The sequence below is a fragment of the Thermobia domestica genome, chromosome 9, assembly GCF_964235325.1.
Source record: "Thermobia domestica chromosome 9, izTheDome1.hap1.1, whole genome shotgun sequence".
Lineage (NCBI taxonomy): Eukaryota > Metazoa > Arthropoda > Insecta > Zygentoma > Lepismatidae > Thermobia > Thermobia domestica.
In genome coordinates this window covers 147,788,393-147,860,481 of record NC_137462.1, presented here as the reverse complement: position 1 = coordinate 147,860,481, position 72,089 = coordinate 147,788,393, and the positions used below count along the sequence as shown (strand labels likewise).

Sequence of the window (72,089 nt, the reverse complement as noted above, 5' to 3'; positions counted from 1 at the left end):
ATCAAATTATATTCTTACAAGAAGACAGTTATAGATATGCGACAATCACTTTGGACATGAGTGTACATATGTACATGATGTACTGCGAGGAGAAGGGCTTTATCTGTCCCATGTCCAAAGAGTGCAACACCTTCATCCAGGAGACATTGAACTATGTGTTAGTTTCTTCCAACGAATACACGAGCATCCTAATGTTTTGACATTCATCTTGTTCACAGATGAGACCATTTTGATCAGGAATGGGATAAACAACACCCGCAACTGACATCATTGGAGCGACGAAAATCCTAGGGCAACCACAGGATATCAACAAGACGATATCAGGAACGATTTTCTGTAAATGTTTGGGCGGCGATTATTTGTGATCAAATCATTGGTCCGTTTTTTCTGCTCCAACGTTTGGCCGCGGAATATTATTTGCATTTCCTGTGCCATGAATTATCAGTACTACTGGAAGATGTGACTCTTCAAACTAGGGCGTCCATGTACTTCCAGTACTACCTAATCTTTGATATACAGTATCATTTTCGCCTAATCAGATACTGTTCCTCAAGCAACAGTATTTGCACTCAAGAACAATGCAAAATTGTTTTTTATAAAAATAAATTTTATAGGGAAATTCGAAAATTTCCTCCAGTTACTTTCCTCTGGTATGCAGTACTGGAACAATCAGAATACCATCTGCAAGCCTGCTTTATTAGCTTTCAAATGAGGTATAATATATAACATACCCCGACTACAGGGTGTGCTAGAATGTTTCAAACGAAAATCGGCCAGTGCAAGAGGCAAAAAAGTTACCCTTACCCCTATCTCCGGAACGAGGGAGAATAGACCCTATGTTCATATAACCATTTTTGCTTAGAATGGCCTTCCATATCAACTCCCAAAATCTTTGACATTCCTCACCGGACACTATATATATATAAACTGTATATCACCAATAACGTTAACATTCGATAGCATATAACCTACATATTAACCAGTAGAGTCACTTCAGATTTGCTCTTTGTGTTCTCCTCAAATGACACCTCTGACATTAACCTTAAGCTTACATTATGCATATGAAAAATGACTTAAATTTGACAGAATGCATAATCAAAACCTCCAAAGTTACCAACAAGTACTTCTTAAGAAGTTCAATAGATTTTACTCTGCGAGACACATTAAAATATCTACTCAAGAAAATTAATCCAACTTAAATGCAATACAAAATACAATGAATTTACCAATGGTGATATTTGAAAAGAAATTGATAGATTCAAGTAAGAGGTACAGATAACAATTACAGTTCAATGTACGTTGGACAACAATACACAATAAATAAAATACCTTGTGTATATGTATTATTGATATATAAGACAATACAATAATATTCTCAAATCTGAAAGTTTATTATATACAATTTAAACACAGTATTACCTGACCAGGATATTACTGCGGTTTTTTCACGGAGGGTCCTGGTTTGTGTTTACATCAGTTTCTTGGTAAGCGCGGCGGGACAGGGGAGCGGAGAGCTTCACTTTGCAGTGTATCCAACGATTTCCAAAAGTTGCAGCAACGCCATAAATTATGTAGTTTTTATTGAACAGGAATGATTATTCCTGCAGTAATGCAGATGTATTGTGGATAATGGCATATGCATGGAAATTAACATTTTAAGAACAACATAGCACACAAGCATATGTTGCATATATTTCGAACATATCAGATGTACGGTCTTGTTTAACAAATCCTGTTCCTCCCCCTCCTTTATCTTTAAAGTCCTGTATTGTTGTGCACAAATGAAATTCAAAGATAAAGGCAATCAATTGTCTTTAAACAGCTGTATTTTTATTTCAAGTGTAAGTACTAAAATGTGCTACGTATGGTTGCAAGAGGTAGGGTGCCTTTTTTTTAAATACTGAAGTTACGAACCTAACATTGGCACTCCTCTTCTTCTTCATGATTTGATGTGAGAAGCGGCCGCATGATTTCCGGTGTTTCATCACTGGTATCTTTGAGCAATGAGATAATAGTGGAAGACAAACTTTGTTCTTCAAACTTGATATTTTGAAAAAATAATGCAAGTGGTTTTGGCATTCAAATACACATCTATTCACTCTAATCAGTTTCAGATGTAGCATTAACTTTATAATAACAATGCCTGTAAGAGTTACCCTGAACATATATTTCGTATTTCTTTTTTAATACGTAATTCATTTTCTTCCGAATTTCACTGGAGCTGTAAGAATCCTCCAATTGTCAGGCACCCCACTTTAAACTTTAATCTCTCCCCTAGTGCCCCCAATGTAACATTGGATATATTTCTTTTAAATAAATTTTTCAAAATATGGCAGAAATATTGGATTTTTAAATTACCAAACTATGCTAAATAATGACAGGTTTGATATCAGAGAAGGTTATCTTTATCTTCCATCTTAATCAGGGGCGGATAGAAATCCTCCTTCGGAGGAATTTATCAGTTTCTCTCTGGCCGGACTTTTGCAGTACATCCGAAAATGATCTCAATGCAAATTTGTTACTCAAGACACTGTCAATCGATCGAAGATGACATGGTCCAAATTGGTCGCAATTTCGAAGACGTTTTATCTCAAAACTACAGAATAAAACTTGCTTTAAACAATGAAAGAGCAGTTGCCAAAGTATAACTTTGATTCACAAAGATGAACTTCAAAGTTTTTTAAATAAAAGAAGTAGGAATTCCTTACACTCGAATGCTACGAAGTTCTCAGTGTTCCTTTGTACAACACTGAGATTAGTTTATTCGCAAGTTATTGCCAAATTAATATGGAGAGTGTATGTACTTTTTTTGCAGTCCCATAAACTTCCATAACTTTTGAAACTATGTTTGTCTTAACTTGAACATATGCTTGAAGTGGTTTATTATGAACAGGACAAAAATAAATGTGATAGATTAATTACCAATAATCTGGTTAGAAACACTGTTGTTTGTATTTTCGTTTAAAAACCGGCCGCTCGCACTCGTTCGCTGGTCAGGTAATACTATCTTCGTCATGGATGATTAAAACGAATGAAACATGTACTATAAATTAATGTATGAATTAAACCAAATCTATAACGATGAATCTGTACACTGAAAAAAATAAGCTGTAACCTAGTGGAGTTTAATGGACAATTTGGCTGCTAGAACTGGTTAATAATTTGCAACAACCTTTTTTTAGACAAAAAGGTTAATTTTACGAGGTCATTGGTAATCAATCGAAAAAGGTTACTGGAAAGTGCGTAGAATCAAACCAGTGTTTGGTTTTTATAACCTATAAAGTAGGTTAGAAGAAGGTAACCAATTCAAGAAATTTAATTTAATTTACAACACTTTGTTGTTATCAACCGATTTTCAGACAAGATAAACTTAACTCTCCAGAACTTTTTACTGGTAACACTGCTTTACTAGAAACACAAAGAGCAACGTCGCCATTTGCAATTTTAAGAACGAAAAGTTTTCACAACTGTGAATACAACCGCAGGAATAGGAAAACAGTTTTTTAAAATATGTATTCTACATGAATTAATAGAGAAATGTGAAGAAAAGTTTATTTACGAAGGTTTATGCATGTTCTATTTAAATGAAAATAATTATGAAAAACATAATTCTAGTAGAAATAATCACACTAGATGGTAGGACTACTAACCATGCAACTGCCGTTAAATAATGCATACACTCGTAACAATAATTTCGTGGTGTTTACAGTAAACATAATATGTTGTACGTTGCTTTACGGTACAAATACCAAAAACCAACAGCTTTGCTTATAGGAAAGAGTAACAACCAAATTCTCACTGTTAGATGTTACATAGCTCTGAAATGTGTTACTTACAAGGGTATTAAGTATCTACAACTGAACAATAAGCTTAGGTATTTGTTTTCTATTTTAATATTGCATTTTTTTGATGTTATCAAATCATCAGATATGTGATTAAAAGAATAATACAAATTATTGTAACTAATTTCTTATATTAATCAAAATACGCGGTTAGAAATTTGATGCATCCTGTTTCGTTAACCCAGTAGTCTGTTGCTCTAACACGCTAACTAGGTTACCGGTTACAGATTATGATTGGTAGTGGTAACTACGTGATTGACTAACGTACCCCTGTGAGTTATTACAGTATAACCTAGCAATATTAACCTTTAATGCATGGTTGCGATCACCTTCTCTCGTTAACCTTTTTCGTTTAGTTGTTGGGACACACGACTTTGTTGTCCTTATATTGACAAACCAACTTGGTTACTGTCCACCTTTTCCTTGTTTACTAGTAACCTTTCTTTTTTGCGTGTAGTGTTAAGAAAACCTAGGCAACTTTTTACAATAAAAAAGACTTTAACGGACTTCAAAAAGGGAGGAAATCCTCAGTTCTACCTATATATATATATATATATATATATAGTGCTTATATTCACGCATAATTTCAACATAGTTCAATCGATTTTGATTATTCAGTTTTTCTTTGAAGCAATATACTTTCCCAGTTGTCTAACATTAATTTCACTAGGACGAGGTATGTAGTTACAGTCTTTCGAGCAATGCCAGTCAACGACTGTACTGTGAATAGCGTATTTAAACGCCTTCTATATTCATGCGGTCAACCATAATTTTGACATAGGTACACCAATTTTGATAGCAATCGTTTGTTTGAAAGAGAATTCTTTCCTGGTAGCCTCGTAGGAACGTTGTGAGGATGTAAGAACAATCGTTGGAGTTAGACTATAAAACATCTCAATGGCCTCCAGTGTTCATTCCATAATTCTGTATATTATCAAGCTAACTTCGACGTAGTTGCACTCGTTATGATCGCACTAACAACCCAAAAAATCAAAAGAATATAAGACCCAACAGCTAATAAATATAATACACAAAACTATAAAAGAAAGTACCAAAGTGATGCCAACCTGAGTCAGTACTGTCCTTACTATGTAAACCCGAAGGAGGCACCTATCAACTGCGTCATGCTATCTCAACAGCATCAAATATAATTCTCGGGACAAGACTTCATATAAGTACGATGAGCCTTCTTGATTTCATTCAGCAGAAAAAAAAAAAATCTTAAAATCTGAACTACGGTACTACAATTATAGTACATAGTATGCAACTAGCACAAAAAAGAAGATTTGCCACTGCAAAAGAGAGGAGGAAATAGTATATGTTCTTCCTCTAAGGAGATAACTAACGAAAAAGAAGATAGAATATCTCTATGACAAGATTCCCCAGTTACGAGCAGAACATACCTCGAGGAGTTTCTTCAGTGCAACATTCCCTTCCAAAACTTTACATAGCTGCATTGGGTAATATTCATGACATAGTAGGCACCACTCATCTAATGACTGGGAGTGTAAGTTAATGATAATGATGAATGCTGATGAAGACAGGTTTTAGACTTTTTAATAGACGCAAACATGATACTGCAATAACCAATTATAATCCTTTTATTAAAACCAGTAATTATTGTGGTCAAATTAGTAAATCTTCAAAATGTCATAATTGTTTTTACTAATTTATTCCAGGTATATACTCCACATTAACGCCCCAAGCATCCCAAAAACTATTGCTATCTTACCATTTCAAGATTAAACACCTTTTGTTAGAACTTCATCGTAATTTGAAGAAGATCTGGAAGTAAGCTATGAACTACCACGTTCTTCTGTCTGTGTCTGAAAAATAAAAATAACGCATCCAAAATAAAAGTTTGAAAATATAATTTCAAAACATACGGTGCTTGAACAAGAAAGTTAATGCTTTTTAGCACCTATGGGGACAAATGTTTTTAACATTTTAAGGGAAATATACGGTCATTTTCATTTTCATATATATACAAAACTTTCTTTCACTTTTCTGTTTGTTTAAGCCAACAGTAAGGTACACCATTATTGTGAAACTATTTAAATGAACGAAAACATTGACTGAAAACATTGTATAGTACATAACTGCTGACGTTAACGAAGAAAGAAGTACTCTTCAATTTACCAAGAATTGTAAGTGAAGGGTTATTATTAAATAGTTTACATAAAACATTTTTTTGTAATATCTGGCAGGCTTTAAGTGAAACTTTTATTCTTTTTTAGAACGAACAAAAAAGTGTTAGTCATTTCTAAAGCCATACAGTGCGAATAAAACCAGTTGAATATTGTTTGGAAGAAACTCCGTTGGTAAACGTTTATCCTTTCTCAAGGCGCCAAGGTGAATTGAGGTTCATCTTATCAAGTTCTTCTCTACCCTCCACTGATGCAAACCAATTATCTCCAGTTATTTTTCTATTGCTTCCTTCTATAACTTTGCACATTCGAAGGAGTGACTGTATTAGCACACTAAGCTCGTTTTGCTTTTACTAGTGTTTGGCATCGGTTAGACAAATACCAGTAACCTTTATGCTATATTTCTTTGGTATATAGGCTCTAAATCCACAATGTCCTCGAAAGAGAACTAGCGTCAACAGTGACATTGGCTGCAGCACAATAAACGGCCTGACTGTTGTTACAAATGATTTTTTAAAAAATCTCTGGAAAAATAACTGCTTTATTATTTTGATTCCTGAGCTCTTGTGCTTGTACATTATCAAATCTTAGATACCCCACTAGTACTTTGTAGCGGTTTTGATACATTGAGCCCGGAATTTTGGACGACTGAACTTATTTTTAGTAAAAACATATGTGATCTTTTCATAGTTTGACCTGAGGAGTCAAGATAACAGCAACATACCAGTTACAGCATTTATCGCTTTACAGTGTAGTATTTGTATTTCCGTAGTTAGACCTACTTCGCCTTATGCAGAGTCGTTTCGAGGTATGATTAGCATCATACTAAAGACCTGACTACTGTAGGAAACATACGCTAGTCTAACTCTTTAGTATGGCACTAATCATGCGTGAGAACGACTCTGCATAAGGCCCATTGATTCCAAGGAGAGATTCTGACAAACAGATGCTAACTTCATACTAGTGTTAGTGGCTGTTTTTGAAATAATGTATGCATAAAAACCAGTTGGCACATGTCTTCTTTACGAGTTTTATTTCCTAAACAACTTGCAGGCTCTCTAATCTCTGGTAATCGTATTCTTATAATATTATGTGCTGAATTCCTTATATTTCTAGGAGGGGTAATACTCTTCCAAGTATTTGAAGGACTGTGTTCATGGTATCGCATTCTTTCTAGGAAAAAAGTAGTGGCACTTGAACATTTTCTTTACTGTATTTATTACATTATGTCCGCTTGAGCCTCTTCTATCATACCATTGTTATCATCGGAACTTGCACTAATGTTCGTTATGAGGTATAACATAAATTGGATCAGCGTCCGAATCATTCATAACAGAGAATGTCAATTTCATCTTCACAGTCTTCGCAATCTAACATTCTACGGATTCTATAATTATCTATGTAATTTATATACCAACTAGTGCTCAGAAGGTCAATTTTATAATCAGAACACAAAAAATTGCAATAAGAAACTGGTATTGACTATGTATAGTTTATATACCAAGTCACGGCACAATAACGTGTAGAGAAACATATGGTATTTCTGACCGAGAACAAACTTACGGCAAGGAAAACACAAGGAATTTCTGAGCGACAGGAAAAGAACTATCAACGCCAGGAAAAGAACTGTCAGTGGAATTAAGCATCTATGTGGTAGGAACTGAGTGCAGTTGAGGCAGAAAGGTATTGTGAGTTACTAGCACCAAAGTCAAAGAGTGTAGTCGCCATTACGAGACAGAAATGCCTATCGGTCAAATTGACCGATGTTTTTTTTATAGGTGTTAACACCCATTTGTCTCACAGAGTGTCTATGTACTTACCTCTACATTCTGTATAAATAGAAATCGCGGTGGATATCTATCAGACCTTCCAATTTATTTTCGAAATCTTCTCCTTACTGGTATAGATGTTTATAGTCGCCTGTATACTGGAGTGTCTACTATATAGTTGTTTCGTAATTTGCTGCAACTACACGACAAATATATGTCTTCAAATTGCAGAAATTTGTATTCAAAGAGATGTCTCCATTTTGCAGCTTTTGTTGAAATAATATTGGATATTTCTTTCGCTCCTCTTGGCAAGGACATTCCTTTGATCAACGTCTCAACGATTATACACCGAGGCTGAGGAAGACTGTGATAATGTGATAGGTGATAATCACCAAATAAAGAATATGAATACAAACGGAATAACCCCGAGAAAAATCATGTACGTAGCGTTTTTGCAACACAAATCCCACTTGATGGAAGCTAGATCGAATCAGGGTCTCCACAGCAGATAAGTAATTTTTATGAGGCGCCGTAGAATATAAAGTAAACAGCCATTCTTTTTGTTTATTTTACGTTCGTAAAAATGGAACCTAAGACCATATGAACTGAAGTAATGCGGAATGGATTCAGATATTATCACATGGGAATCCCTCTCAAAACTTACGTTCTCACTCAGTTGGCGTCGGTTTTAGAAAGCAAGATTAAATTATTGAATTGCAATAGTACGAAACTAATTATGTAGGTGGTGATTTCAAAAGAAGTTTGCTCAACTAGCAATATCATATAGCATTAGTGTTAAAAGGAAGAAATGGATCATAATCTTTTCGATATAACTATTATTGACATTGATTTATGATTCATGAACACAATCCTTAAAATCATGTCCGAAAATAAAAGAGTTTAGATTCAAATTTTGAAATTAGAATGATATTTCTACTACTTCCAGTTTTAATAGAGGCATAAAGAGTAAGAAGGAACCCGTTCGTGGTACAGCGAATGCATATCAAAAATAATTTCTCGCTATCTATTACTGTATTTGCATCATAATAATATATATCGAAACTGAAAAAAGTAGTAGATTTTCACCCTTTTGGTTTTAGCAGATGGAAGAGGGTGAATACACAATCTATTCTTGCATGTAAATACATACCAAAACCTTTTCTCGTTATCGTATTAGTGTTTTGAATTTCTACTGTTTTCCGTTTTAATGGGAAAATGATTACGAAGGTGGGATATATTCTTCAGGTGCTCAATTCGTTTCATAACTAGTAAGTGTACATGTAGCAATAGGGGTCCTGCATCAAAACACAACTCCGCCGATCACGTAATATTCTTTCATTTCTACCTTTTTGGGTCAACAAAGTATGAGGAATTTCTTACAGGTACGAAATCGTGATATGATTTTCCATGTCCTTCGCCAGCGTAAGATGACTCTTTCCGAGTTCAGACTTCCTTGAGAAAAACTTGTTCATTTCTTGCAAGACCGTTACAAAACCTAAAGTAAACCTATGCAGTGCGTGTCAGCCAATTCGTTTCAAACGGTTAGAAGCTTGTACTGGAATCATAAAACAGACAATATTTCGAAAATGGTTCTAGATCTCTCAGAAACAACATCAAAAATAACCACGCGAGACAAAACCCACCAAGATATATATGAAATAAGTGCTCTCTAGAAAATAATAGTTTCTCATTTTTACCCTAAAGCAACCCACTTTTATTTTTGTACGTAGGAAGACAATTCTATTCTTTCTCTTCTGATAGATGTGATAGCAACATTAAGTGTTAGATTCAATGTGGATACCTTGAAAGTTATGACGTCTAGGTGAGTCCACGTACGTACATCACGATGACCGAAAGAACGGACAAACATTCAAAAAATCACGATTTCAGGACGTAGTGGGCCAAAATCTTGTAGATTCGTTGTGAATCTTGAGTTAGATTTCTTTCACGATCATCATATTTCATTTTCTTCTATCGTCCTCGAAGGTATAAATAGGAGTACTAGTTTTCAAGTGTTCCTTGACACCTTTCAGTTTAAAATAAGGCTTACATTCATGGAACAATATATCTATTAGGACATCGCATAATACAGGTATGTATATATAAAAGGAGATAATTTTGTTCAAAATAATAAATGTTTTCTTTACCTACAAGTCATGAAACGTATGATAAACTTTCAAATGACAACTTTTCATTTAGTCCTATCTGTAATTGTATTTCTGATAGAAAATAAATTATGACAGAAATACGTACCTCTATAACGACACATTCCTTGAATTTCCATGCATTCTTGCAGTCTGAAACTGAAATATAAGGAGCATTTTAAATGTCATATCTGCGCTTACCTAATAGTTAAGCTAAAGGAAAAGGTAGCATACTTCTTAAAGCAAACTTATGAGCTAATTGAAAATCTAGGGCCAAATATTTACAGTTAAATGATTTTCCGAATGTTTCAGGTAGTTTAAATGATATCTGATGGAAGTTCATAGTATAAAAAATAATGTCTTCAAACACAATAATTGAAAACAAAAAAATAATATGAAGTTTATAATTTAACTTTCGGATATCCTTTATTCTAAAGCAGACGAGTATACATGAAAGTGATCAATTTATAATAGAATTAGTGAAATGAGAATATGGGAGAAACGGAAGAACCCTGAAAAAACAGATGCTATGTTTTCTACCACAAACTTGACCTGGGACGGAACTAGTGAGTCGTAGCACGAGAGGTGAGTGTTTACTACTAAGCCACTACGCCTCTCTCCCTTAATAAACATCTTTTAAAATTAAAATGATCATATTTTAGTTTTGCCAAGTCCAAAGTGTGAAGATAAAGTCTTGTCTGTTCTAAGACCACAATTACTAATAGTACTGCTACAATCATTACTCGTACTATTAATAACAATGATAAGTTTATTTATTTCCGATGTAAGCAAAAATAAATAAGTAGAACACACCTAACTTTGCAGAGCCTTGGATTTTTACGCATAAGTAGAATTAAGTTAATATTCTTTGGTGATTTAGTATCTCAAACAAAAATATATTACTTTACACATATTTGCAAAATATGATATTTACAATGGAGTCTGGTAGAGATCAATCAGGTAACTTTTTAAAAAATGTCTATGCAAGATATTTACATATTCTTAATCAGGCCCGTATTTATATATTGTGCGCCTCTGTGTTTTATGCCGTCCCCTCCCAGCACAAACTTATGTCTGTAACAAGGAAACAAGCAGTGATTTGGCAAACATACCAGCTCTTGTTGAGTTGCAGTTTAGGTATTACAAGTTACAAAAGTTACAACGTAATTAAATGGCCTAAATCTCTCAATGACGATTATGATGTGGTGCTCTGCCTGAAGGTAGACGTTTGACCCGGTGGTCCCTAGGCTCCACTCCCCAGGTAGGGACGAGATTTTAAAAGTAATCGAAAAGGACAGATGTTACTGTTGAATTCATAGTTTCCGAGGTCGCTGAGTTTAATGGTACCGTATCAGTTTCCATAATGTTCAAGTTTATCCTCACCCCTTGGGGTGAGAGTGGGAGAGAATGACTTTTTAATTATAATGAGATAAGCTACCTAATTAGTAACTACTGTAATTAGAGCAAATTAAACGCATTAACATATTTTCTCGCTCTTGCGCGGGATCGTGCGGGTTGCTAATTTTAAATATTATTTTATTGTGAATCTTTAAAAGTCCAAAATTTTGCCGCCCTATGCTCGAGCACAGAATAGCACTTTTCAAAGTACGGGCCTATTTTTAATAAAGGAGCCGAAGGTTAGGGAGAACAACTTACTACTTCAGTTTTTAAGAAATAAAAAGCGAATATGAAAGTACAAATTACATACCTAGTATGTCTTTGCATTTGTCAACAACAGCTAAACACTTGTTCCTGGTATCTTCCTCACTTTCGTAATAGCGTTTGCATAGTTCCTGAAGATGTGGAGTGTTAACTTTATTTTCTTTGACCTGTGCGAAAACAAGTAAGTAAACTAATGAATACATTTCTTAAATACAGTAAAATTGATTTTGTCATTTGGCTATACAATATTCTAGCTCATAGAAAAATATTAGTACTATCAATAAATGTATTTACAGCATAGTTTATATTAAATGGGAAGAGGGCGGATTGGATACCATTGAGAGCTGAAAAGCTGTGCTTATTTGCTTAAAAATCCTCAGAAGACCCCTAGCAATATCAGTGATTCACTAACCAATCATAGTCTGCAATTGCAGAGGTGGCAATTTTGTAATCGAAACTCGGATTTATTACTCTCAATAGGGCTTATATTCACTACTATCATTGAGGATCACACTACCTCAGAATCGCTCTTGCTCGACTGTATACGAGACTTAGTAAGGGTTCTACCTCGCAATTTTTAATGGAACTTGCACTTAGCTCATATTCACTGTCACTGTTATACGATGAAAACTGAATGTATTACCAGCAAGTAAATGTAATAGAGTATCTAATACATATATATAGACACTGTCGTGATCTTTTTACGTGTAACTTATTCAACCAAACCATGTATCCCCCAAAGCGGAAAGAATGCCATCACCAAATACTGATACAAAAAACAAAAAACAGCAATTACCCTACTCTGTCCGCCGTGGTACCCCCCCATACATAAAATATATATCGCGGAAAGCGTCGTCCTTCAGAAATACATAGATACCAAAATTATCTTCCTAGGGCCTGAGTTATTGAGGTTTAAATTGATCCACATTAAGGAGCGACTAGAATGTGCCTATTTCACACCATTAGACGGCTCAATGGCCGTAACTCTGTAACGATGCATTTCCGGACACATGGTCATATGAACTTTTCTGCTTATCTACCCATAAGGAATCCACCCCTGAAATTTTGCCGTACCATTTTGTTACAATATATATATATATATATATATATATATATATATATATATATATATGTTCCACCACAACTGTGCAGCGATTTCAACCAAATTTGGAACACATATGACCTAAAATCGGAGAAAAGTGTTCTGAGGTAAGACATCACAAGCATGTCTAGAAGAGATCAAAGGGATGACGTAAATTAGATCGAAAACTACCGATATTAGAGTCAAATTCATAGTTCTTGGAGATGCTGAGATGAGTAGGGACAGTCTCGATACCTTTCAAGTCAAACTTCAGGTCCATTGAGGGTTAGACAATGCTAGAACTCCTAAGGCTGAGGGTAGAAAGGAAGAGAAATGTGAAAAATAAACAAAAACTGACCAATGTTTTCAGTTCAATTGATAGTTTTTGTGGTCCCTGAGATGATTACTGAACTTTTGATTTCCTTTAAGTCCACGTTTAGCCCCACCAGTATTGGGGGCGAGAAGAGATGAAAAATGAATTATTCGAAATAACTGAGATTGGTTTTGGATTCATAAATTTAGGGGTCACTAAGCTGATCCCACATAGAACACTACGTCCCTGGGATGTCCCATTTTGATCCCAATCATCCCAATCGATTCCCGGGATTATCGGGACAATGAGAAGACATCCCATGGACGTCCTGCATGGGATGTCCTGAAGGATTCCCATGTAGGATGTCCACGGGACGTCCCAGATGGGACAGGAGGTCCGAGGGAAAACAAATAGACGTCCCTTCGTGGTTCCGTTTAATATCCCGTATCCCGGGATATTAGAGGACATCTGGATCTCCCGCGGATATCCTGTGGATGTCCCGGGAGCACATTTGGATATCCCGGGATGTCCCGTCGTCCGTTGCGGGCTCAGTCTCGGACATCCCATGGACGTACTTGTGCTATGTGGGGATTGGTTACAGTTCCGCTGAGATTAAAGCCCAAGTTTAGGGCAGAATGTCAACGTCTTCGAAATTTGTCAACAAAGAGATCCACATATAAAGTGCTCGAATATTGTTTACCGAATACCAATAGAACAAGGTTGACTTTTCCATCGCGAAGCTTTAGTTCCCTTTGTGGCGTAAGAATCCCTTTAAGGCAAGAAAATTTGCTCCCACATGTTCCTGTTGAAGCTCCAATGCAGTTTCTGCATATAATTTGCACACTCAGAAAAACACTTTTATATAGATACAACATATCTAATGTCATTAAAATATTACTGTCGCTCTTGTTCTAGGATAAACTGCAGGTTAGGAGTTTCAATGATAGCAATACTTTGAAACTGATCAAAAAAGTTACTGACTATGGTAACAAACAATTCAAGGATTTCAAACAATTTTCATTATTTCCTGCAAATTAATTTTCAGTTCCTAGGCATTATTGTATGGTCAAATATCTCATTAAAAATTTGCTTCAAGTGAATTGCCTCATCTTGAGTCATATTTAGAGAGTCTTCAACAATAAATCCTTTGAAAAACGGAAGAATCTTCCGAATTCGCTTCAACGGAGGTAACTCAAGATCTGATAATTTAGTGAAAATCTGTAATTTGTCTTTGGCTGTAATAGGCATACTGTCAACTCCAGACTGTCTTTTCTACTTCAAAGCTGACAGACAAGACCTCAGAACTTGATCTGCTCTTTCCGAGATGTGTTTCTTTGTCTTGTGATGAAATGACAGCTGGGTCAAGTGTTGATAGGATTTAATAGGATTAGAGCCGAAATGAAACAGAATTCTAATGTACCATACTTTCTTAAAAGTCCTATATTTTTAATAGACAACTCAGTGTCTACATGATCCAATTTCCTTTGAGAAAAATACGCCAGCGCAGATATTATATCCTCAAAATCTCTAGATATCTTGACTGTTTCCAAGTGTTCAGTCCATCGTTGATTGATCAATCTCTTAAGCTTTCTGTGACACTCGATGTTTTCTCCTGTACAACAACTTGGCTAATAAAATCACTTTCACATTAGGGATCGTTAAGAAGTACAAATTATTATAGTATGAAGTTGATGATTATTGCAATGAACATAATGTATTGGTTTATGAAGTTGTACTTATAATAGCTTTTAACACATCCTTTACATCCTGCCATCACACTACCACTGTCATAACACTGAAATTATTTGTTCTTATCAAAATTCTGTTTTAGAAATAACTTCAACAGCTTTTTCTTGTATATCTTTAGATAATGAATCCTGTAATTGAAAAGACCCAGTAGATGTTCATGCACCTTTCTTTATCTCACAACTGCCACAACCGGTGACAAATTTTCCACACCAAGGGAGTCTCGTGATTCATGTGTTTCCAATCAAAGAAACTGTGATAAACTTTCATCATATTCTTTGTTTGCTTTGTCCAGTACCATCTATGCCAACACATTTATTATTTTTTCTGAACTTTAGGTGAAGTATAATGAGCGATCTGATAAATATGTTTGGCTATAGACTTTAGTTTCGAATTTTTGCATTGTGTGCTTGAAGTGTGCTGTAAACAATCCGTTAGAACATAATTTATAAAGATTATTGCGAGAAACTTCACTTGCTCAGCTACACACTTCCAATTAGGTTTCCAATCAAAAATTTTGAAAGTTTTCCAAATTTCATTCATTCTGGCTACATAGCCTGCCCACCTGAGCCTCCTAGACTTAATGACCCTAACAATGTTTATCAAACAGTATACATTATGCACTTTATAAAGTTTCTGACATTCCCCATTCCCGTCTTTCTTGAATCCGAATATTTTTCTCAGGATTTCAAATACTTTCAGTTTGCGTTCTTCCCTCATAGTAAGCGACTATGTTTCTTGTTTCACAACCATACAACCGGCGTATTTAACGTTTTATATATTTTAAGCTTCAAATTCTTTGACAGTGTTCGCAAAGACAAAGCATTTTGTGCTGAATAACAGCACGAATTCCCTGCTTTCAATCAGCATTTAATTACTTCGTGGAGATGGTCTGTTAATTTTGATCCTACATATTTCAAAGTATCCAGTTTGTTGAAATTTCTAAACTAATGAACCTGATATAAAATATATTAAGAAATTTGTGTTGATCTTACATTTAGGAACTACGATTAAATTTTGGATGACCACCTGACCGGCCTCAGTATGCTCCTCTCCCTCTTGTTAGACATTTTGTATTGTAATGTAGGTTAAGTAATATATAACTACTATTTCCGGATTACAAAAAAGCTGCCCCCCAAGAAAGCTGTCTCCGCCACTCCCTTGTCCCCCCTGAAGAAATGAAAGCTGGCGTTGTCACTGTTTAAGAATTCCGCTTTCTATAATTCTCACGCCTTCTTTTGTATCTACTAGTGGACTTATCCAAGCTACAGCCCTGTTCGGTCTTTTTCCTCTTGAGGTCCAACATTCAGATATTTTTTGTACCCTTGACTGTAACCCGGCGTCTATATTAGTTTCCAGTTTTCTTTTGTTAGTTACAATATTTGTTGCATCTACTTGTATCATAGCTGTGAAGAAGAGATATTCAAGGACGCTAGGAATTATTTAGTCTCTCAATGTCATTGATGAATGAGAATCCGAAAGAAAACGTGTTGGTTAGAATTGGTTTGTTATCAGACACATTAAGAATATCATTTTGCAAGAAATCGATGTCATGGATAGGTTCGAATAGATTATTTATTAGGACTTTGTGATCAGCAATATCAGACAGATGCAAACTGATAAATTTTATCACATGACAGAGATGTAGAATAATTCTTCATGAAAGAATCGAATTTTATGCATACTTTGTGCTTATACAGCTGCGGACGAAAACTTATTTCCTGAAAAACAAAATTTGTAAAAATATCCAATTTACGGTATGGAAGCTCGAAAAGTATTGGAAAAAATACCGAATGATATTAGATATACAAAAGACATATATCATCAACGAATTTCCATGTTTATGAAAGGACGAATTATGTACAGATTTTCTGATCATGAGAAAGCGCTTTGATTGCTTTCCGAACAAAGGAAGGAATGTGAATGAAAACTAAATGTTTTACCAGCATGTAAACGTATTCGAATATCATATATTACGTATACTAATGTATCTTTTTCACATGTCACCTTTATGTATGAATAAAACCAAAACATTCATATGCACATTCCTAAAGTGCGTTGCCAAGGTAAAACTTTATTATTATTATTATTATTATTATTATTATTATTATTATTATTATTATTATTATTATTATTATTATTATTATTATTATTATTATTATTATTATTTCGGTAATTTGTCTCTAGCCGAAAGCTTACGGAAAGAGACCACCAGATTTGTTCATATTCTTAATAACGGTTCGATGAGAAGCATTTATATATGCAAAGAAAACACAAAAAAGCGAACAATCTGTATTAAAACCCAATCTGAGAGTCTTGATACTACATCAGAGGAAAGGTAACAAGATCGTCTTAGTTTTGAACAGTATGCACCAAGACGTGAAAATCGGAACAGATACAGGAAAAAAATATGATTTTTTTTTAAGAAATAACATGACTAAATATGGCATAGACATTGTACGGTAGATCAAATGGCCAGGGAATAATGTAATTCAATAACTCCAGAAGGAAGGGCATTATATAGTCGCAATTTATCGCCGAAAGAGTAATTAAAGAGTACCTCGAGAACTTTCCCAACTGATGGATTATTAAGTACAGAACTGTTGCAACAAATTTCAATAACTTACCGAATGTACACAATTAGGACGGTCAAGGGTGCAAAAATATGGCGGCAGACGACTTTGCTGAACACATGAATCATACCTGGTTCCTGAAAGATGTAGATTACAATTTCTGAACTGTCTGAAATTGTATCAGTGCATAGAATGAAATTACATTTGTGGGCTTTTCGCTTGTACTTGGGAGTTTGAAGCTCTCTACGACTTCAGAATGATTGGATAGCTGAGTCTGTATCGGTGTGAGGGTGCGTGCTGATGTCCATTGAACAGTTTTGTTTTGTCCGTATTTAGTCATCTATCTTTCGGAGTTCTCATTGGTTGCTTAGCGAATGTTTAAAAACAAAGCATAGTCCTAGAACATTTTTAAATATTGCCAATAATAGGATATTGCACGCCACACAAATAGTTTTAAAATATCAACGAAATATTTGAAAAATATCATAAAAATGCAACTCACTAGATGTCAGAGGACTTAAAATAAAATTATTTTCTTCTTATTGATCTCTGATGATCGTACTAAGATTAAGTGAGAGTTCTATATTTACGACTATTTTAATTGCATTAGCTTCATGTAGAAAAATATTTGTTTTACCCTAGAACACTACGAAAATATTTTATAAACGGGTATGTCACCCATAGATTATTTGTGGTTGGATTTTTACAAAAGTTATCTCTAGTAGTTTTCAAATATGTAAATGGAAAACTTGTCAATCTTTCTAAAACTCGTCCAAAATCTTTCCAGAATAAAACCCCTTGTTAAAATAACATGTATACATTATGCCACATGCATTATACTTACATATCCTGCTTTCTCGAAGAAACATTTCCAATAGCACTGAAAATAAGATTAAAATATGTGACTTTTCACTTTAGGTACTGCTATTTGTAATATATACTCAGTGCCGGATTTACGTATAAGCTAAACAAGCTATAGCTTAGGGCCCCTCTCGGTTGGGGGCCTAAAAATTTAAAGAAAAAAAAACTGATTGTAATGTAATTTCCAAATAACAAGGAAAAGCAAATAAGATAAACGCACATACAACAATGGATGGTATTGTTATGTACTAGGCTTTGTATTGTTTTGCTTTGCTTTGCTATGTTTTGTATTGTTATGTATAGAATTTTATGAAGCAAGTAGTGGGGCTCTATTTCTCAACCACACTTGTAATGAGGCCCCTGTTATCGAGCCCCGCTTATAATGGAGCTCCGTTTTCCAGCCCTGCTTGTAATGGACCATTATTTTCGTTAGGTATCCATTAGGTCCATAAATTAGCATATATCATATAATCAAACCTAAAAAAGGCGACGTTTTGTCGTTGAAAAAGAAAGCTTGACGTTTAAAGGGCCCCTTTCAATAGCTTAGGGCCCCATGAAACCTAAATCCGGCACTGTATACACTGTATGTCTATGCCTCTTCTTGGATTAAAATGTATAACTCAAATTCGTTACACGACTATATACTATCGATTACAACTTTAGTAATCTAGCTAGATGTTTTTTCACCTAAGTAAATAAGTGTCGTGAATTAGCTCCCACGTGCTGAAATAAAATCACATATACGTATATGTGGAAGCACCAGGCATACAAATAATAAGAAATTAAAGCACACCCTTATCAAGGTTCCTGTTATGATATTAGCTAGATAAAGAGTATAGTTAAGGAGATATAGAATCGGAGGCTCACAGAATCGTATAGATTCGAATTTAAATAATCTGTTCTCCAACAAATTGTTCAAAACTCCTAATCCAGGTTTTCCTAGGAAACAAATTAATATCATTCGTACGATATTCACAAATTATCGCTTTTATTTGCAATTGCTACTCAGCCAATAGCAATAATCTACTCTTTTTCATTGAATTTTGATGAATGTTGACCTATTTTGTAATTAATTATTCTGTTTCAGCAAAAAGAAGAAAAAAAGCAAGATCTACGATTATTATGTAAAATTCAAAGGGTGTCCTATGTTTTAGTTTAAATTTTTATTGGGTGTCCAGGTTTCTTAATCTGCAAATCTGAGCCCTAGATATAATACAAAATTATGATTGATTTTCAACTATAATTTTTGTTTAGTATTTTTGAAAAGTGAAATATAATGACATCGACCTTAACAAAATGACATGTTATAGAGGGGGTAAAAATACTCATGCATAGTTTTAGAGGAAATCGAGAAAATGAAATTTCAATAATGCTAAAATGTATGTGGTTTCTAACAAGTAATATTCGACGGATTGATCTTAGTTTGCTCAAATAGATTATGCATTTATTTATTTATTTATTTATTTATTTATACACTACACATGTAAAAATACACAGTTAGAAAGCAGATAGTAAACTATATATTCTTGTAGATCCAAAGTACAAGATAGATAATTAAATGTAATACCTGAGATTTGTTCAGCATACCTAGGGCTCTTCGCCAAGCTCACTCCGACTTTTTACCATTTTAGTGAATAAGTTATAAACAGAGAAGAATATCAAAAAAGTAGTAAGCCAGGTAGCATATCTACAAAATGCTACTAAATAAACTAGTGACAGTTTCCAAATCCTTCTTTATAGACCAGAATTTTAGGTGCGAAGTTTATGACGACATAATTCCTTAGCACCTAAATTTACACACAATCTGAAAAGTATTCAAAAGAAACCACTACTTCATAAAATTTCATTTTGTAGATACTGTCTGGCTCACCTTTTACATTTTTCATATTCTCGTTTGTGTGCCTGTAATTTTTTTTTTTAAGTGGGAGTGAGCTTAGTGATGAGTCTTACCTCTCTCATTCCCCCTTTCAGTTCTTTAATTGTAGTCAGTAATTTAGATACAATGAACATCATTTAAAAAAGAGTAAAAAAGTGAACCATAAATTATCTGTAAAACGAAATGACATGATCAAATAATTGTTTTCAGGATCTTTTGTATAGTGTATATATATTTGCATGCTCAATAATAAAGGGTGTACGGTGAGGATGAGTCTTGTAAATCCATACTTTCTTCCGCTCCCTATCTCCTCCAAAATTTCGACTTTTCTGTAAATCAAGTCTAATGTTAGGGGTAATTTTACAAAATTTAAAATAATTTATTCTCATAACTTTGGACACTCTGAAATCTTTGAAACTTCCAGAAATGAATTTCTACGCAAGGAATTGTGACGTCATGAACTTCGCACTCAAATTACACAAACTATTGACCTATATTGAATAAGGCTTAAGAGCAGTTGTTAGTTTGTTAAATAGCATTTTCTAGATACTACCAGGAGAACACTTTCATATTTGTTTTACATTCTTCATTAAAATTCACAAAAGTTAACCTGAGCTTAGCAAAGACTCTTAAATTTAAAATCTCTTTGCAAAATTAATACCCTATACGAAATACTTACTTGAATACTTTCTGTAGGGACCCCTGATTCCATATATTCGGAGTAGTCCTCTGAAATAGTTAAAAAAAAAAAAAAAAAAACGAGAATCAATAATTATGAATGACATTTTAATAGCAAGTACGCAACTTGACAAACGATTGCATGGCGACAGGAAGAACCATTTGCCGGGACCTAACTTGCAGTTAGCAAAGGTAGTAAAAGGTAGAGTTATTTCTTTTACAAGCCTACAAGTGTTCGATTGTCATACCTAATTAACAAAACGTTAGTCTTTAGTAGCAAACAAGAAATTCGCATTACATACTCATAGCAGAAGTAGGTCTGTATTTCATTCATCAATTGCCTGTCAAGTTACGTAGCTCTAATAATAATAATAATAATAATAATAATAATAATAATAATAATAACAGCATAAAATCTAATATTAACCATATTTTTAAAACTTAAAAATCGAAGTATAAGTAAATATTTAAGAAGTACGTCGGGCAAACCAACTGGAAACAATATTTCATATCTTACATAATTAACCGTTTCTGGCGAAATAGCAATATTAATCTCAAGTGAAAAGGCATAATTTCACTACCAAATACTTTTGTCTTTGCAATTAACACTGTTTTCAGGTCGAATAGAGTAGTGCGAAAAGCAAAGTAGTACGGCAAAATCATGTTTTGGATGCTACATATCAACATTTCTATCTTCCATTACATTGCGCAGTTCAGGCTTCGATATAAAATTCTATTAATTTTGTGTACCGTCTATTCGTTAAGACAGAACCAAGTAAGTTTGAATTTTGATTTACGTGAGTTCTACTTGGATAGTGTTTTTTTTTTTTTTTTTTTTTTATAATGTAAGTCTTCCTTTAAATAATGATTTGACAAATTGTGTATTTACAGGGTGAAAGACCCATTAATCACGTTGTATTATTTGAAGTCTGCTATTGAAGACCGAACTGTATATCTTTAAAATTTGCATCAGTTCCGATCCGTTTAGTTCAGTTACCCTCTTTTTAATATTATCAATGGGTGCCATTTGTTAAATAAAGCACAATCTCAGTGAAACTGAGAAAGAAAATTATGAAATGGGAAAGAATTTTCGCAATAAAAGATCTTCAGATTGTAATGAGACAATCATTAGTAAAAACCATAAATCAGCAGAGTGAAATCACTTAAAATCCGTACTAATTAGATAATTATCGCAAGGAACACGTATCTTTTGTTTCGTATAATTTTGGACGTTGTTACATCTCAATGACTCATGTTTATTAGATGGACTGAAAACGCGAAATTTTGAGTATCAAATTCTAATAGTGTAGAGAATTTGGCAATAAAGGGAAAATATTTTTAAAATTTTTATGATTAATCTTCAGAAGGACCTAAAGTTGAAATACTAATACTAATACTAATACTACTACTACTACTAATAATAATAATAATAACACTGAAATTTTACCGATCATTTTTCCCGACATGTAATAGCGTGAAACTATCTCATTTTAGCTGCTTAATAATAGTAAAAATATTTTCTAAAAGTAGCACAGTACAGCTTAGAGTTCGTATATAAAAGGTAAACTGAGCTGCTCTATAGAATATTATATTTTTACAATATTACAAACAGATACATTGCTTTACAAAGTAAAGGGTTGGATATAATGTTATTTGTATTAGTAATCCTGAACTGAAGTTATTCTGATCGATTGTGTTGCTATTTATCGGCACATTCAGCACACAAAGAAAACAAATCCACTTTTCGTCATTCCTGACATATTTGATCTGGAAGATCTCTAAAGAAAACTCCTTTCAATATTTAAAGGCTTGTGTCCAGTTATTGTAAATAACTAGTATAATGTAAAAAATAGGGTTAACTTTTCCATGTACACTTATGTCCAAAATGATTGTCGCATATCTATAACTGTCTTCTTGTAAGAATATGATTTGATAATGATTTTGCAGGGTTCTTTAAATACTGATACTATGTGTATAATCGGGAAATGTATATTTGTGGTAAATTGCATAGGAAAAGAATTATAAATACTAAAATTAGAGTGAATAAAACAAAATAGGTATTGCTAAATGCACAATAAAGTTTTATTTTTGTTTTATTGTTCTTATTTACTGCTCTTTTTACATGAAATTTTCCACATACATTCTTTGCCGACTATACACATACTAACTTTATAAGAAATACCGGGCGAATTCGTCATCAAATTATATACCTACAACAACATATTTATAGACATGCGACAATAATTTTGGACATGAGTGTACCTTAACGTACCATGCAACTGTACATCTCTTTTCTTACAAATATTTCCTCATGACTTAATAGTTTAGAGTACGAGCCTACTGCGAGGTAGACCCGGGCTCTCGTTTCAGGGTGGGCACTCTTGTAGTTAGGATCCCACGTTAAGCTGTGAATCGAGGACGTTATCGTTATAACCTGGTTACTGAAAGGAAAGCTAACTTTTTTTTTACCAAATTTGATACTTGGACTTGAGTCCCTTGTGCTTTCAGCGCCCCTTATCACTTGAACTCCATTTGTGTTTCAACTCAAGATTGTACAGTCCGCAGTAAAAAAATGCAACATTAGCATGTAAGTTTTTTTTTTTTTTTTTTTTTGTGAAACCATGAAATGTTTTGTTCCAAAATAAGTGTGTATGCAAGGACGACGAGGTTCCTTCTGGCGTGATTCGTGCCACTTAGGCGTTATGTTGATTCACTGCGCTGTTAGGCGTACTTTCACAATAAACTTACAGACTCATGTTGCAGGTTTTTTGCTGCGGTCTGTACAAAGGATCAAAGCTTACCAAGATGAATATTATAATTTAAGAAACCGTGCGATCAAGTCTACGATAAAGACAGTTTTAAGAAAATCATAGGGAAATTTATTGCTAAAACGAAATCCTATTTGATGCTCAGCGCGTAAGTGTGTTATGGCACTTTCTTGTATGTCGGAAAATGAAAGTGCCTGTGAAGTGGTCAATATATGTCAAAAAAATATCCCAATCATTGAGAGAAACTTTATGTTAACCAGCAAACAACCAGAATCCCTTAAATTAGCAGTTTGAAGAAATAGGAAAACAGAGAAACCAGTAGCGTTATTTCATGTATTGCCACAGCGGGCGTGGGAGAGAGAGCGCTGGTCCACAGGCATGAGAGTTTCGCATTTCTTACTATTATATTAGTATAGAATTTATTTTTAAAAAAGAAAAACATGTTTTCCCAAACTAGTGCAGGGAAATTCCACCTGCTCTTCCCAAATAGCATCACCGTGAGAAACTTAAGATAGAGAAAAAAAAAAAAAAAAGAACGAAAGGAAGCATTTACAATTTTTGCAACAAAATGTTATCGCTCGACTGTGATACATGTGACACGGTAACTACTTGTGAAATCTTCGGACGAAAGAAGCAGTGAAATCAATTTTACCTCAGTTTCTTCTGCATCTAATGCGACCAAAAGCAACGTAGTCTATATTGCATTATTACACTACACCACATATATTGACCATGGGCCATCATTTAGATGTTAAACATATCTCCCTTGGGCTATGTAAAATTTCCGGGTTTTTAAAACCCAATAGAACAAATAATTTGTTCGGAAATCTTGGTAAGAACCGAGAAATATATAGTGTTCCTAACAGAGATACAACTATTATTACTTCTAAGCTATTATGCAGTGATGCCAACATGAATCAATATGAAATCCCACGTCGAGAGGCAAAAAATCCCATTTTACGTGTAAATTTCCCACGTTATAATAATTAAAAGTATGCTGTAATATTTAAAATTAAATGTCTTTGTGTTCGTCACTTTTACAATATCTAATTGAATAAGCCGTAAATTTCGATCTTCTCGAAAGATCCCAATAATGCTGCTTATTATGCCTTTCCGAGAAAATAAGGTCAAATACTCTGACGATATGGGGTTTTTCCCACAGGTTGGCATCACTGCTATTATGTAACCTTGAAATAGACTTGGTAAAAGTTCAAGGTCGGTGATCAACAAAAGCAAGATAAGAATAGAAAGACAGAGAACGCCAGAGGTTGCAGTAAATAAATGCACCAGAATAGTGTTGTAAAGGAAATACATGTAATTTGATGGTAGACAAGGGAATATCCTTGTTCAAGGTAAAATTACAGCTTAGTTATACCACTAGATTTTGACAAACGTGTTGCTCTGGAGTGAAAATTTAAAAAAAAGAAGAAGAAAAGCGTTGTCATCTACTATTAGTGACAACGTCTTTACTTTTCCCTTACAGCCAAGAGTAAAATTGGATCTGAAAACGTAGGACGCATGAAGTCATGACATCTCCTTTGCCTATCTTTGCAATTGTAATTTTTTAGTAAATGGGGAACGCCATAGATATTTTATTGAATTGGGAGGACGACGTTCCCCCCACCCCGCATTCTCCTGAACTTTTACAAGTGCTTACAGCCAAAACTACAATTAAAAGTTTAATTTTTCCTTTCGTTGCACACCAGTTAAAAGAAAATGTCCAGTCAAACAGGAAAACATAGCATGCAAAATTAAATTATTCTATGATAACATGCGAAATATAACAATAGTAGACTTTTGACTCTCAGGCTCATGATTATCCGGCCTACATTAAACAAAAAAAAAAAAAAAGTTTCTTTTAACTACATACTTGAATTTTAACGCGACTATATTAAGGAAAAATATTCATCCATCCAGGATTTCCTCAAACTCTAAAAGCTGTAAGTTTTCACTTTTTATTCTTATGGCTGCCTTTACAAATTTGTACATTCGTTTATCAATGAACAGTAAAATAAATTATTATTTTCTTTAATTGGGCAAACGTCTTACCATATGATTTGTTTATTTCAAAACTGTACTTGGTTAGCTTAAAATGTATAGTAAGACTATTCATGGCTTTGGATTAATTGTTTTAACAAAAGAGACACTGACCAAAGTATAAATCTGTTATAACAACATTTATATATATGTCTGTATTTTCATTAATTTCGATCGTGTCTGAAGAAGGATATGCTAGATATCCGAAACAGTTACAAATTATAATTTAAAATAAAGTAAAGTTTTAAGCTTTGGTCAGTGTCTCTTTTGTTAAAATGTATGTAATAGTATTGCTATTCTTGGACTATCTTTTTCTGCATTATTTTAAAACGTGCAGTATAGTACAGTACATAACGAACTATTGTAAAGTGGCCTAAGAGGTTATAAAATATGAATAAGAATGGGTTTTTGTATAAATAGTAGGGATGCGCTCGAGTCGAGACATGTCTCGAATCTCGACTCGACTCGACTCGAATTCGAGTCGAGATTCGAGTCGAGACACACTTTGTAAAATTCGAGACGAGTCGAGACAAACGTATTTCTCGACTCGAATTTTCGAGTCGAGACACGAGTCGAGTCGAGACGGCTGTTAAAAATCTCGACTCGACTCGAATGTCTCGAAAATCTTTCTATAATTTTTAATATTATTTTGAAGAAAGTATTCACTCAGAAACAGCCTTGAAACCAATTCCAGCTTTTATTCCTTCAAAAAGGTACAGAACGCATAAAATTAATAGTTAATCTTTAAAGATCAAGATTTAATTTTCAGCTCAATTCAGTTAATTAGAACTAATAGTTAATGTCGTTGTATTTGGTTGTACTGCAAATATAATGATAATAATAATAATAATTGATTATCTAGTTTGTATAAAACTATTATCGTAGTCTAAATCCTAGTTTGTATAAGACTATTGCGATAAACTGAACTTCATAAATTCTCTGAATGAGCAGTTGGTAGTCTATAGTAATGTAGCATAGTTATAATTATTGTGTTTTCGTTCCCATGAACGCAATAGGGTTACGTAACTTCTGGATTATTCGCTTGCCCAACTATTCTGAGGCTTTAATATGTTGCAGCATATCACGAGCTACGGATAATATATAATGTAACATTTGTTGTACATCACATATTATGATACGAGACTATTTTACATAGTATATCTTATCTAATATAAATAAAATAAAGAGTTTGTTTGTGTGTTTGTCTGTCTGTCTGTGTGCGACCTGGGGACCAGACGAGTGGACCGAGAATTCCCAAAATTTGGTCACGGGTACCTTAGTCCAGGCCCCAGATCAAGACGAAGCGTTTTTTAAATTTCTAACCAGGGGGGTCTCGGGAGGGGGGCGTTTACTGGGACCGACCTGGGACCAGACAAGTTGACCGAGAGTTACCAAATTTTGGTCACGGATACCTTGGTCCAGGTCCCAGTCTAAGGCGAAGCGTTTTTGTCAAAATTGGAACCAGGGGGTCTCAGGGGGGCGTTTAGCGAGACATGTAGTAAAAGTAATCCAAATTGATCGACATTAGTGTCAAATCCATAGTTTTCACGGTCGCTGAGATCAATGGTGACACTTCCATCAGCGATGACTTGCAAATTCAGCTACTACTGTATGCGGGCCGGGTGTCAGCGGGTGAGGAATACCGAGACATATATAAACAGCCCATATTGATTGATACTAGTGTCAAATCCATAGTTTTCACGGTCACTGAAATGAATGGTGATACTTCCACAGGTGTTGACTTCCAAATACAGCCCCCATGCGAAGAATGGGTATATTAAGCTAGTATTACAATAAATGGACTGCTTGGATGCCAAGAACTAGTACAGATAAGTACCATTCTCTTCTATGAATAGGTATTTTTTTAAAGAATTTTTGTAAACACTAAGTTATAAAACAATGAACTACATACAGTAGTTATGGTTTTGGTTCCCAACATAAAAGAAATATGGATTGTTCATGAGATATAGAACTTCAACTTTCACTCCTGGAAAATTTCAATTTTGGAGTTAGGCCACTTGGCATCAAAGCAGTTCACTGTAAGATAAATACATTCCGCACATTAGTAATATAGTTGTTCAAGGGCCTTCGATTTCCATCCTCTCAAATGAAAGCTGAACGATTGCTTGATACATGCTGACTATATAGGAGAAATAGTGTATTAAGTTTTCGAGCTTTGGTGCGTATCCGTATTTACACTCTGATATAACTTTAAGTTCACACTCAAATCGAGCTAATTGTTTAATGCATTTCGAAAGCTTTTGTTTTTATACAGCTCATTAAGGAAAATCTATTTCATAATCGTAACATTTATGTACTAAGAAACTATGAACGTAAAGTGGACTCGACCTAGCCCCGTGGCCGTTGTGACTCAGTGGCACAGCTCTCACCCTTGGTGTGTGAGGACTCTGATTCTGTGTGTGTGCGTGTGAACTCCGCGGCTAGTGTACGCGTCTTTGCCGTGGAAGACTCGGGCTCATTTCCCGGCGCGAGCTCATGTAGTTCGGATTCCACGTTAATCAGTAGATCTACATTTCATATATCCTCGCTGCTGAAAGAGACGGTAAAGTCAAAATCAACTCAACAATATATATGTGTGTGCTTATGTGAATTTCCTCGTGGCTGTATGGTTAACACACACGCCTTGATCGCGGGAGACTCTGGTTCGATTTACGGTGGAAGCTCATGAAGTTGTTACCGGTATCCCACTTTAAACTGTAGATCCATGACTCATATATAACCATAGATATAATATATATGCCTTTGATACACTTATTTTCCGACTTGGAACCCATCGAAAATTTCCGGGCACAGAGTCCCGTAGACCGAAAATGAGAAACATGGGTACAGAATAAAACAGCCATAGAATTTTAAGCTTTTTAGGCTAACTTAATCCTTACATATAATGCAACTAGCTTGGCCAAGTTATAATGGAGGAAATGCTATCATTGCAACACTCTGAGAATAGAAACTGTTCGTCAGGTATTACTATCCCCCCTCTCCTGCAGAATGAAAACCCTGACTAAAACTCAATATATATATATATATATATATATATATATATATATATATATATATATATATATATATAACTATTTTGTGTAATGTAACAAACAGTGGCGGATAGTATTCATGTTTCCTTACGAAGGTTCGCTTCCATCTTCCTCTCCCCAAGAACTAAGATAAATTAAAAAATTGCTATTACTTGTTAATCTTGTACAAAGGACGCAATTAAAGTCCCAGTGTAACACCCCTTCACATTTAGATTTTTCCCCGGGAAGAAAACCAGTTATTATTGTTTCTTGATTTCTCAGTCTCACCTACATAAACATACGAATAGAATTACAGGATAGGACATGTTTAGAGTGCTTGCACGTGACATCTAACTATATTTCTCATCAAATGTGTCACAGATGAAAATTTCCGTTTGTACTGCCTCTATTTTCTGGTACATATGTTTCATTTATGTTATGTTGCTAAAATTCGTTAGGAACCAAGTACAGACAGCGCCTGTGTGCCTGACAAAACGTAAATGTACTGGATAATTATTTCTTCACTTTCTTCAAAAAAAAAAAAAAGTAACCCATCTCATGTCGGCTAACAAAAGGAGGTAGCGGACCAAAGATAGTCGTTGTTTACCTAAGGTCGTTACACAGCAGGGGTTTCATTCAGTCAGAGGGAAAAGAAAAAATAATTTAGGGTTTCTACATTTGTTTTGAACTGCAATATACTTCTTCCTTTTATTTTAAAAACCATTTCCTTCTCATTTGTCTGCATCAGAAAAAATGCAAAAAAATCACTAGAATGTGCCTATTTACCCAAGTACGTACTAGATCACTAGTTGAATAGTAAAATCACTAAATCTAGTACGAAATCATAAATGTGGCATCCCTGGATTGGAGCGAAAGTAATGGTTGGAGTAAAAACTAGTCCGTATTTCTACTGCGTTCTGTTGTTGAATTCACAGAAATGTTCAAAAATAAATTCAAAAAGTAAAACACGATCCTACAAAAGACTGTTTACTTGCTCACTGGCTATAGTATTGTGAACTGAAACTCAAGTGCGCAGTCATGTTGAATACTTCTGTCCCTTTCTACTTTACAACTTGAGGTGGGATGAGGGTCAGGATAGATCTAGTGATATACTGCTAATGGAAGTGCTTCAGTACAGAGTCGGAAGCGGTATGTATTGTTTATACTACTTACAACGTTACCCCCCACATAAAATATAAATTCACCCTTTCTCCTTTCCCTTTTTCGAATACAATGAACCGACTCTTTTGCTGAAGAAAGATGCTAAAAGAAAATTGAAACATCTGTGTCTAAACTTTCTTTGAAGCGCAGTCTTTTGTATTTGTAAAGTTTTGCGAGTGTTTTCGAGATAGCCAAATCTTTTACCATGAACTCCTGCTGCGAACTGACCGTGAGTAAACACCCGATCTCGCTGTGCTCAATTTCTCTCGCACACGTGAAATGGGTTTGTTGTTTCCAAAACAAATAGGAAGTTACCTTGTGCTTTTGCATTTCTGCACGCACACAGGTACCATTGTTGTTTTAATGATCAGAAGAAATATCAAAACCATCCGATATATATGATACGACACAGCTAACAGAGGGAGGCAAAGATAAAAGTAGGCCTATACCAAGTTTTCCGCGTGGTACCATTATGGAGAATAAATATTTGATAAAGTCACGTAGATGCGCTTAAACCTATTCCATCTGTCCTTATAATTTTTCTGGTCTCATCAATTTCTCATTAGAATACGTACAACATATGTCCAAATTCCATATATACTCTTTCTAAACTAATGAGTAAACTCATTAAGAACACCAACTGATATCAATAAATAGGATATTAAACAATACTTTATACTTCTATCATTTGGTACACATCTCTATGAAGCACAGCTTGTTTCTTTTCGAAATAGCTCCTTCGTGTCACAGCTGTGGTTAGTTTTGTTTTGAGTTAGGATGAAAGGGAGAAATGCAACATTTGCTTCGCGGTGAAGTTATATATATTATTAAGATGAGCGGTGATAAGCGAGGTTTAACAAAGAATGCCTTTCGGATGCACAATTTAACGGGTAGTTGCAGTCCGTGTTGAGAATCGAACCAAAGCTATGTAAGACATGTTAATATTGAGCTCTTTTGTGGTAAAAGTGAACTTCAGAAACACACAAAAGACTTGAAACATCAAGCTAATGTAAAGCAATTGAAAAATAGCCTACCTATCGCTGCATCTTTTCTGTGGCTAGGAACATGCAGTGTGTAGCAACAAGAATCGTGTTAAGGACTTTTTTTTTCGAGTCAACATTGAAAGTTTGGCCTTGTTCCCACGGTCTACACATACTGAAGATCACAGTGAAATTTGACTTATAAAAGCAGTGATGATTTTTTTTAGAAAAATAGTAAAAATTAGCAATCTATCTCGCGCTAGTACTATAACGACTAGCCCAAAATCAGCTTAGGTTCTGTTGGTTGTATGTAGGATTGTCTAAATCTTTGTGATGTTTGTGAATTATATTGTTTTCATTCTTAGTGGGCGAAAGTGAAAATAAAAATATAACACTAAGGAAAGTGAAAGAAAAGAAGGTACTTAATTTTACAACCTGAAACTTTAGTGAGCTAAAAGATTAAACACTGATACCTTTTTCACATTCATACTACGTCAAATGAGTTATCAAAATTATGTGACTTCCATATATAAAACTGGTATATTTTTTATATAAGGGGTTTCTCAGTCGCCATAAAGTTATACACACCGTCAACCAAGAATTGACTCGTGAAAGTTTTCCGTATTTATTCAGGAGAGATAAAAGGTTGTTGCGAAACGGACAAGAAAAGCATATCGATAAAGCTAAAGGGAAAAGAGTCACTGACCATCAGATCTCTTTCAATGCAATATATATTCTGGCTGACAATATGAAAATACACACCAACGTCATAGAACAGATTGACGGAGGAGAGTTGTCTTTTGTTGTTATTTGACTGCTGCTTTGTGGTTCCGGAAGGAACGGAACAAGCCTCTCAAACTGTACATAAGGAAAACAAAGTAAAATGTTCATCTTACTAATGACCCTAAATTTGATCACTAAGCTGTGGGAAAGAATGTTTTTCTTTCCTTTCTTTCGGGTTTGATGATTTGATGCTTTTAATGTCGCTTTCAACACCGAAGCTTAACCCATATGTGATCCCATTGGAATCGAATCCGTATGCTATACATATGAGAAGCTCTATGTTGACATCGAGTATATATTTAACAATATACCGAATTGTGAAGTCATAAGAAGTATATTCGAGTCGATTTAACTTATTTGAACTCGCATAAAATAATCTAATATTAGTATCTTTGTAGCAACTTGTGAGATATTTATTCAACCTTTAGATGTTTGTCAGTCTTACCCCCATTTTTTCAATATAGTTTAGAAATTGTATTTGTGTGATACTCAGGGAACACAAAATACTACTTAGTAAATAACCAGTGGTTTTGAAATAGTCTTTGTTACTACTTAGTTTATCATCTAAACAAATTAGATGGGGCACTATGGCTCAGTGGCAGAGCGCTTACCTCTGGTGCGTGGGGCTGTGGTTCGATTCCCGGCAAAGTAGTTTTGTAGTGGACAACATCGTGCTCGTGGGTTTTCTCAGGGTACTCCCGTTTCCTCCCACAATTTCATTCCAACAATTCTTCCATCATCATTCACTTACTTTAATCATTATCTCCCTTAGCCTAACAGGTATAATCCTGGGAGGTTAAACTCAAAGATTTCATTTCATTTTTTAAAAAAACAATTAAATCATAATTAAATTGAAGGTTTATTCTTTTAGGATGGGAAACATATTGACACCCATGGCCGTAATCAGGCTTGAAGATTTGGCCGGACAGACATAGTTTAGGGTCAGGCTCTTAAGTATTCTTTTAATAAACAATGCTGAACAAACTAGACAATCGTGTTTAGGATTGTAGAAAATGACCGTGAATAATGTTCAAACACAATTATTATTATATTTATTTCTCTGACTATTGGATCTTTACATTAAAGTGTTCAACAAAAGAGAATAATTGTTTATATAATAGTATTCAAGAGTTTTCTCGTCATGATTAGTTTTGTAAACAATTCAATTACACTTATTTGGTGTTTATTTCTAAATAATAAGTCCTAATACAATTTCATAAAGTTGTAATTCTTCTTTAGTTTGTATCACTTTACACAATGACAAATCCAAAAGGTGTGTTGTATTGGTGCAGTACCAGTTTTTCACGTTTTTCAAAATGTTCCAAAACCCAAAGAATAATCTTTAATTTCTGATATTTTAGTCGTTACAAATTACAATTTTATAATGTAGTCAATGTTTATAATTACTGGGCAGTTAGGCGTTTAAACTAATGACATCATAATAAAGTCAAAACCATAATTTCAGGAATTGATTCTGAGTTTAACGTCCCGTTCAGCAGCGAGGCTATGTGAGACGTGGACCTACTGATTAACGTGGAATCCGAACCACATGAACTCCCACCGGGAATCAAGCCCAGGTTTTGCACGCCAAAGGCAAGTATGCTAACCGTTAGCCACGAAGGAGCTCCACCATAATTTTAGTGGGCGATAAGAAATATCTCGCCAGTGCTTTTACAATAAATAAAATTTTATTAAAGAATAGTGGTAAGAGATTTTATAATAGCTCATTTATTTATGAGATATGAGTATTTTGAAAAAAAAAAACAACTAAAGAATAGGTTGGCGGAACCACAAAAGACTCGTAAAATAAACTTTCTTATAAATACATACGCACCTTACTCACCTTTTATAATTGCTATGCTTACGTTCTCCATAAAAACAGAAATTCTCTTTTAGTGATACTTTACTCAAGATCATGAAGTGGGTTCAAATTTAATTAAAGGCAAAATACAATACAATAATCCACAAATATTGCCTCAAGTGAGTTTAAAGATTTCTAAACACTAGTGCGAAACCGGGCTCTGCCGTTGCGATCGATTTACAGGTCTTGAGACGAAAGTAAGAAGGGAGTTACGCACACAGTAAGTAAAAATAATTAATATGCCTGTAACTTTCCCCCAAATGGGTATATCTTAAAACTAACCTCACCATTATTTTTCTAATTAAATTCTAGCCCGAAATTATGTATCATATTACCCTATTCCCATTTTGAAAACTTGACCTTAATTCAAAATGGCGGATTTCAAGATGGCTGCCATCAAGGTCATATCTACCATACGACTTCCCCCCAGGACTTATATGTATCCACATGTTTTTTCTTCACTTTTCTTCATTAACGCTCCGTTTACAAAGGGTAGTAAGGGACTTCTGTGGTAATCTCTAATAACCACATCACAACTCTTAAAAGTTATTTTTTTTTAAAAAAAAATAGAAAACATGCACCATGGCAAAAAATTGTCATCACAAGTAATGATGCATACATGCCTTCTATCAGCAAAAAAAGTTTCATTGAAATTGGAGCCGGACATTTGAGTGATGTCCCTTGTGGGATGTGATTGAACGTGACGTCAGAACACATTGCCCCACTTCCCGGAATTTACGGGAATTAGGTGACCTGAGTGAGCACATGTGGTGCCAGTTCTCTCCAGCGACCTGTCAAGGATCATTGCGTGTATGCCAAGACGTGTCGCCGTTTTTATCCATGCCAAAAGTCGACATACTGACAATTAGGTAGGTAGTTATGATGGTCTGGCTGATGTGTGCGTATATTTTAACTCGTATATTTTGTCTCGACTCGAATTTCGAGACGTCTCGACTCGAATTCGAGTCGAGTCGAGACAGAGACTGTCGAGTCGAGACACGAGTCGAGACAGAAACATATTTTCGAGTCGAGACACGAGTCGAGACAACATTTTCTCGAGACGAGTCGAGACAGGCTTAAATCTCGACTCGACTCGACTCGAATGCATCCCTAATAAATAGTGTATTTTTACTATTATGAGTGGGGCAGGATGTGAGAATTATATAGAACTTCGGCCTATCCTGCTTTTTTGTTTTCCGATCTACCCTTCCGCCATGTTAGACCGGATAATCTAAGTTTACTGTACTTCTTTTTACCTGATGTAACTCCAGACTCACTAAAACATTTTTTTATTGTTTTCTTGTAGTGGTAAATTGCCTAAAAAGGAAATAATAAAAGCATAATTAAAACACAAGAAATTCAATACATATTCATTGCATCAGTAAGTGCTATTATTATTAATCTACTGGGTATGAACAGGGTGGTTACAATTAAAGTGCCGCTATTCACGGCGGTCCAGCGCAGGCAGTAATCAACATATTACATTGAAATTTGGTAAACGTGCTAATGAGATCATGCGGAAGCGAGGTACGCTGGGAGAAGTATTAGTTACACTTTCCGCCACCAGGGCAAAATGTGGCTCTGTACAGGCTGTAACACACGCGAGCTCACACTTCATATACACGATTGCATGGGAGAGCATGGCTATTGACAGGGAGACCGTGCACTGTTATTAAAATTGGGCTATCAGAACCGGAACAATTATAGTGCAGCATTGAGGAAATATATCTATCTGAAAGGAATGAGAAGAGAACTGCTATCAAGAATGGGGTTAAGGAAGATGGTACTGAAAGTCGAGACAACGAATGAGTTGCGTCTGGCTCCACGAAGAAGTAGAGACCCATTCCAACGCAAGTTGTTGATGAGGTTGCTGTGTTTGATGTGGACCACGTAACATGTGGTCCATATTCTGTTACCAGTGGTAAGACGGTGTCACGGGAATTGGCCATGCCACGATCAATAGTGAAGAAAGTTTTAACGGCTATTTTTCACTAGTATCCTCACAGGATTTACACAGTAGAGCAACTAACACCCCAAGATTCGCTGCAATGCCTTGAGTTTGCCCTTCAGTTATGGGCACAGATGGAAGTGGATAACATGTTACAGTGGGATAACCTGTAGACTGATGCGGCGCATTTTACACTAGAAGGAGCAGTAAATACGCAATTGTCTGGTATGATTCTTTTATAATCTGCATGTTGTGCAAGAACAGACATTACACTCTGCGTACGTAGCTATGTGGTATGGATTCATAGGAACGTTCATTATTGGCCCGTTTTTCTTTGAGGAGATGATAACCTAGGAAGTTGTCACTTGCGCACATTATAGCGACTTTTTAGTGTGGCGTGTGATTCTTGCGTTACAAGCACATAACTGTTTGGGGACGACTGTTTTCATGTAAGATGGGGCAACACCGCACATCGGTCGCCACGTGAAAGATCTGCTTCGTGGAACATTCATTGTTAATCGCATCATCTCCCCAGGAATACTAGATGCGTGGCCAGCAAGCTCCCTGATCTAACTGTAGGAATATCTCAAAGCTAAGGTATATCAGGGAAATATCCAGTCACTGGCGGATCTCAAAGACAGCATAAGGCGACATGTCGCAATAATTCCGCCGGAACAGCCCACGCTGGACGGCCGTGAATAGCGGCACTTTAATTATAACTACTTTGTATAAACACTGTGATTTTTTTCTTAGATTCTGGTTGAAGTCACAATATAGCTTTAATAAACAACGTATAAAATATTTGCGACTATTGCTAATTTTTTAAATCTTAATTACGCTACAGTCGGTTTAACCGAATCGGTAAAAATGTCTTTCTCAAAACCTGAATTAAACTACAAATTTACTAAAAACAGTGCAATTCAAACGAGCAAGAAATATAACCTAGATAGACAAATTGAGAAATGGCAAATGAACAAGTGTGTACCTTAATAATATTTCATTATAGTAATGCTTAACGTATTTTAAGTCTTTATAGGTAGTATGGTTTCTGGCATCTTAATTTTCTAACTGCAAATAGCAGCGCTGATTTCTGTATAACTTTTGGGTCGGGACCATCCAGTTTTTTTTTTTTTTTTTTTTTTTTTTTTTTGATAAAAATACGTATAACAAAGCATCAAGAGGATTTCAATACCAATATCTAGGTCCAAGCAAAATTCTAGGATCCCTGTTCCCTTTCTGATTGGCTAATGCCTGTATACCATGTGAACCTTGAAGTCTCTTGAGCAAAAAACACATATAAAATTGCAAGCTCATGACCATAATGGTTCAAAGTACATAAGTATAAACTTCCTTTTAAAATTTCTTTAGTCATTTCAGGAGAGGTTTTCTAAATTTATGAAATTAAACAAATATATTAGCTTTTTTTAAAAGACCAAATTTTGTTTCATACATCCAGCAAATGAAAATAATCATTTTGCTTTCCTAGTGACCCCTGTATGGAATTCATCAAGTAAATGACATTAGTAATTTGCCAACAAAAACTCAAATCACAATTAAAGCAAAACACTCATCTTGCTTCGGTAGAGATAAATTTCAGATTTGTTACATCTAATCAAGAATTGTAAAATATTTGTTCAAAATTTAAGTACCTAAGATCGAGAGTCTTGAGATCTGGTAATGTGTGACCCAATAAATGAACCAAAAATAAAGTTCTTTTTTATAGCTATAGTCTAGTGTTTTAGTTTCAATTGATGCTTAGGAATAGATCTTGAAGATGCTTAAAGAATAGATCACCTACCTTTTTGAAATGATTCCTGAAGCAGGTGTATGAATTCCAACAATCTTCGCATGTCTCCGCTGCAATTTTAAATTAAAAATATATGTAAAAAAATGTTGTAAGTGCTTTTCTAATATTATAGTAACAAAAATAAGATTTTTTAACCAAGTAATTTGAAAGAAAATTGCCTATTTATTAAATTTTGTAAAATTTAGAAGAATATAATGAATACTTTCTTCTTTTTTAAAAAAAGAGTTTGGTTTACCGAAACTAGTTTACATATTTACGTTGTCCGTGTGTTCGTGTGTACTATTATACCAAACATCACCAAAGTTGATGAAAATTACGAGGTGAAAAGTTAGGAACAGAGTTTTGTTTTGGAGACAATATTCAAACCGAAAATCATCATCATAGGTATTCTGCCATTGCTGGCAGGCCACTTTCCGCAACTGAGAAGGTTCTATGCTCCACGGTTTTTCGCTAACCTCTTCCTTTTCATGTACCATTTTCCTGTTTTGATAGCATCTATTAATTGTAGTCCCCTTCACCTCCACCCTCTCTTTTCTGGCACCATGTCCTCTGTCACGTCCCTCATGATATAGTTCTTTCATAGCCAATGTCCAAACCAGTTTCTCTTCCTCTTCTTAATAATGTATTTATATAAAATTGTTCTTTTCTTCCCCACCATTTCTAAAACCCTCTCATACGTTTTTCGCTCGACCCAGCTAATTCTCTCTATTCTTCTCAACATTCACATTTCAAAAGATTCCACTGGCTTTTCATCATTTTTGCGTAATGTACACGTTTCTGAACCATTTTCACACAAAGCATTTTATTTTTTCTCAACTTTTTATTCAAGACTTCATAAAATAGTATTTTCTTCCTCCTAAAGGCTTCTAATTCCATTCCTACCCTTGCTTTTATTTCACGTTAATACTTCATATCATTATTAATAACATTACCCAGCTATCGAAAACTATTCATCTGTTGTGTTTTTTACCCTCCTACTTCTATATTTGACACAGACCACTTCGTTTCAGTCAGTATGGACTTTTTCTTTCTGACATTTATTTTCATGCCACATTCTTCACAACCTTTCCTCAAGTTTTCTAATATGTTATTAATTTTCTCTTCAGATTCCGCAAGAAAACGCCATATCAGAGCAAATCATATATACTTAATCATTTTATATCCTACTCCTCTTCATTTTCTAGGCTCCTTCTAACCATATCTTCTAGATAGGTATTAAATATATTGGTGAGAGACAGCATCCTCTCAAACTCCCCTTGCAATTGGACTCTCCTCTGTTATTTCCTCGCCTATTCTAATACGTACTTGTTGGTTCGTATATAACTTTCTTATGAGTCTTTGATCTTTCTATTCCTATCCAATCTTCTTTAGAACTTCAAAAATAATTCCCAATTCACGCTTTCAAAAGCCTTTTCTAAATCAATAAATCCCTAATACACTCCTTTCCCTTTGCTATAAACCTTTCACGGATCACCCTTAATAATTCAACTACATCTTTTATACCTTTCCTGAACCCGAACTGTTCCTCCTTAACTTTTTCATTTGCTCTTCTATACAACTTTCTATTCAGAATTATAAGCAAATTTCTTGCTGCTTAAGGTATGTGACTAATAGTTCTATAATCCTCACATCTCTTTCGGTTCGATTTCTTAGCCATCGGTATCATCCTCCGAAAATGGTATAAATTAAACACTTCCAGTTTTAACGTTCATCGCTATAGACCAAAACAGGTAATAAACAGTGAGATGCGGTTTTCAGCACCTGATTTAGCGTTCCAAGAATGCATCACAACTTCATTCAACAAGAATGCATCACAACTTTTAAGCATCTACTGAAACCGAAAATGGTATTCCAGTTTCAATATTGATTTACATAGAGAAGTAGTTTGAAGACTAGCTTTCAGCTTTCTAAGAATAGACACCATCTTCTCTCTTAACGTCCTATTCAAACCGAAAATAGTGAAAACCGACCACTTCCAGTTTTAACGTTGTATGTTATGTTATGAAAACTGAAACAGTTAGCGAGAAGCGACTTTCTATAATCATTGTTTAAAATATTTTTCGTACTCGAATATTTCTACTGAAACCGGACATTGCAGAAATAACGCTTCCATTTCAACGTTGATCGTTATGAAGTGAAAACCGTAATATGTAACAACATACAGTTTTCTACAATCAATTAAGAATCTGAACAATAATTTCATTTCCATCCTTAAGTCTATACTAAAACCAGAAACTGTAGGAATTCACTATTATTCCGGTTTCTTTATTAGTCTTCATAGAACGCTAAGAGATAGCGAGAAGCATTTTTATAGTACCGATTCAGCATTCTAAGAATATATACCACCTTCTCTATTAAGACCAAGACACGGAAAGTGGTAGAAATAAACTATTTCCACTTTTAATCTCAAATGTTATAGATTAAAAACGGTAGCAGATATAAACAGTTTCAATTAAGCGCTGTTATCAATTAATCATTCCAAAAATGTATTCCGTCTCTAATCTAACTACTGAAAATAGAAATTTCAGGAATGTACAACGTCAGGTTTAACCCTCTTAAGGTCCTTGTTTGGAGTTTACACATGCTGCCCTCGGGTGCACTTGGATCCATTATGCATATTCGCCTTTTTTCATGTATATGCTTAAATGTTGTAATAATCAACCGACTTTATTTATTTACGTGTTATCGTCAAAACAATTTGGCTTGTGTACTAAAATCTTGCACATTGTACAAGGGCGTAGGACTGAAATATGCACATCACTCCTACGTCCTAGTGCAAGTTGTAACTGAGTAGTTTTATACAACTATACTCATGCACAGGTGGTTAAAAATATTGATTTATGTAATAAACATTTGTTTATATTCCGTTCGTAGTCCTATGCACTTATTCTAACATAGTAGCTTTACGTAATTACTTGTTGAAAATATTTTAACTACACCACAAGAAATAATATTATACAAAATCCGCTATACAAAATACAGATTCAATATTTCCCTCCGAACACAAATGCACACACACACACACACACACACAAATACAATAAATCTGAAAGTGTATGTTTATAGCAGGGGCGGATCCAGGAGGGCGGTGGGTTGTCATACTGCCACTTAGAGCTACTTTTAAGAGCTTCAAACTCTGGGATGGATTTTATATATATATATATATAAAATAAGAAAGTTTTCTCTTCTGGGGGGATCGCCCCGACGCCCCCTGGATCCGCCACTGGTTTATAGACAGTTGAAATATTATGGTTTATAATGTGAGAGGATTTCACGCATATTCGAGAAATATGGCAAGGAGCTGATCAGACATCAATGTTACATTTTTGCAATATATAATGCAAATTATATATATATTGTAATGACCCACGTGCTTATGTTTACAAACACCCAACACGTCTTCCTATTTATAAACAAGAGCCACATGCAAGTTACTATGGAGCACTACAGCTGCAGACAACGGAGACGAGACAAATGCTCACATGAAGGTGAGGGAACAGCAGCGCCATAGCTTCAACTAGAGCGCCTATATAACCGAGAAGATTCCATGGACAGCCATCGTTGAGTTGATTTTGAGTTTAAAGTCCCTTTCAGCTATAAGGCTATATGAGACGGGACCTACTGATTAACGTGGAATCCAAACCACATGAGCTGTGGATAATCAAACTCGGGTCTTCTACGCCAAAGGCGCGCACGCTAACCGCTTAGCCACGAATGAGCTCTGGACAGTCATCAGTTTCGAATGGTTAAATTTCCTTTCCTGGTTAGCAGTGGAGCCTAAGAAGTATCTCACCGAAATCCAAAGCCTTAGCTTGGAGTGGAGCTAATGGTTCCTTTTCCTCCTGATTTACAGTGGAGCCTTATAGGAAACTTTACTTCTCCTTCTGCTTCAGAGAAGCAGCAAGATATTCCTAATCACAACCCGGACTAGGTTGCAGTGGAGTTTTGTTTATACTTCTAATCCTTCTCTGTTCGCAGTGGAGCAGCGAGTGTCCTACACCCCCTCATGAAGTTCGCTACTGAGGGATTCTTCCCGAGACAATCTGGCCGAGGGGACACCTATTCCTACCTAATGTTAGATAAGTTGCATTATTGTAGTATTTATGTAAAACTCTGTTTATAGAGGATCTTATAATTGTAAAACCCAAATTTTATTGCTCTCCAATTTAAACACATGCGGCGATTATATTAATTACATATACAAACATAGTAAAATTAATAAAAGTCATACAGTATAAGTTTAGATGATATACTTTATGAATTATGGAAGATTGTAAACGAAAATGAGTCAAAATGGACCCGAGAACCTTAAGAGGGTTAAATTTGATAAAGTAAAAACGGTAACATATAACGAGATTTTTTTTTTTTTTTTTTTTTGCAATCAATTAAGAGTCTGAAGACTATATTCCACCTACACTATAATCTGTCTACTAGAATTGGAAGTGGTATAATTCTTCTACCATTTTCAGTTTAAATAATAATTGAGAAAATATCACACCGTAAAAACCAAACTCCTTTACGTGGTGTACATGTGACACTGCTATTCGTTGAATTTAACAACTACATTTCAAACACAGCTATACACATTAGATTAGCCACAAATACGATACTGATAATAAAGAACAACTATTAAGAGTTACAATAAGTAGTTACTATTATGGATAACATCGTGTTCGTGGGTTTTCTTGGGGTACTCTCGTTTTCTTCCTCATTTTCCTTTCAGCATTTCTTTCATATTTATTCATGTTTATTAATCGTTTGCCTCTTTTTATCTATCTAGCGTAACCGTGGGACGTAAATCTGAAATATTTTATTTCATTTCAACAAGTTTCATCTAGGAAGACAATTTTACATTGAGCTAATGCTGTAAATGAAATATAATAGTACACAGTTTCAGAAATACCATAGTTTCAGAACCAAGGATTGATAAGCGATATGACATTATAAGTTCAGCTGTTAGGTCTAACCTAGAAGAAGTTTATTGATTGGGACGGCACTTGCAGGATTCATAGTTCTTCAGATCAGGATAAAAACACGAAAAAGGAATATTTTCGATTGGTACATACAGAGGAAGGACGAGGGGCATGACCCTCAAAAATTGTTCATGAAATAAACTTACAAATTTTAAACTGTATAATGTCCTGATACAGATTTTTTTTCTTAATTTTCTATCCATATTTAATGTAAGCTGAAGGTCATGTTCCCCCATATAATACTATGGTTCGGGTCTTGGATCTAACCTTGAAGGAATTGAGCGATTGAAAGAAACTTGCAGGATCTTCAACCTACAAAAAAAAAAAAAAAAAAAAAAATGCGAAAAAAAAAACAAATTTTCCATTGGCACATACAAAGGGGGGACTGGACATGACTAACTTTTTTTAAATCGAAGAAAACCTACAAATTTCTAATTACAGGCTAAAGAGCTATAAATCGCAGGCTAAAGAGCTACAAATCTTGTAAGTTTCGTTCCAAGCGCAACTTGGCCAGTGACAATCAGTGTAATCAATGCAATCAGAATATTAACGCTAAACAAAATTTTTGAAAGGAAAATTAAAACACAATATAAATGTGTTTACACAATATATTATACTATTGCACAATATCAATCGCTGATTTGAGAAACGTCATAAGTCAACCATATGCCGAAAATGACTTTACATGCTGCTTTGCTTCTTGAAAGATAGCTACATCGTTGAGTTGTGATATGTCAGAAGTCATGCTAACAGTTCGTGCAATATCGAGCTGCAATAAGTGTCCCTGACTTGAGAAACGTCACAAATCATTGGCTTACTGCATTATTGACATTATTGACTTATGACTTTTCTCAAATTAGCGATCATATGGTTATCATACTATTACAGAAACAATTCCAAACTGACATCATTAAATTCACAAGCTTCTTACGAAAATAAACAAATGAAATGATTTAGTCCTAAATAATAATAGACCCCTAATAATAATATTAAAAACTAAACGATCAATTAAACAATTCATACACAAATGAAATTTATTTTCTTACGTAATTTCAAATTGACCACTAATGATAAAAGAACAGACTTTTATTAAATCAAAATGCTCTCTTACTACTCTCTCAAATTAAAAACAACTATTTACCCACTCAGCTTCTAAAGTACAATTTGCCAACCACAACTTCAATACAGCAGAAATGAAACTTCGTCTTAGAAAATTTGATCGTTCCAATACTGAGTTCCAAAGGATAGGAAAACAATAATTTGCATTAAAACGCCAAAGTTCTCAAGGGCTAAAATATTCAAAAACATTTATTTTGTCTCCCTTTCCTAAAGGACTATTTAACAGCTAAGAATTGAAGACAGAAAAATCTACAAATAAATTGAAGGGAAAAAAGGGCAATTCCCGAATTAATACTCAAACACAAAAACTATAATTTACCCAGAAAACATCATGATTTTTACTGTAGAATCTACAAAAACATATATTGTTTCACCCAGTAATACCGGAGACAATTTAGGAACCTTGTGTGCTTCTGGGTCCCCACGGTTCACGGGTGTGTGTAGAGCCACCCTCAAGATAATTAGTGCATTGACCTACCCGGAAGGGGTGTATACGTCCAAGACATGTACACTCATGACCAAAATTATTGTCGCATGTTTATAAATGTGTTTTTGTAGGAATATAATTTGATAACGAATTCGCCCAGTATTTCTTATATTGTTAGTATATGTATAATCGGGAAAGACTTGTATGTGGCAAATTTCATGTCAAAAGAGCAGTAAATAAGAACAATAAATCGAAAATAAATCTTTCTTGTCCATTTAGCAACATTTTGTTTCACTCATTCTAATTTGATATTTATAATTCATTTCCTATGAAATTTACCACAAATATACATTTCTCGATTATACACATAGTATCAGTATTAAAAGTACTCTGCAAAATCATTATCAAATTATATTCTTACAAGAAGACAGTTATAGATATGCGACAATCATTTTGGACATGAGTGTACCTCTGTAAGTTAGGGTGATTCACCTCATTAGCTTTTTCGGGTATTTACCAAAAATTCAAAATTTAGAGGTTTCTGGCCTAAAATATCCACTTTGACGAGGTTATATCAATATCACGTTATGGATTAGTATAGACGTCCAGGACAGAGACACATTGACGCAACCCCTGAGGCACGCACGTAGCCAGGATTCGTGAAGAGGGGGGTCCGGGACATGAAATACTGTGGTCATCACACCAGGGACTCGATGATTCTAAACTATTTTACTGGAACATATACTGGTTCGTTCTTTTATAGGATTTCGTAACGGGGGGGGGGTCGTGACATGAAACACTGGAGGCCCAAAAAATCTAAACTACTTTACTATCAACATATATTGGTTTGTTAGGACAATAAAATGAAGATATGTTGGTAAGTATTTTAATAACAAACTACGAACAAATCTCGAGTAAAATAAAAAAAAAGTATTGAAAATGATTTTACAATATTTACGTTCTTCCTCTGTTCATTCAAATATAACAATTTTCCTTTCATTATGACCTCAACTATTATAAAAAATACATATTCACTATTATAAAAAGTACACTCATGTCCAAAATGATTGTCGCATATCTATGACTGTCTTCTTGTAAGAATACAATTTGGTAATGATTTTGCAGGGTACGTTTAATACTGATACCATGTGTATAATCGGGAAATGTATAGACTCTATTTGTGGTAAATTTCATAAGAAAAGAATTATAAATACGAAAATTAGAGTGAGTAAAACGAAATGTTCTTAAATGGACAAGAACGTTTTATTTTCGTTTTATTGTTCTTATTTACTGCTCTTTTGACAAAATTTGCCCCTTACATATCTTTGCCGATTATACAAATACTAACGTTGTAAGAAATACCGGGCGAATTCGTATCAAATTATACTCCTACAACAACATATTTATACATGCGACAATAATTTTGGACATGAGTGTACAAACTCAATAATGTATTGTAAAATATTTTACAATATCTGCGTTCCTTTCTCTGTTGAATCAAATGTTAACAGAACTTTCTTTTCACATAAATTTTTGTTTTTATTATTCCTTCAACTACTGTCTGTTCCAAATGACAGGTTAAAGGAGTAGTAGAAAATTGTTTTTGAAATATCATGTTTGATACTGCAAGGATGCGATGACGAAAAATTATGATCAAAAATGTCTACGCTGTTACACAACCGGCATTATAACTTTCAGAAGCTTGAAATCTCCCTGACTAGTAGCAGAAATTCTAATAATTGCTTAACTTCCGTAAATTTCAAATTCCTTGACTCTTCCAGGATATCCCACTCACCTCGCCACCATGTATTACAAGCAATGCAAATCTCCTGATAAGAAAGAGTAACCTAAAGCTTTCTGTAGTTTTTTTTTAAATTATTAATGCCAATTCTTCTTTTTCTCATTTCATTTCGTTTTATCCTTCCTTAATTTTTTTTTTCATTTCTGGTCTGGAAGGGGGGTCCTTATCCCCCTGACCCCTCTTGGATACGTGCCTGCCCTGAGGGGATGTATAGACCCCAGCTTTAAATTTTGGAAATTGCCAAGTTGTAAAATTTCATATTGTAGCATAAGACTGTGGTATGCTTCTCTATAAGTTTGAGTGATTCATCTCGATCCCTTACATGAGTTAAAAAAATACCAGAAATATAAGCTTGAAAGGTTTTTGACCTCAAGGGCCTTCTTCAATTAAAGTTTTTTACTTTATGGGCGTGTATATGGGTGTATTCCTATGGGTTTATGGTTCAAATCCTGTTCACGCCAAAGTTAACTTTTTACAAAGTAATTGTGAAGAATCGACTTATCTTACTGGACAAGTAATACGTAAGAATGTGGACGCAAACACTTGTATCATGATAGAGACGATTTACGAATGTTGGTTGGGAAAGGGCAAGGGAATTACCAGGACATTCCAAAGACATCATTGATCTGCAGGATACACTTTTCCTGTTATCGTTCTCAGAAGGAAACACCACACCATTTGTTAAACAAAGTTTGACTAAAGCAATCGGTGGTGTAGTGGTAGCGTGCTAGACTTCCAAATGGGAAATCTTAGTTCCATTTTCTCGTCAAGTAGAATGATTTTTTCGCATAAAATTATGGCTGCAAACAGAGATTTATCTTCTGATGGAGAACTTACAAAGCATCACTGGCGATAGTTTGAGTAAGCAGAATGTGCGTTCTACATCATGCACTGCAATGATAAGTATGTTTCATATTTATATTTGTCCCCCTCCCTCTCTCTCTTTCTTGACGTTTTCCTATCTTGTCTTTGCATCTTTCACTTCTCCCCTCGCTCTCTTTCACGCACACACACACTTCATGTTCCAAAGTTAAAACGGAGCAAGAGCTCGATATACCTGGTCTGGAGAATCTAATTAACTGGGAACTTCGGCGTTGTGTTTTTCGTGCTCTGGGGATAACATTTCCAGTCCTGGTCATCTCTGATGGAAATAATGTTTAAACACACGGAAATAAATAAAATCTCTTTTTTTGTCCTCTTGGTTACCGTGTCTCAGTCGTATTACCGGGTCAGTACGGATTTGAATCCTCAATCCAATGGTAGTCTACATCATTCGACTAACACGATGATACGTTTGAGCTCTTAACGTGTTTATTTTATGTATGCAAATTACGTTATATCCGGAAGAGATTAAATCAATGCTGGATGTTCGGAACAGATAAATCTTCAGAAAAGACTAGAAAATGGTAACCTCTTTGGTTATTTGAAAACAGAATTTTATTTATACTAGTTCAAAACAAAATTTATTTCCATCCTATAATTCAATGTGTTTTATACACGTTGAAATTTGAAACATGCTACATCTAAGCGGAACAAACTTTTGCTTTCCAACATTTTTAACTTTTCATTACGATACAGTTTGGACTTTTAATATAGGGCATTTCTGATAGAAATTTAGCAGTAAATAGCATTCTTCAATTTTCTTTTTCTTTTCGGTTTTTTTTTTGTTCAATTTGCATTAGTAGTCTAAAATGGAGGATGTGACCCACGCTATCTACTGGGTATATTAGAATGTGTTTTTCGATCAGTACGTCCAATGAACACTACCGGATTTGCAATCGAACCACGCGGAAACAAAGCATGGGTGTTAAACTTTTGACATTATCCTGGATGTGTCTCGGAGATCTACAGTTTTACTTGAAATTGAGCATGCTATCCAATATGGAAGTGACATAATAAATGTTTGTATCATCCTCTATATATTCGAATAGTTCTGAAAAAAATATGTAAAAACAAACTTTATTTCTATATTACTGTTGGATTTCTGGAAACGGAACTTTATAATGTTACGTTCTTTTCTTACTACGTTTGAATTCCACAGTTTTATGTTCTCCTTTTCTTTTTCTTCTTTTTTTCTCTCTCTCTCTGCTTCATTTTGAATCTCTGTGTAATAGACATCCATTGGTTTCAACTCTTCATTGTGTATGTTTCAGTTTCTCCCTACATCAACTTATGATTCTTGTTTCGTCTCGCTTTTCTTATTTCATTTTATCGAAACTAATACATGTGTAATTTGAAATCTGTTATTGCGCTCATGTTGTTAGCTAATTTTTTAGTATAGAAAAGAAGAAAGGAGGATAGAAAGGTGGTATCTTTACCTGTCACGATTATGGGATAAGTAGGTGTGTATTGGGTGGCCTAACTGCACGGCATTAGTTATCGCAATTTTTTGTTGCGGAGTGTACAAACTGGGCGGCCCAGTTTCGAACTCCGATGTTTTATCCTTTAGCCGTACTCCTTTCTAGCTTTGAAGTTCACTCAGCATACTTCAAGTGGTTAACTGCAGTAATCGAAGAAAGTAAAGAGATCGAGACAACATGCTGAACCCTTCAGTTTTATCAGTGCCGAGGTCAAGAGAGCTTGGAGCTTTTAGCTCCACACACATAGCGTTTGGATCTTCGTTGCCTGTCCGGAAAGGAGTGGCAGCTTTGCTACTTACGTTTAATTGAATATTCAGTATCTTTGAGAATATCCGAGATAAAAATAAAGTACGTTCCTAAGTAAAAATATATATTAAATACGAAAGATTATCAAAAACTATATCAATAATTTTGTATATCGCACTTTATACTACGAATTAATTTTAGAGTATCCTGTTATAAAGTTCAGGTTTTGAATTCAGTAAATTACTACTGTAGTGAGATCTTACCCAGAGTATTGCCGCACTCATCTATCATGACGTTACATTTTTCGTCCGCTACCTCGAATGGACCATATAAGTTTATGCATTCTTTCGCAATTGCATTTATGTCCCATGCTCCATTTGAATCAATCTGCATGAATACAAGATATATTATTACTCATTCCATTCAACAAATTATAATAAGAAAAAACAATTAAAATATTTTAACATTCTTAAAACTTTAAGAAATAAAGAGTATGGACCACCGCACTAGATTTCTTGCTATCAATTCTTAAATTGAATCGTATTATGATGTAGTTATTATTAAATCAATTATGAACGAAATATTAGGAAAATTATAAATAGCGTTGTCGGAAAACTGTATCAAAGAACAACCTTCAAAAGAACCATCCTTTGTGGAGTTTTTCAAGAGAAGTTATACATGTCAAACTGTAGAATTGTTACAGAAATCTCTTTATGAAATATGAACGAATTTGTCAAGTCATTCATAAGAAAATTGTTCATAAAGAAAATATTTTACTCCCAAGAGTAAACTACCACTTGTGAACTTTTCATTCAGAACGATTCATTCCCATTATAGAACTGTAAATTAAGTATTTATCAATGAAACATGAAAAGAATAATTGAACAGTTTTTAAGTAAATTGTTTGAGAAAAAAAATCACTCCAGGAGTAAACTACCCCTTGTGAATCTTTTAATGAATGATGATTTATACCGTATTGTAGGCTTCTAATGAGACATTTATTTACGAAATATGAACAAAATTGCCTGTGTCGTTTTCGAGAAAATTGTCGGAACAAAAATATCAATAAAAGTACATTAAATGTGCATTCTCACCCAGTTTCAGCAGCATAACCTAATAGAGAATGCACCAAGTTAAACTTTCAGACCTAGACTAATATCTGTACATTTTTCTTGGAAGGAGGGAGACAGCCTGTACATCTGCAAACACATCTAAGAGGACTGCAACTCATCCAATCTCCCGCTCCACAGTAGCACGTTGACTGCATAGGAGTGATCTCTGTCTGACGACTATTACGCTGTATTCCTTCACATCGGCGGCTGCGTTTGTGTTGGTGTCAAAAACATCCTTTTCTCTGATGAGAGCAGATTTTGTGTGAGTAGTTATTCTTTACGTACATTCATTTGGAAAGTAGTGGAAACACGCAATGAACCCAGGAACATTGTCGAACATTATAATTTGGCGTTCCGGTGTTCTTGTCTGGGGAGCCATAATGTTGTAATGGCATACAGAACTACCAGTTTTTGAACGTGGTATCCTCATCGGTCAATGTTATTCTAATTCTGTACTCCTTTTCCACGTACATATTTTCAGAGGTACGGTGGTCCCAGCCAGGGCATAGAAAAATAAAATTCTATACTGTAAGTACATGAAAAGTTGGTACATTCTGCAATATTGTAATTTATAATAGATTGTGCAATTTTTGGTGGTAATTGTCGCAGACGACTTACCTTATCATTGGGTCATTTTTGCTCCGATAGATTGCAATTATAAATGACGAAGTTACCCATTTCATGGAGTAAGCTCGTCATTGAATTTTTCGATATTTCCTAAGTATATTTTGTTATCTGATTTTTATGTTGTCAATTGCCATTTAGTTTCCAGGATATACTGGAATATCCCAAAATCCAAACGAAGTTACCCCTCTTAACGGTATTTCTTGTCCACGCAGAAAAGTGAATTATTCTTATTATTATTTCCTTCAATGTCCAAAGGCCTATTCAAAATTTATAAATATATATGAAATTTAAGTATGTTTAGCAGTTTTTCAGGTGAAAAGGAAAGCGCATCACCACTAATGTGAAGCGTGCTTCGCTTCACATAGCGGTTAGCAGCTAGTAGTCTGCAACAACGTTCTCCTACTTGCTTTTTACACAAATTCTTCCATCATCATTAACTTTGCACTCAGCTTAACTACAGTCCGGCCTTATATAGCTCTAGAGTGCACGAAGTCCGGAAATTTTTAGATTTTTTATATTTATTCAATCCCACTTTACTCCAGAAAACTTGCAATTTTCCATAATTAAAATCCTTTATCGCTTCATTAATTTGAAGTTTAACTCTCTTGCACCGCCGAAGTTACCCGAGCAATAACTGTGGGATCTAAACCACAGAGATCACACTAGGATTTGAACATCGGCACAGGTGTGTCTACAAACCATATGAATTCTGTTTTAAAATGGGTTATTAAACTCCAAATCTACCAACCTATTAGGAGTTTTCTAGCATACTGCAACGAAACAGATATAGTACCATATAACCGCTACCAGGTTATAGAAGGATTTTTTGTGGACAATCTGTATATTTCGTAAAGACTGTGATAATTATTTTCAATTTATACTTTATTCTGCAACGCACATAAGTTCTTTCTTCGGTGGGAATTGCTTCTTTCCCACACAATTGGACAAAGAAGTCTTTCATCATTTTTTCATATATATATTTAAAACATTGATTTTGCTGAGAACATTTCAGTTAGTGACTAACCATTTCAGTGTTTCTCCCTGACTTATTATATGCACAGTATATATTCTATAGTTATTGGGAACTGAAGTAAGTGCTTTCTTTAATCGCTTATGGAAACATTATAATAGATTAGAGAAATACGGGCTGACCAGATGTTCCAGCAACCAAAGTGGCACCAACTGCGTTGTTCTGCAGTCCGTTATCTGTAGTTTCTCACGCCAAAGTTATCGCCGTGTCTAGTGCATTATAGGCAGTTGACCAAAATTAACATATATTATTTTCCGTATTCTGTTTGTATGTGCATACAGGTGAGTTAACGGAGTGATTTTTGAAATGAACTGCCAACACTTTCAGTTAACCATTGCAACCCGTTCCTTGAGCTTGGATGCTCAGGGAGTTCGACTCCAGGTCTGGAAGCCATAACCACGCATGTCGTGTCGAGCTTCCGATACGACTTTTTGTAAAGGGGCACAAGCTATTTAGCCGGTGAAGGACGATTTCTTACGGCTAGCCCCAACTAGTGAAGTCCCAGGTTCATAAACCTAGTGCGCTAAAAAGTTATATACGCGCCCTCCTATATCAGTATTCAACTGTGGAGACCTTCTTTTCGTTTATTTGCTGAAGATTCACCTTTACGCTGCAGGACTGTTCAGGGTAACAACTGGATTCATCGTGGGACGATCCAGACAACTTTTCCCCAGTGCTAACCCCCCAAGTGTGTCAATGGTGTGTGAGAAGCATTTGTAGTGATATCTGAATTATAATCATATATATATATAAAGGGCTATATTACCCGAAAAGGGCAAAGTGTGATTTCAGCAATGAAAATTATTACATGTATCTAGTGTTCAGTGTTGTGTCCATTTCTCTTCGCTATTTTTTTAAATAGTGTTCTAATAAATAAGTATAGTGTTATTTAATCCAGTGTGTTTTCGTTGTTTGTATGAGTGATGTTTGTGTGCGTTATGGTCTGGATGACCGTCTGATCGTCCGTGAGGTTTTCGAGACGAGACACCCGAACCTCTCGGCGCCTAATGCTCATCTCATTATTGAGACCGACGAGCGATTTGGAAACAGTTTGTAACCTTTCTTGGAGAGGTTCTTCATCGTCCTGTCCAGGTCAGTTAAAGTATCAGGAGTAAACTTATTGGTAGTACCACGAGCCACGGACAGCGAACAGAATCTGGAGTGGTTACAAATAAATGACGCCCGAACTACCGACCCGAATCGAGACCGTTGGTGCTCGAATATAATTATAAGATCAATATTTTAATATACCATTTCTCTTTCAGCTTGGTACCAGGAACTTAAAAAAAAACTTCTCTTTTAGGTGATTTTAATCATATGTTGTGATATTATATTTTATTCTAATTGTATGTTTTAAGCTTTATTTTGTTCAAGATGGCACACAAGGAAGTAGACTTGGCTACTATGCTAGATTTACTTTTACAAAAAGCAGATAAAAACGATGAGAATTTGCTCATCTTAAAGAGAATTTTGCTAGATTAGAGAAAGAAAGTAAAGAGTCCCGTGCTGAACATAAAGAAAATCTAAATAGATTAGAACAGGGAAATAAAGAGAATATTGATAGATTAGAAAAAGAGCTAAAGAGTGAGTTAGGTCAGAAGTTAGACGCTGTGCAAAGGGAATGTCGCGAAAATAATCAAAGATTAGAACAAAGTATTAGGAATGTAGAGGCTGATAATAAACGTAAGAACGAAATCCTCGAACAAAAATACGATGGCATAACACTTAAGATTCATGACCAGCTTCACGAAGTCAGTCATAGTACTAAACAGGCAATCGAACTCGCCACACAGACCAGCGTCGAAATCAGACAACAGACTCAAGAAACATGTCATCGTGTAGAACAAATAGAAACAAAAGTTTGTAAAATTCAGAATCATTTAGGAGGTTTGCACGAATACACACAATCCCTCCAAGGCCAGTTGGAATCAGCCCGAGATGTGTGTCAGGCTAATAAGGAACGCTGCGTTAGTTTACATATAGATACAATCGATAAATTAGATGAGATGCATGACCGTATTGAGGAAATTTCTGAACGCGTAGAAAGGCAAGGTAAAGACATTAAAATGGTATTTGAAGAGGCGAAACTGATAGATTACAATATGAAGGTAAAAAATCAATCTAACGCAGAATGTCGCGCCGAAATACGGGCAATAGATAAGAACTAAAAGAAATTAGGCGTGATATGGTAGAGCTCGCCCAGAGAGTAGAAAGTACCGAAAATAGAGCGTCAGAATTCGAACCCCGAGTAGAAGCAGATACTCCTAGACAAGTTAGAAATAGGCACTACAGTGATTCGGCTTATTCGGAATGTAAAAACACCAGTAGTAGTGATAGTGCAAGTGATGATTCAGAAATCAAGGTTGTATGTGACCGAAGGCGCAAGCGCGACAAAAATGTTACTTTCACTAATCGCCAGAGAAAAAATACGAAATTAAAAGACGATGTCATGCTTAAGGAAATACAGTGTTTTCCTAAATTTCAGGGTGATCCTTCCAGTGAATCAATTCACAATTATTTGCAAAAGCTAGAGCTTACAGCTCAATTAGCCAACCTTTCTGATAAAGCTCTGTTTAAACTCATTCCACATTTGTTGCAAGGAGTTTCGTTAAGTTGGTACAATATCAGGAAAGACGACTTTACTAACTATGAGCAAATCAAACAAGCACTTATTGAAGCTTTCGCGGGAAAAGCTACAGTACAACACAGGCTATCAACCTGTAAGAGTACTAGATTCGATCCCAAGGTACATAGTTCCGTACATGATTTCGCGCTAGATCAATTCAATAAACTTCGTGAATTGACACCGCAATTGCCTGAATTTCTAATACTTACAGATGTAATACAGACTTTGCCTAATAGATTTAAAACTGAACTCTTTCTTCATTCATGTAATAATATCAGGGAGTTTTTGGCCGCAATTCAAAAATTAGAAACTTTACAGGCTCAGCAAAGTCGTAGAGAAGAAAGATACAAGCAGGGTAATAATTATAATGCTAATCAAAATTTCAGTTTCCAAAGTAACCAAAGAAATTTTTCGTATAATAAGAGTAATAATCAAAGGTACCTGGATCAGCGTGTGAATAATATGAGAATTGATAGGAATCAGAACCGAGGTCGTACGCGACATGACAATAGTAGAAATAATAGGAACCGACCCTCGAGATCACGTGATCAGAGAAATAGTGAGGAACGGAACAGGAATCGCAACTCGCGCGATAATTCTAACACTAGACCTGAACGAAAGAACAATAATTCTAGGAATCAGCGAAACAATAGTACCAATAATGAAAGGAGGAATAATAATAGTAGAAATAACAACAAAAGGAAAAATCATAACAATAGGAACAACTCAAACCGGTCAAACCGACGTAATGATTGGAATTCTGGCCACTCGGAAAACAATTAGAAGGCGGTACTGAGGACCGGGTACCGGCCAATACATACTATCCCACTGTAGGTCCAACTAAGCATTTTCTGGTATCGCATACTCACATTTGTAGTGTAAATAATCCAGATTTAGCTAGAAGTGACTGTGAATCGGACACAGACTGTCTAGACCATTATATTAATGCGCAACCCAACCCTATCTCTGCTAAACTTAAAGTTTTAGTTTGTAATACTGAAGTTGAATGTTTGGCGGACACAGGCTCCGATACGTGCCTCATGTCTTTAGCGCTTTGGAAACGCATTAGCGCAGATGTGACGTCACCCAAACTCACTCCAGCTGATTATGTACTTTTAGTGGATTTCAGTGGGTCAACCAGAAGAAAAGTAAGAGGTTACACATTAGTCACTATTCAAATTGATAACATTTCTGTTTATGTAAAAGTTTATGTTACAGAATCTCTTAATCAAGATCTTATTTTAGGACTTGATGCACTTACTGCTTTGAGAAGCCAAATTAATATTTCGGATGGTACGATTTCCATGGAATATAATAATTTGAAAACCATTATTAATCTTTTACCAGAAAATTTTGACTTTCAGGAAATCTTCGAAGATGAAGAGAGAGATACGATAGATAACAATTTTTCTATTTCAGCTGCCACTTTTGTAAAACAATGCGCTACAGACGAACAGATTAGAGATGCTGTTAACCGCACTTTTAATTTAAACAACCAATAGAAAAAGAAATTATACTCTCTTTTGTCACAATATAGGGATATTTTTACGAATTATCCAGGTCTCTGTAAAGACTTCGTTTATGAGATGGAGGTGAAAACTGACAAGCCACTGATACGTAAACAATATCCCATCCCTCATAAGTATCTCCAAGATGTACGAGATGAGATTCATAAGTTATTAGAATTAGGATTAATTTGTCATTCGAATTCTGTTCACAGCAATCCTATCCTTGTAGTTCCCAAGGAAAACGGGAAACCAAGAATATGTGTTGATCTTCGTTTGCCGAACCGGTTTGTGGAACTTCGCCAAACAAAATCTGAGGGCATACAGGACTTATTATTAAAAGTAAAATGTAAACCTTTCCTTAGCTCTTTGGATCTTGTAAGTAGTTATAATCAAGCCTTGCTTACTCCTAAGTCCCAGGAATATACAGCATTCAATTTCGAAGGCCAGCATTACCAATATCGAGTCACATGTTTTGGTTACAAAAATGGTAACAGTGTTTTAAACAGTATGCTCCAAAAAGTATTGGGACCAGAGTTACATGCTAAAATCTTACGATATATTGACGATTTGGCTTGCTTTACAGATAGCTTCGAAGAACATCTTGCATTGCTGAGACAGATCTTTCAAAAGTTTAGAGAACACAACCTTACCCTTAACATTGAAAAATGTTCGTTTTGCAATAATTCAATATCTTTTCTAGGTTTCTTGATTGCTCCCGAAGGCATCAAAAAAGACCCAAAAACCATAGAAGCGGTTCGTAACTTACCCAGACCCACCAATATTAAATCTTTACAATCTGTAATTGGCCTCTTTAAGTGGTCACGAAATTTTATTCCTCATTTCTCAGAAAAAATGCAACCTCTTTTCCAGCTTCTCAAAAAGGGAAAACGGTGGCAATGGATTGAAGAACACGAACAATCTTTTCAACAAATTAAAGACGATACTTGTAAAGATGTTCTCTTGTCACACCCTGACTTGAATTTACCTTATTTCCTACAATCGGATGCATCCCGCTTGGGAGTCAATGCAGTCCTATATCAGTACAGTGATGGACAGGAAAAGATAATCCAGTTCGCTAGTCGGACTTTAACACCTGCCGAGTCTCGCTATAGTGTGAGTGAGATCGAATGTCTTGCAATCGTATTTGCGGTCCGAAAATGGCGCATATTGCTAATCGGTCACCATGTTATTTTTATTACAGATCACAAAAATCTTAGTTGGTTAGATAAGGCCAAGCCACGGAACACCCGTCTTCTTAGATGGTCCCTGGAATTACAGCTGTTGGAGTACGAAATACGTTTCCAGAAAGGTTCCGAAAACCTTTGTGCAGATGCGCTTTCACGTCTCTTCCCTTCCAAAGAATTACCAACTAAACGTGTTCATCTTTTACAGGCTATCCAAGACAAAATCAAAAATATTTCAGTTGAAGAGTTACAGAACGCGCAAAAGGAAGATCCTGATTATTTTACCATTATTTCTTTTTTAGCAGGCGAGGAAATAAAAGAACTTCCAAGGAATTCACGCAATTGGGAAAAATTTTTCAAACTCGATAATGGTATTCTTTTGTATAGATATTTTCATTTCCCAGACTCATATAAAATTTGCATTCCCAGGTCATTAGTGAATAACGTTCTCACAGCTTATCATGACGATTTAGATCACCCGGGAGTAGACAAAACGCTTCGGATCATCTCAAAATCATTTTATTGGAGCAAAATGAGATCAGATGTGAAGAAACATTTAAAGGATTGTGTGAAATCTATGCAATTTAAATCCGATCACCACCCACCAGCTCGTTTTCTGTCCACTAATCCTTATTCAGAACCTAGAGCTTTATTAGCCCTTGATTTTTTAGGCCCATACCCATCAGGCAAAAATGGTGCGCGCTTCGCACTGGTTACTGTTGATGTGTTTACACAATATTGTACAGCTTACCCCTTGAAGAACGCCACTGCTACTTCAGTTATTAAATGTTTATTTGATATATACATGCTACATTTAGGTCTCGTGCAGGCAGTGCTGACAGATAACGCTGCAGTGTTTCATAGCAAAAAGTTTCTATCTAAACTGCAAGAGTACAATATTAAAGTCCATCATACAACACCGTATCACCCCATGAGTAACATCACAGAACACTCTAATAAAATTCTTGTATCTACTCTTAGGTTATTATGTTGTCAGTCACATAATAAATGGGCCGAGAACCTGACGCAAGCAGTTCTGTTACATAACTACTCCATCGTTGAAAGTCTTGGTGTTTCACCAGCAAGTTTGTATCTTAATATTCATTTTTCTCGTCCCATTTTTAAGCATTTTGGTTTAGAGGTATCTGAAGATTTTGATAAGGAAGACGGGATTAGTTGGTCTAATAAATTACTTATGGCAGACCACCGACGAAAAGCCATCATTGAAAAAAGGAACGCACGATGGAACGACAGTCAGCAACAGCGACGACGTTTAAAACAAGGAAGTTTGATTTTTCTCAAGCAGCGTAACATCAGTAGTCTATTGAAAGGTGAAATATCAAAATTTTTTGATCTGTACCGAGGACCCCTTTTATGTGTTAAGGTCATTAATGACCGTGTTGTTGAACTTGTTGACCCTTCCACAGGTGAATATTTAGGACTTCATTCGATAGACAGGACCAAGTTATGGGAACCTACCCCTGAAACCCGTGAAATTTGGATGGCCTTGGCACGTCGCCAACTACCAGAAGATCTTTTGCATGACCTTAATTTGTCACCTGTTAATGAAACTCAAGAACCAATCTCTTTTTCCCCTAGTGGAGAAGTCAACTTGTCAAAATCCGAAAACAACAAGTCCGATGAGAATAACTCAACTCCTTTACAGGTTAATAACTTATCAACCACCCGTTTGTTATCTCTTTATTTAGGAGATCCTTGGTTACATTATTACTTCAATTCAACATATTGGGAGCCTACGTGTATTCCATTAATTGCACCTAACCTTACCGGTGGACTACAATTACGTAGAAGTTATACAGAGAGCAGATATTAAAACAGATGCTAAGTGAGGTTCACTTCACACACAAAAAAAACTTCCTACATTGATACAAATTTTTCTCCTAGGCGAGCGACGCATTTCTAAGCGATAAACATGTATTCATTTTCTTCCTTTTTGCTTTTAGTTTTAGCGATGCAGGGAAAAAATGAAAAGAGAACTATGCATTGTTTTTAAACTTCTTTTGCTTCTAGTTTTTAACTGTTCGGCAAAGAGCAGATAACACGTTTTTCTTTCTCTTTCTTTATTTTGATAAGATAGTCGCTGCATTTTCGACCACCTGTGTTTATGGTTACAAATAACGGGTAATATACAGCTGATTAATTCTTTTCCTCTTTTTGTCTTTGCTCCGTGTAGCACTTCATACCTCAGTCAGCTGTGCATTTGTGTTGCAAACCTTATCACTGACTTACTATTAGTTTAATGTTATTAATTTTTTCTTGTTTTCATTTCAGATGTTTGAATTTAGATTTTTTAGTAAAATAATTAACGTATCCCATACGTAGGGGAATTGCATTTCAAAAGCAATTTGAAATCTTGGCGAGATTTCCGTACCCCCAGCTAGTGGGAAGATATTTTGGCGTTATAATACATTTTACAGTATTTTAAAATTTTAAACTCCTTTTTAGGATCCCTTCTCACTTTCGAAATTCTTAAATATGTTATTACATGTTATTTATGATTAATGTTCGATTCTCTTTTTAGAATTTTTTCCAAAAAAAAATATTCAGATGCGCAGGATCAGAAAATTTTAGTTGTTACTCATATATATAGTTGTATGTTTATAATTAAAACTTAGTATGTATTCACATACGTAGGGAAATTGCATTTATCCAAAAGCAATTTTGAACTAGTGGCGCAGTTGTGTATTCTTAGCTAGTGGAAGATGTTTTGGCATTATAATATTTCTATTTTTTTAAGATTTTAAAAAAATCTTTTTAGAATCCCTTCCCACTTTCCAAATTTTTAAATATGTTATCATACGCATGACTCTCGATTAATGTTTGATTTTCTTTTTAGAATTAAAAAATAAATAAATAAATAAATAAATAATGCATCGAGATGCCTAGGAAGAGAAAATTTTTAGTTGTTCATTATATATACATTTTTATATTTGTCATTGAAACTTAGTATGTAATCTCATGCGTAGAATATGGAATTCTACGATTATCAATGTTATTTTTTAGTTTTAAACTTAGATTTTCGTTTTCATTTTGAAGTGTTTATTGTAATTATGTTGAACCTCATTTACGTCATTTACCCGATTTTGACTTATTTGAATTTCCAGGATGTGACATGATATATTTTGTTCGAAGAGAAAAGTTTAGAACGGAAAGTAGGCTAAGCCTTAAACAAGTGAAAACAGGCATTTCCTTGTTGGCTAATGGTATGTGCAGGAATGCCGTGTGAATAGTATATTCTCCGAACGAAAGCAGTAATCTTTTTATTTTGGAAGGAACTATATGAACAGATATTCTGATGGTGAACGGTCGTTTTTCCCCTCATATTAATATGTATGCGGAAATATGTTTAACGTCTATATTTTCTTGTAATTTCTAATTAACATTTTTTTTGTCTTCTCTAGACCACTGAACGACCGTAGGGAATTTCTTCGGGTAGGATATTTTATGGGGATGAATATATTTTTTTTAGGGAGGCAATATTTTCTGGAATTGCAGATCTCTTGCAAAAATGGATGTGGCTAATCCATTGGATATTCCATAGCTAACTGTATTTTCGCCATCAATCGCAAAATATAGTTTTTCATTTCTCTTCTTCCTTTATGGTACCCGTAATTAAGCATGCGTATTCTTAGGTTAGATTTTTTGAGTATATTTTGATGTCTAGTAACATTTCAGTGGATATTTTAATGTTTATGAACCGTAATTCTATTAAGTGGATTTGTATGCTAATGTGTTGTAATGTTTTCTATTCATTTTGAGAAAAGTATATTTTAGTTCTAGTATGTCCTAGAAACTATTCCAATTCGATATAGATCCCGAAAAATAAACTTTCTTTCTTTCCTTCCAACAGCATGAAGCCATAACGAATTTTGAAAATTATTTTGTTAATTATTTAATGTGCTCGATGACTTTGAATTTTAATGTGTTAATAAGACCATTTTGAATATTTTGTAGCGAAGATGCCTAAGAAAGTTTAACTGTCGTGGAGTGACATAACTGTTTTGTAGGGAATTTAATTGGATGTTTCAGACAAACCAGAAAGTTGTAATGTCGTTGACTATATTTTTGTGTTTGTATCCCATGTTTTTCTTTTAGTAGGTCTCATGTATTTTGTCTTATAGAGACATATCTTTACGATGCTATGAAAGCATTTCTATCTTGTGTGTTTACACACTTTTTCTAGGTGGAAGACGTATGTTATATTCCAGGGAACATACGCGTAGTTTACTGAATATTAATGTTTATATTTCAGTTTTGTGCAGAAATAATTTGTAAGTGCCTATGGTTGCAGGCCTTCCTCGTTTCTAGTTTTGCCTCGCAGGTGTCGATGGCATATTGTGTGTGTAAGTACGTGTAGTATTACACATTTTTCCCACCTATGGTTTTGGTCAATTCATGGCGTAATGACCATTTATTTCCAGGAATGTTTGGACTAGTGAGTCAACCTCCTTGATTCAGACCTTTGAAAAACTTGGATCAATATTGAATAGTTTTCAACGCTATATTAATAAATTTTTTGCAGATAATACCCACCTATTCTGGTAACCCTACAATGTTTACGTTTTTGGAAATGAACAACGACCATTATTCTAGGCCTAAGCTAGTAATAACTTCGTTTCAGAACGAAACCATTTGTTGTAATGAGCATTATTGAATTAAAGTCTCGATTTTCACGACGAGCAGATGGCATTTGATCTTATGGCGTGCCGAATTTTCTTCATACATGTCAACGAAATCACGATCTTTTTCTTGATATGCAGAATCATGCTTATTTCTTGGAATCACTATGAACGTCAATTTTGACACTTAAGTTTATTTTTTTCTTATTTTTGAAAAACGATTTTTCGTTCTTTTCTGCCAAACAACACGAGGCACAGTTTAAAAAAAAAGACATACAGGTGAAAACCTTATTTTGTTTGTATATCATTAGTTTATCATGTGTTTACATTTCCATTCATTTTACTTTTTCAATGATTTTCATATGTTTCAAATATATTATAGTGATATCGAAACTTTGACAATAATTTTAATATTTTAGTACCTTTAATATGTTTGCTATTTGCTATCCTATCAGTATATTTACTAATTTTTATTGAGATATTTGATAATTCTTTAAGTCGATGTTTTCTTGAATAGTTATTGAGTGTGCATATTTACTTCATATTACACAAAATAAAGTGATCGAAACGCAACACTTAAACATTTTACGAAAAGTATCTACGTGTTAAAAAAAAGAATTAAATAGCCCTATACTATATTTACTCCATATTACACAAAATATAGTGATCGAAACGGAACACTTAAACATTTTACGAAAAGTATTTATAAGTGTTTAATATATATATATATATATATATATATATATATATATATATATATATATATATATATATATATATATATATTACTGTTAAAAAAGTAAGAATTTTAATAGCCCTACAAACGCTTTTTGCGCCTTTTTAGTGAAGTTATCATACAGGTGTTATAACCATACCACGTTTCACGTTTCTCACACCAGAGTTTTTTTTTTAAATCTCCCCTTTTCCCCTCATCAACTCATCGCTGGAGAACCATGGAGGATACTGACACAGGAAGACAGCATGGTTTCAACATGTGAATAAACGGAAGATAAGGAAACCCAACTGCACCAATTGTTCAAGAGGATCTTATTACCTTATGGAACACTTGGAATGGACATTGCTCATGCAGGAACCTCATCATGTTGTAGTGAGTGAACTAGTTCTTTAACTATTTTAAATAGCCCTTTTTAAGGTGAAAAACCAATCATCGTCTATGCACGTAAGTCTCACACCATATCACAGTGTTGCCAACTAACCGATTTCAAATTTTTGGTGAAAAACCTAATTTTATTCATATTTCGTCATACGGCCATGGGTTCTCAACCTGTCTACGTGTCCACTTGACAGGTCGTCCACGTTTGAGACGCCATATATAACCGCTACCAGGTCATAGAAGAATTTTTTGTGGACACTCTGTATATTTCGTAAAGACTGTGATCATTATTTTCGATTTATACTTTATTCTGCAACGTACATAAGTTCTTTCTTCGGTGGGAATTGCTTCTTTCCCACACAATTGGACAAAGAAGTCTTTCATCATTTTTTCATATATATATTTAAAACATTGATTTTGCTGAGAACATTTCAGTTAGTGACTAACCATTTCAGTGTTTCTCCCTGACTTATTATATGCACAGTATATATTCTATAGTTATTGGGAACTGAAGTAAGTGCTTTCTTTAATCGCTTATGGAAACATTATAATAGATTAGAGAAATACGGGCTGACCAGATGTTCCAGCAACCAAAGTGGCACCAACTGCGTTGTTCTGCAGTCCGTTATCTGTAGTTTCTCACGCCAAAGTTATCGCCGTGTCTAGTGCATTATAGGCAGTTGACCAAAATTAACATATATTATTTTCCGTATTCTGTTTGTATGTGCATACAGGTGAGTTAACGGAGTGATTTTTGAAATGAACTGCCAACACTTTCAGTTAACCATTGCAACCCGTTCCTTGAGCTTGGATGCTCAGGGAGTTTGACTCCAGGTCTAGAAGCCGTAACCGCGCATGTCGTGTCGAGCTTCCGATACGACTTTTTGTAAAGGGGCACAAGCTATTTAGCCGGTGAAGGACGATTTCTTACGGCTAGCCCCAACTAGTGAAGTCCCAGGTTCATAAACCTAGTGCGCTAAAAAGTTATATACGCGCCCTCCTATATCAGTATTCAACTGTGGAGACCTTCTTTTCGTTTATTTGCTGAAGATTCACCTTTACGCTGCAGGACTGTTCAGCGTAACAACTGGATTCATCGTGGGACGATCCAGACAACTTTTCCCCAGTGCTAACCCCCCAAGTGTGTCAATGGTGTGTGAGAAGCATTTGTAGTGATATCTGAATTATAATCATATATATATATATAAAGGGCTATATTACCCGAAAAGGGCAAAGTGTGATTTCAGCAATGAAAATTATTACATGTATCTAGTGTTCAGTGTTGTGTCCATTTCTCTTCGCTATTTTTTTAAATAGTGTTCTAATAAATAAGTATAGTGTTATTTAATCCAGTGTGTTTTCGTTGTTTGTATGAGTGATGTTTGTGTGCGTTATGGTCTGGATGACCGTCTGATCGTCCGTGAGGTTTTCGAGACGAGACACCCGAACCTCTCGGCGCCTAATGCTCATCTCATTATTGAGACCGACGAGCGATTTGGAAACAGTTTGTAACCTTTCTTGGAGAGGTTCTTCATCGTCCTGTCCAGGTAAGTTAAAGTATCAGGAGTAAACTTGTTGGTAGTACCACGAGCCACGGACAACGAACAGAATCTGGAGTGGTTACAACCATTTTCCTAAATCTAATTTTGTTGAGCACTGACATAGACGTGAAAAATTCATCAATAATGTAAGTAATAAATCGTACTTACCAATTTTGATTCGGTCAGCAAACACTTGTAGAAACACTAAAAGTAAATAAATACCTAATTAAGTATTTGATTGGAACAATTTATATATTCTTACACCTTAACTTTTCTTTTTAATTTAAGCCCATCCATAACTATATTAAATTTTAGGTTTAAACTTAACTAAATAGCTCAGTAAAGAAATAAAATATTCCATAATTTGGTATTAGAAAAGCAAGACAAAACCTGTGTGTTTAACAACGGTTCATAACTACCTTATGTACCCTCTGGAAAATATATAATTTTAAGTCATATTAGTAAAAGTTAAACTTTGAATTAAAAATACATTACAAGAACAAGTTTCCAACTTTTAAAATCAAACTCTAGTAGAAAATGCAAGCTTGCATTCTTAATGAAATTAAAACGAAGTACTTCAAACTGTTCGTCCCCCTTAGCCTAACAGGCATAATCATGGGACGTTAAACTCAAAGATTTCATTTAATTTCAAACTGTTCGCCAATGATTTAAAGCCTGTGACTCACATCTTGGCATTTCAGATAACGAATAAAACGCAAGCTCTGACGCGATGTTACCGAGTGCTAAGGGGTGTGACTATGGCTAAGCAGACGAACTACAGTGCGATCGGGTAGCAGAGGATAGACGTGGTTGTATACAAAATAAACGTGGCAATACCGCTGGACTCTCATTTGCTAGCAGCATTTAAAGGGAACTTGGAGCACCGCCTTCAAATGCCAAGATGTTTGTCAGCCGTTTAGTTAAATTGCGTAAGGTAATAAATATACGCAGAACGACTCGTAATAATAAAACGACCAATGACACTAAGTCACCATAATCCTGCAGTTGTTTATGTATGATAGTAATTTGCAACAATGTAATGGCAACACATCTCCAGTCTTTCATTGAAATTTTACGTTAAAAATATTAAAACTTAAAAGTCTTTAAGAAATCTATAAGTTTTACGTCTCACGATTATGTCGGCTAGGCTAAAGGAAACGATGATTATGATGATGAGAAACGAGTGAAATGGCGGAATGAAGAAAGTGTGAAGAAACGGGAGAACCCCGAGAAAACCCACGGGCACGGTGTTTGTCCACCACAAAACTCACCTGGCGCGGGCTATATCGAACAAAGAACCCCACGCACCAGAGGTGAACGCTCTACCACTGAGCCACCTTGGCCCCAATATTAAAATTTAGTTAATCATTTCTTGATAATGTTAAAGCCTCTAATGCTGTCATCATGCCACCATCACAACAACATCCTGAGAAAATGAACAAATATATTTTTGTCATTTTATTATCCTGTTCCCGGTTGTGTAGAGTAATGATGACGTTATTTTCTGATGTTTGTTATTCTACAATCGGGAAGTTAATGCGAGTTGTGTTTTACATTTTATAACATTCTTTCGTCTATATTTACAAAGTCTGATAATTTCAAATTCGTTCTCCGTAAATGTTAAAAAAAAATAAATAAATAAACTTGCTAAGTTTGAGTTTCGTGTCTAACATGTCTTTGTATTTAAAATTATGTAGAGACCAGTGGTAAAGCGTACTATGAGGCTCTGAGGCAGGGCCAACCCTATTTTCTACCTATGTTTTCTTCATCTTTGATTTCTTATAAAATAAAGTCAATGTTTCAACATTTCGGTTTTTCCGGTAAAAAAATAGTAGGTTGGAAACACTAGGAGACCCTTCCGTCTGAGCCTCATCAGCTCGCTAGACAGGCTCGTGGGCTATACTGCTCAGGGTGCGAAGCTACTATCGCTGGGACTTGCACGCATTCTTGGGAAGGTGCGAAGGCCCGCCTCTAGGAGTTTAGTTTTAGCTTTGAAGACATCTTTCAATGCAAATATGTTATTAAATGATTTCTTTAACATAGAGTAAGAAGTTTCTGTGTAGAATTATGTATTTCTATTACTGGTAACTTGGTTAATTTAGGTATATACTCTCAGGATTTATTCAGAGTAGCTGTTTTTTTTTTTTTTCTACATGAGGCCTGGTCCATAATAGCTTGTAGAATATAAGTGTGATACATTAAACATATGTATAAATTTACCAAACGCTACCGTAAGGGTAAAATAACAATATTTGTGTGTAATTTTAGTTGAGTTTTCCATTTCATAGAATCAGTGGGGTATTTACAATTTTGTTTCCGGGGACTTTGCTTGTTTCGGGAGTAGCTTTGCTAACCTTGTTCCTGGAAATGTGGAAATTCTGCAATATATAAAACAATAAAAAATTGCGATAAAAGTTCGGTGAATGCTTAAGTCCTGAAGCTACCTCTTTAATTATGTCACTGCATAGGATATGGTACTAAATATCTTGGGTTGATTCAAATGAAGTTCCTTCTAAGGATTAACGTTTCTAGTGAAGCAATTATCACGTGATGCATTAATTCAATATAGTATTGTACTTACTTTAAAGTAGGAGATGCAAGTAACAAACGCTTATCCAAGAAATTTGACAGCTAACAGTATGAATGTGCTTTAATTTCCTCTCCCTCCATTTTCAAATATGCAGGAAATGAAAACAGCAAGTGAAGAGGCCGGTGAACAATACATTGGCCTTCCTTGTACAAATTATTATTTCCAAAATCATTTGGTTTTAACAATATTTGAGAAGAATGGTATAATTTATTGAACCGTTTATTAAATTACATCGGATAACATACTTGTCCATTCCATTATTACGTTGAATATCATAGGTAGTAATTGCTTTTTTAAAGATTTTTCATTTCTTAATACCGTACTTAACGATGTAGTAGTTAAGTTTCTTTTTAACAATATTTAGGAAATATAAGCTATTTCATAAAAGTGGTGCATTAAGTAGGATTTTCTCTTAAATAAAATAATAAGAACAATTGGAGATGAAAATATGAATGCATGTGATCCTAAATGTGTCTGACCATCTTAATTGTCTGCAGAAAGAAAGCTAGGTATTAAATTCCTGGATAAAATCATTTATTGCTCAACAGTCTTTCTGAAACAATGGATCCAGTTAAGAAAATTGGATTCCCTTTTCTCGTCTGTGCCTGTACGTGATTTAGTTGGAAAGAATAACACCTTGTGCATGTTTCTCAGATGACTTTGTAGATTAAAGTGCTATGAATGCTGAAACTGACTGTGAGTTTATGGTAAATGAAATGTCAGACTTATAGGATCATAGATGAAATATTTCTTGACGTGGGCAGAATTAATCTCCACCTCCTTTAGCCTAAAGGTTATAGCCATGGGACGTAAAATTAAAATAAAATCACTATGAATGCTTACTTTTATTGTAGTAACTTGTTCTGCTTTAATATACTGCTCTCAATTAAAAATGCAACACCAAGAAGAAGAAAATACAGTAGCACCAAAGTAAACCGGAAGAGACCTAATGGTAAAGTCTCAAATGAATAAACCAACCACTCTTTCCAACGCATAACAATGTGGCAACAGTGGAGGTGATTGGCGACGGTTAGAAGCCTGCGGGAATATCATGGACGGTCAAAGCGATCGTAACACGGCGAGATTAAGACAATGTATTACGTCCTGGGCAAGCCATATGTCTTCAACACGATGGCATAGCTCATAACCTGTAATTGGCGGAGATTGCAGGTGTGAGAGGTGTTGTGAAACCATCGACCAAATGTATTCAATCGACGAGAGACAAAGCGCCTACCAAGGAAACACAGGAACATTATACGTAGTCAGGAAGTGTTGTAGAGCAGTACGTGGTATACGAGGGTGCGCGTTATTCTGCTCGGATGTAGTTCGTTGCAGGATTTGGACTAAACAGGCCATAAATGTGTCCGAGTCAACTGTAATCGTTGGCAGATCAAAACGTAGGAGGCACCAGCGAGAACGGAATCCAATACCGCCACACACCATAATACCCACAATCGGACTCGACAAAGCGATCAAAAATGCAGGATCACTACTCTGGTGACACGGTAGCGCCAGATGCGGATCTGGCCTTCATGATGCTTCAGAAAGAAGTGGAATTCATCGGGAAAAAGGACGTTTTGCCATTCATCTCTGCGTGTTTGTGTTCGCGACATTATTCTAGTCTGTCATACCTATTTCAAAGTTGTGTAATGTTTGACCCTTAACTGTTCAATACTGCTGATATTTTCTGTATGCTTCCGGCACTGCTTGCAAAACAACAACATATCCACAGACTACTTCTCGCGTAAAATTCACCAGAGTTGTCATCAGGGGGCAATAGCTGCTCTACCATCGCGGAAAGTATGCACACAAATAACCACAACGAACAATACATGAAAATAATACTCTTCAAACGCAGTAGGCAAGATCAAAAACGTGTAGACAAATGGTAACGAAAACTCGTTAAGGGTTAAAAAATATATTCAATTTAGTTCAATGACTTTCAACCGCCGATCTGAGAAACTGTTTCTACTTACAGTCACTAGGATTGTGGTGCTTCCTATTTTACCGGTCCGCACGATATTTTCTTCTTATGCCGGTCTACGAGTATCGAAAGATTGAAGAAATGGTTACTGTTATGGTGTATTTGATACCGGATAGTGTGTGTGGTATTATGTCCTAAATATTGATAGAGTTGGGATTATGGCAGTAACTATTTGAGAATTCTCGTTATTAAATAGTATTAACCACTGATATTTCTGGTTCCCGTCTCCAATGTCGAACTAACAAGGTAGTCGTGAATCATAACTTACTCATACAATTGTTGGAAATGCTATGTTGATATAAAGTACGCTGACTTCACTAGTATCACAATTAGAGTACACACACTGCTCCTATTCTGCAATCCTTTTTGATTCAGTTTATGTTTGTAAATTCCTATACAGAATTAACAATTGCAAACAAAATTTTCCCAAACTTTCTATTTGTATTAGGTTGCTATCTGCGAAACCTTTGGTTTCTCTGTTTGCATAATTCCAATAACACAATAGCAATATCCTGTAAATTAGTGCTTCCAAATTTGTTTCACTCAATGCCCATCACATGAAAATATCTTTACGTTACGCTAGCTTATCTTGGAACTGAGTGTTTCTGTTGCATTTGTATGAGTTGGCTCAAAAATCGTTTTAACTGATCAAAGGTTTCATCGCTAAAATAAATATGTTGCATAAACTCTAAACTTGTATGCCTCCTAGATGGCATAAAATTTATTTGTAAATTTCAAAATATTCCTAGAGACTATGCCAGTGATCAGTGATGACTCAAGAGGTCCCGGGGATAAATGCCTCCAGAGCTGTGAAATTACCCCCAGAATAACTTTTGATCGTGCTCAAATTTACTGATATTTTACTCGTAACGTGCTGAAGAGTTACTGGTAATTTTTCATTACACGTTTCATCTTCTGTGTATTGGAATTTCCCCCTAGACGAAATCGTCTAAAATAATTGCTGTCGGTGATTATTTCTGAGGTATTGCGAGGGAAATTATATTCACTCCATGGATCTACGCCAAAAATATTTCTGTGATAGTATTCAACCTGGATTACTAATATTTCCGTTATACTGGTCTCACACCTCAGCTTATTAAAAGTCTCCCACCAGAGGAATTCTTCTGAAATCATTAGTACTCTATGTGACATATCCGTTGAGAAAGTCTGCTATGAACAATAGTGTAATCATAGTATACTAGGTAATTCTATTCAAATTAATAGAATTTTCAAATTTCATCATTTGGAAATATTTTGTTATACGACTACAGAAGATATGAAAATGAATAGAATGTCAAAGTATGATATCAGTGCAATTGCTTCGCATAAAGTGATACCATTAAAATAATTTAATATCCGGTTATTTCATATAGTACATTGACTTAATGATAATATTATTACTATATGATTATATTATTTCATGATATAATGTTATAAATCATTTTAGTGATGCTAGTAATAGTGACAAGGTATAAGTCATACAGCATCTGTATATTATTAATTCATATTTTGATTCCCAACAAAATAATATTTTTTTCTTTCGAGTACTGGATCTAAAGGTGAAAGGAAATTTTAAGTAACGGTCCCGAGAACCTGAGAAATTTTAACAACTGATTGGGGTGAACAAACATAAACTGGCTGAATAACACTGGTATAATGGGTTATGCAGAATAAGGTTGAAGAATTAGATGCGAAAATAAGACCAAACGGGGACAGGCGACAGAAATTATTAGACAAAAATAGCTACATTAAAAAAAAAATCTTATGGCATCTGTACATATTACGTAACTTCGTTTTTGCTCTGAGAGATTCAACTCAATTTTAACACAAGGCAGTGGTTCCAGCGTGACTACCACTATGTGGTGTTAGTTCAACACAGACCCCGCAGAGTTGGCGCTTAACACAGGGGGTGTGTTACGTCTTTAACACACAACCGGTGTTGAGGGGTGTTAAATTCGGATCTCTGTTAGCATTTCCGGTGTTGATTCGACACCATGCCAGGGTCGGTAGTGTGGAGAAAAGTGTTGAGTGTTACTTGTGGAGATGTTCCACCAACACGAAGAAAGTAACACAGTGTGTAGTGTGTTAATTATTTTGTGTTAATATTACACCATGTCAAGTATCAATATAACACAGTCCCTGTGTTACTTCAACATGATTTTCTTATTATTTCAACACACAATCTATCATAATTAAACGTCAAAGCCGTGTAAGTAACACCGTTTTGGTGTTAATTCAACACTCCTGTGTTAAAATTCAAGGTCAGACCACCAGATTAACACTGTGTTTGGTGTTAGTTCGACTCCACTTGTGTGTTACTACGACACCTATCTCGGTGTTGAAATAACTTCGTGTGTGGTGTTTATGTAGCCATTTTTCTGTGTTGGAAAACCATGTGGTGTGAATGCTTATAATTACCGAAGATTGTAATTTTAAAATAAGAATAGTAAACTGTAGAACACCTCATATAAAAAATCTTCATAAAAATTTTAGTCGTACTCCCCAACATTTATTGAGAATTATTTCTTGATGGCGCGAAACACAACCTTCACCAATATCTTGTTAAAGAATGATATGAAACTCTTACCTATATCCTTATAATATGTTTGTTTGCCTCTTAATCGTGATTCTATTTGTTTTCCGCCATTTTTGAAGCACAGTGCCCGGTGTTGACTGGTGAGCTCTAGTGCAGTGTAGAAGTGACACAGTAATACGATGTTGTTTCTCACTTCAGAAACATGTAAAACAATTGAAAACACATCGAGCGGTTTGCATGTTGAAATTTTGAGTATACCTGGACTTGTTTAACTATTTCTTTCTATTGCGTTTGTTTCTAGCTTCAATTCATAAACCTTTATAATTAAATGACCAACATATTTGGCAATCACGCAGAAAACAACACCGAAGGTTCTACACTTGTGTTAATTTAACACACAGGCTGTGTGTAATTTAAACTACCGGCATCTGACACACAACTCCAAATGGAGAGTGAGTTGATCTAACCACCTGTTTGTGTTATATTTTAACACAATCGTGTTAACACATAAACATGTCGTTGAAATAACACAACGATTTCTAACAGTGCAATAATTGAAACTAATAAGCTTGGTAATTGAATTATTTCTTCAAGGGCATTTATTCTGTCTGTAATCATATTATTATTATTATTATTATTATTATTATTATTATTATTATTATTATTATTATTATTATTATTATTATTATTATTATTATTATTATTCAACAATTGTCTTTTTCTTCTTGCTTATTAAGTTTTCGTCCAACGTGCACTCCAAAGAATGTTTCGCCCAAGGTCTAAGCCCATTGGCCCTAATGATAAATTCTTGGTTGCTGCAATCACAAAGATACTGCATTTAAAATTACTTTTTAATTTGCACACGATTATGATCAACATTACTATCAGGAATCATAATCTTCAATGTTCAAACTTCGGGATAAAAGCGTTACTTTTAAATACATTACATGATGATAACTACGACTTAAAGATGACATAAATATTGAGTTGGTTTGATTGAATGTCTGATTTTACTCCGAATAAAAACAATTCTATGTTGCCCAACGTATGACTAAAGTAACGTATACGACGTCATGTACTCCATAGTACTCACTAAAAATGGTTGTGTTAATTAAACTCAAATTAAACACATGACAGTGGTTGCAGCATGATTACCACTATACGGTGTTAATTCAACACAGACCCCGTAGAGTTTAATACAAGGGATGTGTTACGTTTTTAACACACAACTGGTGTTGAGCGGTGTTAAATTCGGATCTGTGTTAGTATTTTCCGTATTAATTCGACACCATGTCAGGGTGAGTAGTATGGGGGAAATGTTGAGTGTTACTTGTGGCGGTGTTGTACCAACACAAAGAAAGTAACACACTGTGTACTGTGTTAATTATTTAGTGTTAATATTACACCATTTCAAGTATCAATACAACACGGTACTCGTGTTATTTCAATACCATTTTCTTATTATTTCAACACACAATCTGTGTCATAATTCAAGGTCAAAGCCGTATAAGTAATACCGTTTTGGTATTAATTCAACACTCCATGCGTTAAAATTCAAGGTCAGACCACCAGATTAACACCGTTTTGTGTTAGTTTGACTGC

The 72,089-nt window shown here is 35.0% G+C and overlaps 2 long non-coding RNA genes across 2 annotated transcripts; both read right to left on the bottom strand.

The window, feature by feature from the left end:
• Positions 1-10,029: 10,029 nt before the first annotated feature.
• LOC145694170 (uncharacterized) lies at positions 10,030-18,162 on the bottom strand. Its single transcript, XR_014132948.1, has 3 exons — positions 18,122-18,162; positions 11,611-11,731; positions 10,030-10,061 (listed from the first exon to the last, which is right to left on the bottom strand). It is a non-coding gene; the product is annotated as an uncharacterized LOC145694170 (long non-coding RNA).
• A 16,403-nt stretch (positions 18,163-34,565) lies between these two features.
• LOC145694169 (uncharacterized) lies at positions 34,566-63,582 on the bottom strand. The gene is made up of 4 exons (XR_014132947.1): positions 63,546-63,582; positions 48,259-48,382; positions 37,061-37,119; positions 34,566-34,631 (listed from the first exon to the last, which is right to left on the bottom strand). It is a non-coding gene; the product is annotated as an uncharacterized LOC145694169 (long non-coding RNA).
• Between the last annotated feature and the right edge of the window lie 8,507 nt (positions 63,583-72,089).